The 72,089-nt window shown below is 38.0% G+C and overlaps 2 protein-coding genes and 1 non-coding gene across 3 annotated transcripts; 2 read left to right on the top strand and 1 right to left on the bottom strand.

Annotated features, from left to right (window-relative positions):
• Window positions 1-1,902: 1,902 nt before the first annotated feature.
• Window positions 1,903-10,826, top strand: LOC119992759 (probable serine/threonine-protein kinase PBL17). Its single transcript, XM_038839551.1, has 4 exons — window positions 1,903-2,318; window positions 3,048-3,370; window positions 10,180-10,319; window positions 10,802-10,826. Exons 1-4 carry the CDS (start codon window positions 2,195-2,197, stop codon window positions 10,824-10,826), a joined length of 612 nt encoding a protein of 203 aa, XP_038695479.1. The 5' UTR covers window positions 1,903-2,194.
• A 17,109-nt stretch (window positions 10,827-27,935) lies between these two features.
• LOC119993893 lies at window positions 27,936-28,041 on the bottom strand. Its single transcript, XR_005466588.1, has one exon. It is a non-coding gene; the product is annotated as a small nucleolar RNA R71 (small nucleolar RNA).
• Window positions 28,042-41,995: 13,954 nt separating this feature from the next.
• LOC119993272 (putative DEAD-box ATP-dependent RNA helicase 29) lies at window positions 41,996-52,869 on the top strand. Its single transcript, XM_038840322.1, has 11 exons — window positions 41,996-42,518; window positions 44,539-45,700; window positions 45,813-45,870; window positions 46,891-46,995; window positions 48,366-48,402; window positions 50,389-50,465; window positions 50,592-50,644; window positions 50,759-50,840; window positions 50,926-50,982; window positions 52,024-52,159; window positions 52,325-52,869. The coding sequence occupies exons 1-11, from the start codon at window positions 42,173-42,175 to the stop codon at window positions 52,579-52,581; spliced, it is 2,370 nt and encodes a 789-aa protein (XP_038696250.1). The 5' UTR covers window positions 41,996-42,172; the 3' UTR covers window positions 52,582-52,869.
• The last annotated feature ends 19,220 nt before the right edge of the window (window positions 52,870-72,089 follow it).

Here is a 72,089-nt window from a genome sequence, read left to right as displayed (position 1 = left end):
CGTCCCTGATTAACCCCTGACTCCAAAAGTCAACCCTCTCCAAATCTCAACCGGGATCACCGTCTACACCGAAAAACACAATATACGAAAATACTGTGAAAATATGTTCGGTCAACTATGGTCAACGGTTAAAGTCAATGGGCAACGGTCAAACCGGGTTAAACAGGGTCAAATCGAGTCAAACTGGGTCAACTCGGTTGAAACCCAGTCAACACCATCGCCGGCGATCCGGCCACCCAAACCTACCAAATCTTGAATCAAGCCAAACCGTCGCCGGATCGACCAAAAGAAGTTCACGGTGGTTGGAACTTCAATCCCCGATTTCTCCCAAACCGGAGCTCCGTTCAACTCGATTTAAGTTGGGCTATGCTCTTCTCCTCCCCGCGCTTCTTTTGATACCACCCGTGGCCACGACCGTCATGGGAATCGGAGAACCACTGATGAACCCGTGTATAAGAGAGAGAAATAGGAGAGAGAGTGAGTTGTGTATAGAACAGGGCCTTTTTGAAAAGTTTAGGTATTTAAATATTTAACCCAAAACTTCATTGTAGTCCCCGAAGTATTTACGAAAATGCCACTCACAAAATGTAAAAATCCAACTAACTTTAAAAATTCGTAATAAATCCGATTTGAGTGATTCTTGGGCCAAAAATTTTCTTTTGAAATCTTCTATTTATTAAAAATATTTTCATATTTTCCCTGAATTTAATTTTTATTCTCCCCAAATCCCGGTTCATGATCACCGAGGTTCACTCCACCTCGATCAACGAGTCAAAATACTATAAATAGTGTAAAAATCTGGTCAGGATATTACATCTCTAATCTTACAAAGTTGATTCCCATAGGTTACAATGTTGAATGCCCAAAAAGCCCTTGAAAATTATATTCTCGAAAGTGCATAGTTGTGATGGCTGTCTTGATAGATTTGCACATGTCTAGCTCCTGCCTAGCTTTGTATTGAAGCTGTCTAGACATCTCTCCTATTTTCCTTGTTTTTGGAGCGTCTGGGGGTGTTTTGGGTTTCATCCGATCACTCCGTCCGGAGACAGCACTTCACAGCACTGCAAAAAGTCTCGAAAATGTTCAATTTAGATCCATTTCTTACAAAACCAAAGGGAAACACTTGTAAGATCAAAATTAATATAAAACCAACATAAATACATTACTGAAACACTAGCTCAGTTTAGAGGTCCAATCACACCTCCCAACTTAGACGTTGCTAGTCCCCCAACTTCCGAGTTTGACATTGATTCTATCAGTTACAACTGCTATAGTAGAAAAAGCAGTTTATGCCATGAAAATTGTCAAGAATCAGTCTCGGGCTCGAATGGGCGACTAGTGGTTAAATGATAATTTAGTTGTGTACATTGAGAAAAATATTTTTGATGCTATTCCAAATGAAATTATCATGAAACGATTTCAAAATATGAAAAATTGTCTAAGATATTTGTAAATGAACATTAAATTATTATTTATCACTTTTCTATAAGTTTTTTAGTTTTAGTGTTGTTTTATCCTTTTGAAAACATAATTATAAATAATCCAAAAAAATTTTTTGGAGGCATTACCCCTAGACCCTCGTATGGTCCTCCCCTGCTCATGGATCAAAGATATTATAATTGCTTTGTGCATGTAACACGGGGGACTCACGTGTTCTGAGTTTACCATATAGGATGAGATCCAATGTGAGAATGTTTTGAATGAGTTTTTCGTTGAAAAAAAAAATACTCAAAATGAAAATAATAAAATGACTTAAAAGTGTTTAAGTTAGTGAGAGATCAATATTTATTCAGTTAAATAACTTAAATCCGACTCATTAGTTATCACACGACACTTCATTAAAGCTAGAGTGGAGCAGTCCAAACCCCTAAGATTTACGCTAAGACAATATTAATGGTGGTTATAGGAGAGAAGCAACCACCAACCAGGGATTAGGTGCGTTTTGGCGCCAATTATTCGTACATGAATAGCAAACTACAAACACAAACCTCCCAAAAGTCTCTGTCTCTCTAACACGCTTTTATCCTCTATGTCCTTTTCTTACAATTACTCCATTATTTATTATGGGAAGAATTTTCGGGTCGTCTTTCTTCTATATTTCTACTTTGGGGGTTCATACAGGATTTTAATATTTTTTTTCTTCAAGTCCTACAATTTCCGGCGACCCATTTGAGGTATTAGAAGACGAACTCGGATGGTCAAAAGTTGCATTTATAGGTTTGGATTCATGGGGATTTGTTTTAGTATGGAAGAAGAAGAGCATCTGCAACAAAAACTACGTCAGAAGCAGCAACAACAAGGGAAGCAACGATTATCAGGTACCTACTTTGTTACACGTTTTCTTTAAAATGGGGAAAAAAATTGTGTTGGGTTATGGTCAATTTTTCCACTTTTGTGTTGGTTTAGCTTTCCAAATTTGTACATCCTTGTTATATCTGAAATGCATTTCGTCATTATATTGGATTTGTGCAGTTTTTGTGGTAGGAAATCTTACAATCTTAGCAATTTTGCATATCATTGAGTTATTGGTATTATAAGAGAAATCATTTGGATGTAAGGTTGCTGATTCACTTTGGGATGAACTGCTTTAAATGCACAATATCATTCCATGGTTAATCCTGATATTCACATCCATTCCTGTGAATTTTAAGAAAATTTAAAATCAGGTCTTAGAGAAACTGATTAGACTTATAGATGGTGAACCTTGGTGCAGTGTAAATTGTTATTCTAACTCACGCTTAAATTTTTTAACCGTGAAACCATTCTTTCTGTGCAACTAGATAAGACTTGATGAATCTATAGCTCCCTAGTCCTTGCTATAGTGAGAACCTTGTGCAATGGCTTTGACATAATTGAAATTGAATGAATCCCGATTAATTGAAAATTTAGCAAATCTTATTTTGGTTTGTATAGAGTTTGCATTAATGTGTAAAGGGAGTAGAGTTTCCATGGCCTTTCATTTTCATTATTGTCCTTTCTCTGTTATAAAGATGTGGAAAACAGCATTAGCTTAACAACATTCCTTGCGAAAAATTCTGGTGAAGCAGGACATAAATCTCACCAAATTCTGGGTAAGCCAACTAAACCGGAGTCCTTTCAGGAAAAAAGTCCAATCAGAACTCCATTGGTTCCCAAGAATGTCACAGATCTCCGCCAAAACCCTGGGTATAGTAATGTTGATAACTTTACATATGAGGAGATGATGTTAGCCACAAAGCGTTTCCGGCCAGACTATATTCTTTGTGAGGGTGGGTTTGGATTTGTTTATAAGGGTATTATTAATGAGACCGTGAGGCCTGGCTACAAGACGATAAAGGTTGCAGTCAAGGTGCTTGATCCTGCAGGATTTCAAGGTGACAGAGAATGGCTGGTACATTCCTCTTGCTTTTTACATCATAATATCATTAAATTCATTCTTTTTTTATAAGTTTTTCCCTTGAAAAGTGGAAGAAAAATTACTTGAAATAGATGGTCTCCTTCTCAAGTATTCAAGAATTTGAGATGGTTATTGGATGCTCGCTTATTTGAATGAAAAAAATAATAGGAAAAAAATCCATTAATGAAATCATTGAAATGAATTAGAAATAGAGGGTCATTGCTTTATTGATGCTTCATGAGAAAGGTATGTCGACTTGTTGCTGTGAGGAAACACAGCAAATTTAGTTAGCACTCCTTCTAATGAGTCCATTCTGTTGTTCAATGAAGCTTCTCATTCCTTACTGAAAATAGCGAGGAAATAAAGGTTTAAACCAGATGAAAGAAAAGAACTAGGTCCTCTTCTTTTTCGTATATAGGTACCTACCTTTTGTTAGAATGGTAGTTTTTATGGTGGTCTTACTTTTGCAGAAGTGCAAGCATAAAGCCTATCTACATAGATTTCTGCATAGAATTGTGATGTGCTAGTTCAAACTTCAATGTGTTGAAACCAATTTCCATCTTATTAGCGTGGACTTTTTGGGTCCATAGCCTGAGGGCCAATGAGTTGATTATGGACTCATCTGATTTGGTTTTGGTTTACTTTCGAAATCTGTACGGTTTTCTTCTATTCTTTAGCTGCTGTTATATTTTGTGTTTTCTCAATTTTTTGTAACATCGAGAAAGTGAGATGATGAACACAACTTCAACCCATGGATTTTTGTTACTAGTACCAATTGTTACCAAGACGTGCGTGCTTCTCTTTCTTTCTGTCTGGTCATAAAGTATTCATTTATTTTTCCTTTTCATAATGAGGAAGTCTAAAATAGTAAAATTCAAGAAATCACATAATGTAATTTGTTATTGATATCTAGCTATCTGGTTCTTGATTGATTCTTTGATGTGAAAACAAATGAGTGACTGTTGATTTTAATTAACAGTCTTGAATACTCTCGAAAATTTGACTGCTTAAGATTTAACAGTTCCAAACTGTATATTAAAAAAAGGAGTTAGTACTTATTTTATTTTTCATATAAAGCAGAGATCTTTACAAAGATTATATACACAGAGTATCAACGTTCATCTGTACAATTTTTAACGTTCAACTGCACAACTCTGATAGAGTAATATTTTAAAGATCGGAGATAAGGACAAACTACAGTATTCTAAATCTATCCGTTGAACAAGGATTTAGTGGCCAACATGGACTTAGTGGCCTTGTACCTTTTTCATGAGTGGCCAACATAGACTTAGTGGCCTTATACTTTTTGCATGAGTTGACTCTTGAAAGATCAGACAAGTTAAGGTTATTCTAAAACTATCCGTTGGACATGGACTTAGTGGGCTTGTACTTCTTGCATGAGTTGGGCTTAGTGTCTTCTCTATCTGACTTGGGCTGTGTTGACTTGGGCTGTGTTGACTTGGGCTTTGAGGTAGTATTCTCTATACGCCCCCGCAAGATCGAGGTTCCGTCAAGAAGCCCGATCTTGGACATGAGATGAGTGAAACGGTGACGAGGAAGAGATTTGGTTAGGATGTCTGCTAATTGAGAGTGAGTGTCGATGTAGCGCACAACAATAGCTTTGGTGTTGACTAGATCGCGAAGAAAGTGAAGATCAATGGCTATGTGCTTCATACGAGAGTGCATAACTGGATTCAAACTCAGATGGACGGCACCTAAGTTGTCGCAGCGAAGAACAGGAGGTACAATGAATCGAATGCGGAGTTCCCGTAACAGATTAGAAATCCATATAACTTCGGAAGCGGTAGAGGCTAAAGAGCGATATTCTACTTCTGTGGAGGAACGCGCAATTGCCCGTTGTTTGCGCGACCGCCAAGAGATTGGACTGTTTCCCAGGAAAATGATGTACGATGATACCGATGAGCGATCATCAGGATTGCCGGCCCAATCGGAGTTTGAGAAAGCTTGAAGACACAATGAACCAGTTGAAGGCAGAAAGATCCCATGACTGAGAGTGCCTTTGAGATAGCGCAACAAACGCTTGAGTGTGTGCCAGTGAGAAGTGGTAGGTCTAATTAAGAATTGAGCGAGACGATTGACTGCAAAGCTTATGTCGGGCCGAGTGAGAGCAAGATATTGGAGACTACCAATAATCTGTCTGAAGAGAGAAGCATCGGATAGAGAGGTGCCCGAAAGAGCAGACAGTTGCAGACTAGATGGAAGAGGAGTCTCTACTGGCTTGGAGTCTAGCATGTGACTACGCGATAGAATATCCCGGATGTATTTCTGTTGGCAGAGAAACAACCCATTAGGAGTGCGAAGAACTTCAATTCCAAGAAAGTATGAGAGATCCCCAAGATCCTTGAGAGAGAATTTGTTGGCAAGAGCAGCTACTGTCCTGTGAAGAAGAGCATTGTTAGAGCCAGTCAGAATTATGTCATCTACATAGACAAGAAGATAAAGAATAGCAGAAGAAGAAGTATAAATAAAAAGAGAACAATCAGCTTTGGAGGTAACAAAGCCTAATTGATGAAGAGCATCTCGAAGAGCAGTAAACCAGGCCCTAGGTGCCTGTTTGTGGCCATATATGGATTTGCGAAGGAGTCACAAATGTTTGGGATATTGTTTGTCAAGAAATCCTGGAGGTTGTTTCATGACCACAGTTTCAGTAAGAGTTCCATTGAGAAAAGCATTGTTGATGTCTAGTTGTTTCAGAGGCCAATTTTGAAATGTAGCTATGGAGAGTATAAGACGAATTGTGGTTGGTTTCACCACTGGACTGAAGGTCTGGGAGTAGTCGATGCCAGGTCGTTGAAGGTAACCCTGAGCGACTAGTCTGGCTTTGTAACGTTGGATAGACCCATCAGAATTTCTTTTGATACGAAAAATCCATTTAGAACCTATGGGACGATGTTGAGGCTCAGGAGGGATAAGAGTCCATGTGCGATGTTGTTGCAAGGCCTTTAATTCTTCTTGCATTGCAGCTGTCCATTGGGGACATTGAAGAGCTGCTCGAACTGTTTGAGGTTCAAGAGAGGGAGAAATGGGATGAATAGTTGTGTGATGCAAGGTTTTAGGTTTATAAATGTTGTTTAAGGATCGCGTGGTCATGGAATGAGTGCGTGGAGGATGAGGGACTGGTGCTGGAGAGGGAGGAACTGAGGAGTTAGGAGCAGTAGTTTCTAGCGAAGGTGTAGAGTCAATGGGAGAAGGCAGGTCTGGCGATGGCAGATTGGAGGATGTTATGGTAGGTGAAGTGGGAGATGGATAAATAGAGGGAGAGGTGGCTATGGAGAGGCGGGAAAGAAGATTGGGATTGGGGATAGGATCATTAAATAGAAGTACAGAAGATGTAGTGGTAGGAGAGGAGATAGTGAGTAGGCCTGGAATGAGGTGTTCTTTAAAAATGACATGTCTGGACAAATATAGCTTCTTTGCCTGAGGGTCATAACATTTAAAAGAACTTTGAGAAGTGCAGTATCCCACAAAGATACAGGGAGTGGATCTAGGTTCTAATTTACTAGTGGTATACGGTCTGAGCCAAGGGTAACATAAACAGCCAAAGGTTTTTAACTTGTGATAGTTAGGGTGTTGTTGAAAAAGAAGTTGATATGAAGAGTGATGGTTTAAAGGAGTTAGAGGTTGACGATTGATCAAATAAGTGGCAGTTTCAAAGGCAAGAGACCAAAAAGAGGAAGGGAGTTTGGCGTGAGAGAGAAGAGTTTTGCCAGTTTCAACTACATGTCTGTGTTTTCTTTCAACGAGACCAACATGTTGTGGGGTGTATGGTGGGGACTGCATCCAGGAAATGCCAAAATTGGCGAGAGCAGTTTTTAATTTGACAAATTCACCTCCATTGTCAGTATACAGGGTTTGAATTTTTGTGTTGAATCGATTTTCAACAAGACTTTTAAATTGGAGAAATATGCTCATGGTGTCAGACTTTTGAAACATGGGATAGATCCAAGAGTATCTAGTATAGTGATCAACAATTAAAAGGTAGTATTTGTGACCAAAAATGGACTGATCAGAGGCAGGACCCCACACATCAGAGAAAAGTATTTGTAAGGGTGCAGAAGAAGTAAGAGTTGAAACATGGAAGGGAAGTTTGTGACTTTTATTAATATTGCAAGAATTACAATCGAGTGATTTTGCAGATTTTTCATGAGGTAAGGAAGCTGATTTTAACAAGGACTGAAGAGTGTTGAGTGTAGGATGTCCGAGCCTATGGTGCCATACATCCATGCTAGACTTTTGAGCAAAGTGAGCAGTGATAGGTTGAACAGAGTTGAACTGATAGATCCCATTTCTACAGCTGCCCCGAGCCAACAGGGTTCCTGAATTCAGACACTTCACAATAAAATAGTCAGGATAAAACTCAATAGATGCATGATTGGTACGAGTAAACTGGTGTACTGATACAAGATTCCTTTTTAGAGTAGGAACACATAGTGTGTGTGCTAAGGTGAAGTTGTGATTTTGTGTGTGTAGTTGGCAGGTCCCTTGGTGAGTTATAGCCAAACCTGAGCCATCCCCTATGCGAACTTCATCGGTTCCATCATACTCTGAGTGAATTGACAGATTGCCCAGTTCTGATGTCATGTGATGACTTGCACCGGAGTCTACAATCCAAGGCTTCACGTTGTGTGGGTTGGAACCAGTTGAGCTTGTTGCATAGTTTGCACTAGGGGCATATTCTGATACAAATGATTTGAGTTTGCGGCAAACTCTAGCAGAGTGGCCAAGTTTTTGGCAAATTTGACACAAAACACGGTTTCTGGGATGATATCCACCATTGTTTTGCTGTGAGCTTCCCCCTCCATTGTAGTGTTGAAATCTATTGCCTCCAGTGTGACTATTGTTTTGTTGTCGAAGATACAAGTTCCTGTTGTTAGAGTGCTGTCAGAGTGTCCAGAGTTTTGAGATCTGTAGTTGTTACCAGGTTGCTTTTGAGTAAAGTTGGCTATGGCGACATTGACAGATTGGTTGAGTTCCAGTTTCTTCAAATAGGCTTCTTGACTTACAAGGCGTTCTCGAAGATCTTCGAACGAAATTGGGTTTTCTCTACCTCGCAGAGCTTCAACTATACCTTTGTAGTCAGGACCCAGTCCATCTAGTATGTAGAGAACCAGGTCATCTTCATCCACTGTGTGCTTGACTAAAGCAAGTTCATCAGCGATTTGACGAACATGCTGCAAGTATTCTTCAATAGTTTTAGTTCCACGTTGCAGATTATGAAGTTGCTGTTTCAATTGAATTGTTCTGGATCTTGAGTTATTGGCATACAGTTGGTGCAGCCTATTCCAAGCAGTTGCCCTTGTAGAAACATCTCCCAAGAGAGGAGTTACCGATTCATGAAGTGAAGAGACAATAGCATTGAGAAGTAGGCTGTCTTGCCTATCCCAGTAATCAAATTCTTCAATTTCTGATTGGGGTGGACAAGTATAGCTTCCATCCACAAATCCAGTGAGCCTATAACCCCGTAAAACAGAGAGCAATTGGAGTCTCCAAGTAGTGAAGTTTGAGGGCTTGAGTTTCCCCAGTTGAGTATTGGCATTGATAGCAATGATGATTTTGCCGTTGGCTGCCATTAGAGCATTATCATCTCCACGAGAGGTTTTTGAACCAGAAGCCATGGAGGATGTTGGTGAAGGATTAGGAGAGGAACTCGGCTCTGATACCATAAAAAAAGGAGTTAGTACTTATTTTATTTTTCATATAAAGCAGAGATCTTTACAAGGATTATATACACAGAGTATCAACGTTCATCTGTACAATTTTTAACGTTCAACTGCACAACTCTGATAGAGTAATATTTTAAAGATCGGAGATAAGGACAAACTACAGTATTCTAAATCTATCCGTTGAACAAGGATTTAGTGGCCAACATGGACTTAGTGGCCTTGTACCTTTTTCATGAGTGGCCAACATAGACTTAGTGGCCTTATACTTTTTGCATGAGTTGACTCTTGAAAGATCAGACAAGTTAAGGTTATTCTAAAACTATCCGTTGGACATGGACTTAGTGGGCTTGTACTTCTTGCATGAGTTGGGCTTAGTGTCTTCTCTATCTGACTTGGGCTGTGTTGACTTGGGCTTTGAGGTAGTATTCTCTATATATATCAGGAACTTAGTTTCCAGGAATACCCAACCATGGAGAAACCTCAGAGCTTTCAGCCACCAAAGAGTGGCACCCCAGACAACGGGAATGCCAGACTTCACCTGAGTGTTAAGCTTAATGTCCGAGTGATTTCGTTTCCCACTAATTTTAGGAGTTGCTGAGATCCTAGCATTTTTAGATAGACTTTGGAGAACAAATACTTAGATTTGCTATGATACCAAGTTAATGCATTTTCGTGTATGAAGATAGTCTATGGAATTATGAAAGCTGCTTTTACCCGAGAGCAATAGTTTAGTATAAAATTTTCTCAATACGTTTGAGCCCTTACACCAATTTTGGCTCTACCTCATGTGTAGTTATCCTCTTTATCCTCTCAATGCACAGCGGCCAAGAAAATTTATTTAGTTTGATATGATAAACCGCATATTAGTGAAATGGAGTAAAAGATGTTCTTTAATGGTACTTATTGCTTATGCATATATTTTTTTACAAGAGCATTGAATCATCTAACCAATTAGAACTGGTAAATTGTTATCAAAAAGTGAAGTTTGTGTGGCCCTTATACCATAATTTAGCATCAGCCTTTTGCGATTTGCCAGAAGTAGCACTTTTTTCTGTGATGGACTTTCATTTGAAGAGGAGATTCATTTCCTTGTATTTATGCTTCTTGTTTGTTTTGCAGGCAGAGGTAAACTATTTAGGGCAGCTTAGTCATCCAAATCTTGTGAAGCTCATTGGGTACTGCTGTGATGATGACCACAGGCTGTTGGTCTATGAATATATGGCTGCTGGAAACCTAGAAAAACACCTTTTCTGCAGTAAGTGCATGATATATATAACTTGTTCGGTGTTCTTTGCAAAATACATCAAATGCTTCAGTAAATAAAGCATCTTGTTATCATGCAATTTTAGGATAAGTTATTTTTTTTCATTCATCAGAAGGAAATTGCTTTCTTTTATGGAAGTAATCATTTCAAAGGCAAAAAATATTGAAATATGGCACTAATAGGGCTTGGGTTTTCTTTAATTTCTTTTTTACTGGAGAAACAAAGTTATGGTAGATTTGGCACTTCGCCATCATTCATCACTCATTTTGATTTTTACCAAGATCAGCTGTTAAATTGCAGTGCATGTTGTTTACTGACCAACACTTTCTTGGTCATGTATTCATAATTAGTTATATTATCAAACTTCCAGGTGGTTTAGCTTTCTGCCGTTTCTGAGATCCTTTTGGTTGCAATGTCGTTGATGCTTCTTTAGAGTGTTAATAGTTGGAAATGAGGTCCTCAATTATTTCTGTGTAGTTTGAATTTTATGGTCGGAGTGTGATAGGGCCACTAAGGTTACACAACTTGTGCAAGTTATAATTATCCTCATCTTACTTGGCATAAATGGTAAGTAGATTTAGACTACACAATTGAACGACACCAAATAGATTATTCAATCTCATATAATTGCTGCTTTTCCACAACCAAGTAAGACCCTAGAATGGAAGGGCAGTACACTTCCAAAACTGCAGTGAAGGCGGCAAATTTGGCATACCAGTGTCTTAGCCAAAACCCAAAAGGGAGACCTCTCATGAGCCAGGTGGTTGAAATACTCGAGACTTTGCAGTCAAAGGAGGAAGATGCAGTGCCTCAGAATGGAGGACCCGGTGACCCTCTACAAAGATCCAAAGCATTCTAGCGGAAGGTAAGCACTTTTTTTTTTTTGGTTCCAGTAATGGATGGGAAGCTGAAAATGTAATCCAAATAGTTTTGTAATAACTATTTCTTCTCCCTTGCTAAGTGGAGTTTGGATTTTCTTTTATTATTATCAAGCCAAACACTTTTTGTTCAAGTAATGGTAGGATAGGTTGTCTAATTTTTGGTTGGTCAATATAATGGGTTTCTGGGTAACTATCAACCTGAACAGAAACCAGACAGCGGTTCTAAAGCAGCGACAGAGCCGCGGGGTCGACTCCTCAAACCCTAGCCTTCTATACTTAATAGACTCACGTTCTTTCTTTCTTTTCCCACTCCAAATATTGTTGGGGCCAAGGTGATTTTTTCTTTTTATACTGGACTAGCATATGGAGTAAGCTACTCTTCCTCCTGCCTTTCTCTTTTTGATTTGCCTTTTAATGTATTGTTAATAATTTCATACTCCTGTCCTGTTTCTCAGACTTCCTAAGCAATTTTTGTATGAGTTTATCGGCTAAAATATTAAATATGTCCTTAGACTATCACATTTTTCTCTATTATGTCCTTAAACTATTTTTTTTCTTCATTCTATCCTTAAACTATTATTTTCCACATGGTTTCTCTCCTCAGTCAACTTTCCGGTGTTGACTCCGACGAAAATGCTGACGTGTCATCTGAACTCCGACGAGTTTTTTTTTTAATTTTATAATCACATGGATGCCACGTCAGCATTTTCTCCGGAGTCAACACCGGAATGCTGACTCAGGATAGAAACCATGTGGAAAACTAGGGCTGTTACTGGTATGGTAAATTATCCATTGGTATACCGTTACCGACATATTGGTTACCGAAAATCACAGAAAACTGGTATACCGTTACCAATACTTCGGTATGGTAAATTTACCGCTACAATTGGTAACGGTAACGGTAAACAAAGTTCAAAATCGGTAAATTTCCCGATTACCGACATATATTAAATATATATTAATATTATTAGTTTTATTTAATTATGACCATTAGATTATTCATCTCCTATAATCTAAACCATTGATTAATTGATTTTAGGGTTATAACTTAATCTTATTCTGATTAACTTATTCTTCATATTTACCAGTTTACCACTTACACAACCCTAATACCTACGACCTCTGTCCTCTGCCTCTCGTCGTTCACCTTACGTCCTTACCTTTCTGACTTTCGAGGTTCGACTTTCGATCAGGAACGCGGCCTCTACCTCTCATCTCTGCACTGCACGTTCGCACATTACCTTTGGCTATATCTGATCTCTCCGACTCTCCCTAGTCCTTATCGGCTCTCATCTCTGCCTCGCTCAGTGCTACACGCCTACAACTTTTCAGACGAGACGCTCACGATTTCTACCTATCTCCTACCTCCAGTACACGAGTCTATCATCTCTGCCTAGTCTTTCTCTCTGATCTCTCATCTCGTCATGCCTCACTGCCTCCAAATTGGTAACTGGTAAGTCAATTTATCTTTGCTTAATTTTTGATTTAGGGTTTTGGGAAGAACAAGTGAACAACATAGGCTTTTGAGTTATGATTTCTGAACTTGCCTTCAATAGTGAAATCGGGAAATTTTTGTAAGAGGATACAGTAGACATGGTCAATCAATTTACTTACATTGTTTCGTTGTGAACTTGCAGTTGTATATATAGTAAACATGGTCAATCAATTTCTTGTTCTACCTTATACCCTGAGCATACTTGTTGGCGTTAAATAACATATGGATTAATGGATATGCTTGAATCTAACAGTTTGGAGGAGCTTGTATTATTGATTTACTGTGTAGACTAATTAACTATTATTATTTTTGGGATAAAATTCTGCATTTGATTCCTTTGTATACTACAGTTTACACTTGTGTTGTGAACAATTGTACACTGTAGGCTTTATTTCATTGTTATTGCAGTCCGTTATTTGTCTATGTGGAATTAAGTGGATATGGATTTGGTAGAATGGGTAAACAGTTTTTATTGTTTTCAGAATTGACACATTTTTCCCTAAAACAGGTTATATTCATTGGTAAATTTACCAATTACCGTCTTACCGTTACCGACTATTGGTATACCGACAGTCGGTATACCGACACTTCTGGTAACGGTAATGGTAGCATTTTTTAAGTTACCGAAATGATCGGTATGGTAACGGTATTCCGTGTTTGGTAACGGTAACCGTACCAATAACAGCCCTATGGAAAACAATAGTTTGAGGATAGAATGAAGAAAAAAATAGTTTAAAGACATAATTGAGAAAACTGCTATAGTCTAAGCACATATATATATATAATATTTTAGCCTGAGTTTATCCATAGACTTTCTTGTGAGCATGGCTGCCCCCCTAATACCACGATACAACCAAAAAAAAATTAACTAGAGACTTTGGCCCTCTAATACCGAGGAAAAAAATAAACATGAATTCATAAGAGACTTTGTATAACTAATAACAAGTAGCCCATAACTAATAACTAAAAGACATTGTCCATATCCCATATATGCGGGGGTGGGACCCAACCCTTGAGTGTATGGAGTTGAATTTACATAGGAAAAATTGTTAGGGTTGTTGCCCCCAAAATTTTTTTTCAATTATTTAGTCAAAAATATGGAAAACAATATTAAAAATCAAAATATTATAGGACAGAGATGAGTAATAATTGCAAATTGATTTACAAAAATATCCACCTCCGGCATGCCTGCAGCGCTCTAGACTTCATAGACGTTCTTCGCTGTGGTAGTTCTCAGCAGCTCAAGTGCTCTTGGGCTTACAACACTAGCCCATTCAGACTTCAATCTTCACCTTTCACAAACACAACACTAGCCCAAAGAATAAGTTATTAATTTTGAGCCTTTAAAATACATTAGCCCATTTATTGATAAGTAATAAGTTATGGCCTTATGGGCCTACTAACAAGTAACAATTTACAAGAGATTAAACCCATTTATTTTTAGTAAAATAAAATATCTGAATACATGAAATATTAGTATTAGTGGGGTCAAAATGAAAATTTTAGTGGGATCAAAATAAAATTTTATACATATCTATATGAAGAAAAAAATTGTCAGTGGGGTCAATTGACCCCACTACTCAAGCCATGGGTCTGTGATAGATCTTGCTCTACTTATGTGAAAGAACAAGAGAAGTTTTTTGAGACGAATCTCGAGTTTTGATTAATTGATACCGAATGTAATTGTCTTACATGACTTATATAGCCAAGCAAAAAACTCCTACTCCTATTCAAACCAGACTTACGTTAACTGATTGCATGAAGGAAACCAAATTCAAATCAAACTAGTAATACCAAATATTAATAGAACTAGACAACTAAGTAATTAATTCTAACTCTAATTGCATATTGGTCGACAATACCAGTTTTAGCCACCTTCAAAATCATTTTGCGTACCCATTTGCATGGCTTGTATGTCCTCACGTACGTGGCCAGATCCTTCGCTTTACAACTTCAACTTCAATCTCTGAGCTCGATTATAAGCATTTTTTAACAGCCTTCCTTGGTCTTCATCAGTCTACCGTCACACCTTATATAATTTTCACCCGCACATCAAAATTAGCCCCATCCTCCGCATGGGCAGCCTCAACGACATCGAGTTTCTTCTTCATCTTGGACTTCTTTCCTCTCCTCCTTTTAGTCTTCCTTGGCAAATTCTCATTAAGGACACTAAACTCAAATCGTGCCTTCCGAACATTATTAAGAGTTTCGTTTCATTCTCGTCCCAAAACTTGAAGTTGCCCCACCATTTATCTTGCATCTCCATGGCTGCCTCACACGCTTTTTGCAAAGTCGAAACAATGGCATTCATATCTTGTCACTGGTGCACGACCGCTCCCAACTTCTCTAAATCCACAAATTCACTCATCCTTGCCTCACACTCGCCCGCCTTAGCATCCGCAACGGCTACCTTAAATCCCTACATCTCGTCGACTACGGTTTCAGCCCTTTGAGTAGCATTTGCCGCCACTTTCTTCAAGGTTTCCAAATCAACTCGAAGGAGTGCCAACTCAGACCCAAAGTAAACATGGTTTTGAAAAAGCTGAAAGGAACAAAATATAGACTTTCGTAGAACCCTTGTCAAACCTCTTCTCTGAAGACTCCGTAAATCCTTTGGGAACAACAACTTGCTTGCATCGATGAGCAAGGATCTACAGTGGACATGCGTAGACGCCCCCACAGGAAACATGCACTCAATCTCCAAAGGACCATCATTCACAAGGGTCCACATCTCTTCCGCTTACCAACGAGCCCTCTTATTCGACTTCGACCTGTCACCAAACTCTCAAGGAGGTTTCTTCCCAACTCTAAACTCTGAAACCTCCTCTTCCACAATCTTACATTTCCCTTTGTCCAAACTTTTCTTCATTTTTCTCTCCTTCATTGTCCTTTTCCTTCTTTTTCCCTCGTCTTCGTCTTGCACGCCATATCCCAAGTCTACAAAAATTGCTTCCTTCGTTGGACTCTTCTCCCTCAAAAACAATCTCCTTCCCCCGTGAAACCCTCGAGCAATTCAATCATATCCACATCTGGATCGCTACATCACTTCCTCCCTTTCTCCCCTTTGTCTATTCCTTTTTCCTTGCAAAGTCCTCCCTCCATTGCTTCTCAAACTCCCTTTTCAATTTTCACGCCTTCAAACTTGCCTATGATTACTTCTTCTGCTCTTTCTACAACTTTTCCCTTCTTGCAAAAACTCTCAAGATTGCCTCACAATCTGCTATCTCTTCTTCGACAAACCATTCGCTCATCTTTTCATCTTTTCGTCTTTATATTGACGAAACATCTCTATCTTTGTCTCGGATGTAGCCACACCCTAATAATTTTGACTCGTAGATCATAGTTTTCCTTGCATTCCATCATCTCGGCCTTAAGAGCTGTAATACCCAGAAAATTTACCAAGTAAATTATCAAACCTTTGAACACGTGTAGGATTTTCAAGTGGTTCACATGCAAATTAGGCGTTAAAAAAATACATTTAAATAAACGGCTAATGGTGGAGAAAAAATTCACGCACACCACCGCATAACATAATACATTATATTCTCAGAGTTTAGTATATGTCATGCTAATATACTAAGAGTTTAGTGCATGCCATACACATGTTAAATAGTGGGTGCTAGATTAAAGAAGTACAACAACATATAGCTAAAGTATTAGTTAAAGTATATGAGCGTATTGTATTAAATGATGCATTGATAACAAGTACAGGTCAACTAAAGGGTGTGTCTAACGTGAAAGACGAAATTAATAACGGCCAGGTCGAAGATTTATAAGAAAGGAAGTAGTACATGCTAAGACATAAGAGAGAAAAAGAAAAAGAGAGTGACTTAAAGGAGTAATAGGTGTTATAGAAAAATGTAGTAACCAATAGGAGTTACTTGGAAGTTTTGAGAAGAAAAAAAAGAAAGAGCCTAAGATGGTTAGTGTCACGCCCCTCTCTCCTAAGATATATCGAAGTATACCTATACCACAGGAACGTGACCGGCAGGGGACACCCCATCCCCCGAACCAAATCTCAACCAGATCCCAAATCTACAACTAAACCCAACAGACATAATAATAATAATAATAAGAACTACCATAATATCCACAAAGTACATCCACCTATGTACATATACAACAGCAGAATAATAAAATACATCTACCCGATACCAAATCGTATAGTATATACACATCCACAGCCATATCCACATCCAACACCTCCAATCACCTCACTCTCAGAAAACATACCAACAGTGATATATATAACAGGGAATATAAATCAACATGCAAACAGGTCGTATTTCCACCCCCGGAAATCGACAAAACCATACTATCACCAGAGTCCGTAAACCGGAACTCTAAAGTCACATGCAAGAGTAAGGAAACCCCTACCTGGAAATCAGAGTGCTAAAACCAAGCACGCGTCCTTGATAAACCCCTAACTCCAAAAGTTAACCCGCTTCGAATCTCAATCGTGACCACCGTCTACACCGAAAAACACGATATATGAAAATACTGTAAAAATACGGTCGGTCAACTAAGTCAAAATCCAAATAGTAATTGTCAAAGTCAACATCCAAATAGTAATGGTCAAAGTCAATAGCCCAATAGTGACCGGGTCAAATAGTACCCAACCGGGTCAAACCGGGTCCAATACTACCCCAGCCGAGTCAACTTGCCGGTCAACCGAGTCAACTCGCCGGTCAATCGAGTCAACTCGCCGGAAACCCATTTAACCCCATCGCCGGCGATTCGACCACCCAAACCTGTCAAATCTTATATCAAATTGAAGAACTCGATGAGATAAACTCATAGGTACCTGAAACATGTCAAAGCGTCGCCGGAATCGGCCGGATCGACCAAAAGAAATCCGAGGAAATCGGAACTTCAAACTCCGATATCTCCCTAACCACAACTCCGATCGACGTGATTCAAGTTGGGTTATACTCGTCTCGTCAATACGCTTCTTTTGATACCGGTGGTGTCGCTCACCGTCGTCGGACTCGGAAAATGAATAGTAAAGAGCAAATACACGCGAGAGAAAAGGAAGAACAGGAAAAAACTGCGTAAGTAGTTTTTTTCATTTTAATTTTTATTTTATAATATCTTTGACTTACCAAAACACCCATCTGTCAAAAACACCCCTAACTAAATTGTTATAATTAACTTCAAAAATTCATAATAAATCAAATTTAAATCCGATTTATTAAAAATATTTTTATAATTTTATCATAATTTAATTTTTACTCCTTCAAATACCGGTTCACCAACACAGAGGTTCCCTCCACCTCAACCACCACGAGAAGATACTATGAATAGTGTAAAATTAGATCAGGATATTACATCCTTCCCCCCTTAAGAAAATTTCGTCCCCGAAATTAAATCATACGTAGGTAGTAAATAAATCCGGAAATCTAGTCCGCATATCCGACTCCAACTCCCAAGTCGTCTCCTCCACTCCATAATGTTGCCATATCACCTTAACCAAGGGTATGGTCTTCGACCGTAGTCGCCTCTCCTGTCTATCCGCAATCCTAATAGGATGTGTCTCAAAAGTAGCGTCCTCACCAATCTCCAAGGTAGACCAATCTAATATATGAGAAGGGTCCCTATGGTACCTCCGTAACATAGACACACGAAATACCCCATGTACTCCTGACAACTGTGGGGGTAATGCTAATCAATAAGCTACCGTCCCCACCCTTTCCAAAATCTCAAATGGCCCTATAAATCTAGGGGCTAACTTTCCCGCTCTCCCAAACCTTTGTACTCCTCTACGAGGACTAACCCTCAGGAAAACATGATCCCCCACCTGAAACTCTAGAGGTCTACGTCTCCTATCCGCATAACTCTTCTGACGTGACTGAGCTGTCAGAAGCCGCTGTCGAATCACTGTCACCACCTCAGTAGTCTGCTACACCATCTCTGGACCCAATAATGGTCTATCTCCAACCTCTGACCAACACAACGGTGATCTACAAGGTCTCCCATATAATGCTTCAAACGGTGCCATCTGAATACTACTCTGATAGCTATTGTTGTACACAAACTCCACTAAAGAAATATGAGTCTCCCAATCTCCTCGAAAGTCTATCGCACAAGCCCGAAGCATATCCTCCAGAATCTGAATAGTCCGCTCACTCTGCCCATCAGTCTGAGGATGAAAAGCTGTACCGAAGTTCAGTTTCGTCCCCAGAGTATCCTGAAAACTGCCCCAAAACCGTTAAGTAAATCTGGGATCTCGATCAGATACAATACTCAACAGTACCCCATGCAATCGGACTATCTCTCGTACATATAATCTCGTCAATGACTCAATCGAATCTGTCTGACAAATAGACATAAAATGAGCTGTCTTTGTCAACCGATCCACGACAACCCAAACCGCATCATGTCTCCGCGGAGTCATAGGTAAACCCATCACAAAATCCATAGTGATATGCTCCCACTTCCATTCTGGTAATGGAAGCGGTTGCAATAATCCAGCAGGTCGTCGATGCTCTGCCTTTACCTGCTGACAGGTAAGACATCGAGTCACAGTCTGTGCCACATCTCTCTTCATGCCACTCCACCAATACTGCCTCCGTAAATCTCGATACATCTTAGTAGCACCAGGATGCATCGCAAATTGTGAGTAATGTGCCTCCTGAAGTATCTCCTCGCGTAACTCAGTGTCCTCTGGAACCACTAATCTGCCCCTGAATCTGACTCCACCATCAGTGCCTCTAACCCATCCCTCCATATCTTCAATGTCATCAAATAATGCATCCCCCAACTGTGCATCCAACACCCTCTGTACCAGGGTCGGACGAGCAATCAAACTCCGTAAACTCAGTACATCTCTACGCTCCTCCACATCTAGTCGATACTGACTAAGTGTATCCACCAACCCAAACTCCTGAATAGCCAACCGAGCTGCAATCAATCTCCTACTCAAGGCGTCAGCCACCACATTGGCCTTGCCTGGATGATACTGTAAGGTAAAATCAAAGTCCTCAAGATACTCCATCCATCTACGCTGTCTTTGGTTTAAATCTCTCTGAGTAAACAAGTACCGAAGACTCCTGTGATCCGAGAATACCTCAAACCTCTCTCCATAAAGATAATATCTCCACTGCTTAAGTGCGAACACTACTGCAGCCAACTCCAAATCATGCACAGGATAATTCCTCTCGTGCGGCTTCAACAAACGTGAAGCATACTCAACCACTCCCTCCTACTGCATCAACACACAACCCAAACCAACTCCTGAAGCATCACAATATACCTGATAACCAATACCCCTGTCGGGTATCACCAACACTGGAGGTGAAGTGAGTCGAGTCTTCAACTCCTGGAAAGCCTGCTCACACACATCTGTCCACACAAATGGAGTATCCTTCTGAGTCAACTGTGTCATCGGTGCTGCAATCCGCGAGAACTCCTCAATAAAACGTCGATAGTAACCTACTAATCCCAGGAAACTACGAATCTCTCCTACATTCTTCGGTCTCCTCCATGCCACCACTGCCTCTACTTTCGCTGGATCCACCGCTATACCCTCCTGAGAAATCACATGCCCTAAAAATCTCACCTGAGTCACCCAAAATTCACATTTACTCAGCTTGGCATACAATCTATGCTCTCTGAGCGTCCGCAACACAATCTCCAAGTTTCTAATGTGATCCTCCTCAGTGGCTGAATAAACCAATATATCATCAATGAACACAATCACAAACTGATCCAGATACGGTCTAAACACCCTGTGCATCAAATCCATAAACGCTGCAGGTGCATTGGTTAACCCAAATGGCATAACCAAGTACTCATAATGGTCAAACTGTGTGCGAAATGCTGTCTTTGAAATATCCTCCTCTCTGATCCTCAACTGATGGTACCCCGATCTGAGATCAATCTTGGAGTAATAATGACTACCTCTCAACTGATCAAACAAATCATTAATTCTCGGCAATGGATATTTGTTCTTTACAGTCACCCTGTTCAGCTGCCGGTAGTCCACACACATACGCATCGTACCATCCTTCTTTTTCACAAACAAAACAGGTGCTCCCCAAGGTGAAGTGCTCGGTTTGATAAATTCCAACTTCTGTAAATCTGTCAACTGAGTGTTCAACTCCTTCAGCTCTGCTGGTGCCATCCTATACGGTGGTATAGAAATCGGATCTATACCCGGGTACAACTCAATCACAAACTCAATCTCCCTCTGCGGTGGCAACCCCGATAAATCATCGGGAAAAACATCCATATAATGCTCCACAACCGGTATAGGGTTCGAAGAATCCTCCTTAGACGCTGAAGTAATCAAACCCGCTATAACACAATCGGTGTACTGAGGATTATCTAGAAAATGTGGACACGGAAGCAATCTCGTCCCACGAAATCTAACCCTCCCCATAGGTGTGGTCAGTGTAATCCTCCTCTCAGCACACTCTATAATCGCCTCATACTCAGTCAACCAATCCAATCCAAGAATAACATCAAAATCAGTAAATGACATCACAAACAGATCCGCTCTAAACTCATGGTCTGAGAAGCTAAATACACAGTCCCTACAGATACCACTAATCACGGTACCTGGTCCTAGTGGTGAATTAACTATAAATCTCCTCGCCACTCCCGTAATCTCCAAACCCAATGTCTCAGCAAATGATGCAGAAATAAATGAATGCGTAGCACCAGTGTCAAACAAAACACGTGCCCAAGAACTGAATAAGAGAAGCCTACCTCCCAAGTGATCTCGCTCTGCTGGAACCACATCAGGCCTAAGTGCATACACTCCACCTCTCTGAACCTGCTACTGCTGCCGCTGCTGCTGCTGAACTAATGGCCTACTCCGTCCTGCAGGACCCCTCTGTATCGGAACTGGTGCTGGAGCTGGAGCTCTCTGACCTCCAGATACTGGCGGTGCAAATCCTCCACCCTGTGGACAATCTCTCCTGAAATGTCCTGGCAATCCACACTGGAAACATAACAGATTGTTTACCCTAGGACAATCCCAACTCATATGGCCCACCTGACCACAAGCATAACAATGCTGGGACTGCTGATACAGTCTCGTAACCTGACCCTGCTGATCCAATCTCTGCCTCTGCTGACCCTGTCTCTGCCCCTACTGAACTGGTCTCTGCCACTGCTGAACCTGTCTAGGACCCTGCTGTCCCTGCCTAGGTCCCAAATAACCCTATCCCCGACTCTGATAACCCTGCCTCTGGCTCTGCTGTTGCCCCCGACTCTGCTGCTGCCCCCGAGTCTCAATCCTCTGTCTGTGCTGACTGCTCTCGCCAGAAGCAGATGCAGAACTTTCAAGCTTCCTCTTGTGAATCTCCCAGTAATCCTTAATCTCCACTAGAGTCCTCTCCACTCCGAGTGCTTTATCAATACACTCGCGATAGGTGGTGATAGTCTGGGCCGCCAAATGAGGTGAAATCTTTGGTGACAACCCTCTCCTAAATCTCAGTATTTTCTTTTCCTCTGTGCAAATATACTCCTCCCCATATCGCCCTAACTCCTCAAAACGAGCCTGATACTGTGTCACTGTCATGTCCAGAGACTGAATCAACTAAAGAAACTCTTTAGCTTTAGCAACACGCACTGTCTGTGGTACATACTGTGCCAGAAAAGCAGTCTCAAACTCTGCCCAGGGCATGCCCTCTCTGCCCCGACTAACTGTCATCACCTCCCACCATGTAAAAGCCTCCCCCTCCAAAAACTCAGCAGCTAATAAAGCCCTCCTCTCCTCAGGAATCCGTAAGGAAGTCATCTTCCTGCGTAACTGGCGAACCCACTCCTCTACTGCCACTGGATCTATCACCCCCCTATATACCGGAGGATTCGTCTTCCGTAACTTGGCTAGCTTTTTGATCGACGTATCAATCCCCAAAGGAGCTACTTGTGCCTCCATAATCCGTCCTACACCCTCCTGTAACTCACCCAAAGTCAAAACTTGCTCTGGAACCTCAACAAGAACCTGTAATGCAGCTGGGACTGGAGCAGTCATTTGTGTCACAAGTCTTGTAACAGTCTGCCCAAGAGCTCGTACCAACTCAGTAACATCGCGAACCTCCTGTCGTAAAGTAGTAACGACAGCCTCTACCCCCTGTGGTGCTAAATATCCTTCCTGATCCTCCCTAATATCATCTACTGGGTCTATATACACTCGCCGCCTGCCGCCACCTCTCCCACGTCTTCCGCCCCTACCACGTCTCGCACCCCTACTTCTCCGTCCTCGCCCCCGCTCTAATGGAGCCACCTCAGGCATACCCACCTCATCCACCCCCTGAGGCTCATCCGCCTCATGTTCTCCTATACCCCGTCCATGTCCTCGCACCGGAGTACTACGTGTGTCAACCATATCTGGAAAATATAACACACGTATACATAAATCTAAAGCAGGAAACGCCAAAAAAATAAAGACTCACCATGTCAGCCGGGAAACGCATGATGTGTAGCCAACAAAATAACCTAGGTAACCTAACCACTGTAAGTTTCTAAACCTACAGCTCCGATACCAAACTGTCACGGCCCTCTCTCCTAAGATATACCGAAGTATACCTATACCACAGGAACGTGACCGGCAGGGGACACCCCATCCCCCGAACCAAATCCCAACCAGATCCCAAATCTACAACTAAACCCAACAGACATAATAATAATAATAATAATAAGAACTACCATAATATCCACAAAGTACATCCACCTATGTACATATACAACAGTAGAATAATAAAATACATCTACCTGATACCAAATCGTATAGTATATACAAATACAATACAAAAAGTTCTCACACCCACTAAAGAGTCAGCCCAAGGCTACACACCAGCTCACGCATCCCGCTGCTGACCACCATCACCTACATCCAACTCACTTGAAAGGGGATAAAGAAGAGGGGTGAGCCACAAAGCTCAGTAGGGCGTAGAGAGGAAACGTCAATATCCATAATTAATAAATCCAGAAATATAATGCATAATATGCAATACAGTAAATATACATCCATCAGTAGCCAACCAAAATAGCACAATAGCCGATAAGGCTAAACAACACTGGAACCACCCACACTGGTCTCCAGAAATCCATACACCAATCCAATCAAGTAAAATGGTAGCCGATAAGGCTATCCAACACCGTAACCACCACACCAACTCCCATAATCCAGCAACTATAAATCACTCCTGGACCCACCCTAATCCCCGTAGGGTGTCTCAATCCAGGTCCACACCGAAACTGGATGAGGATCGGGTATCCCGATAGCATAGCCTACACCAGAGGGCGTCCCCTGTGATGCACCCCATCTCAGACGGTCCACCGGTATATATATATCCGGTCTGTATATGTACATATATCATCCATCAGAAATCCATATCTGATCACTTGGGCTCCTATATGGGCCCACAATCCACATCCACATCCACATCCACATCCATATCCACATCCACAGCCATATCCACATCCAACACCTCCAATCACCTCACTCTCAGAAAACATACCAACAGTGATATATATAACAGGGAATATAAATCAACATGCAAACAGGTCGTATTTCCACCCCCGAAAATCGACAAAACCATACTATCACCAGAGTCCGTAAACCGGAACTCTAAAGTCACATGCAAGAGTAAGGAAACCCCTACCTGGAAATCAGAGTGCTAAAACCAAGCACGCGTCCTTGATAAACCCCTAACTCCAAAAGTTAACCCTCTTCGAATCTCAATCGTGACCACCGTCTACACCGAAAAACACGATATATGAAAATACTGTAAAAATACGGTCGGTCAACTAAGTCAACATCCAAATAGTAATTATCAAAGTCAACATCTAAATAGTAACGGTCAAAGTCAACAGCCCAATAGTAACCGGGTCAAATAGTACCCAACCGGGTCAAATAGTACCCGACCGGGTCAAACCGGGTCCAATACTACCCCAGCCAAGTCAACTCACCGGTCAACCGAGTCAACTCGCCGGTCAATCGAGTCAACTCGTCGGAAACCCATTTAACCCCATCGCCGGCGATCCGACCACCCAAACCTGTCAAATCTTATATCAAATTGAAGAACTCGATGAGATAAACTCATAGGTACCTGAAACACGTCAAACCGTCGCCGGAATCGGCCGGATCGACCAAAAGAAATCTGAGGAAATCGGAACTTCAAACTCCGATATCTCCCTAACCACAACTCCGATCGACGTGATTCAAGTTGGGTTATACTCGTCTCGTCAATACGCTTCTTTTGATACCGGTGGTGTCGCTCACCGTCGTTGGACTCGGAAAATGAATAGTAAAGAGCAAATACACGCGAGAGAAAAGGAAGAACAGGAAAAAACTACGTAAGTAGTTTTTTTCATTTTAATTTTTATTTTATAATATCTTTGACTTACCAAAACACCCATCTGTCAAAAACACCCCTAACTAAATTGTTATAATTAACTTCAAAAATTCATAACAAATCAAATTTAAATCCGATTTAAGTAGTTCTTACTTTAAAAATTTTCCTTTAAAATTCCCCATTTATTAAAAATATTTTTATAATTTTATCATAATTTAATTTTTACTCCTTCAAATACCGGTTCACCAACACAGAGGTTCCCTCCACCTCAACCACCACGAGAAGATACTATGAATAGTGTAAAATTAGACCAGGATATTACAGTTAGGGTGGCGTGAGAGAGTGGTAGTACGATAAGTGATGGTACAACCATATAATTAAAAAAACTAAAGTAAGATGTGAAGCTTCCATGTAACAAAGAGTGTAATGATTAGAATTACATGTAAAACACCTGGCGAGTGGTGAAGGTATTTGAGGGATATAAGAGGAATGGGTTTTGTAGGCTTATTCTCCAAATCAAATAGAAAGAGAGGACCGATAGTATAAAAGAAAAAAAAATGAGGGGAGAAGAGGAACTGCTCTTATGGAGACTGAGTGTCTAGGTTACTAAAGCTTAATCAAAGAGCAAAGAAAACTTGGGATTCCTACAACAAGGTAAGAAAAGCAAAGTTGTCTTAACTTGAATTACTTGGAATTATATGGAGTAATTTCTTGGGATAGTTTCATGGGTTGATCTAGGACAATTCACGATCAAGGAGTTGTGGCAACATTGGAGAAAGGTAAAGAGGAGATAGTAACTTTTATAGACATTCTCGTGTGACTTGGGGTATAGTGTTATGATCTTGTATGGTAAATTTATGGTGTTGCATGTTGATGTAAAATCAAGATATAACAAGTAAAGGTTTAGTATTCTTGGCACAATTGTGGTACATTGATGTGCCAAATATATACATACATTTGTGCATCCTTTACACATAAGTTCATTGCATTTTGAGTTGATTAAGAGTTAATATTGCCTAAGAAAGCTATATTTGCATATTGTAGGTGTCAAGGCAAGAAAGGGAGAAAAAGAGTACAAAAGGAAGATTTGGAGCCCAGGACTGATTTCCGATCGATCGGCCATATTCCCGATCGATCGGACCTGCCAAAACACCTAAAAATATCATCGAGACAAATTGTATTTCCGATCGATCGGAATATTCCCGATCGATCGGAGTACTATTCACAGCACTGCGCAGTTTCGCGGAAAAGACCCGAATTCACGTGTTTCTAAGCCAAAACGACCCCAACTTGTTTTGGAAACGACATAAGAGTTTGGAGAAGTATAAAAGGGCATAAGATAGGGTTTTGGGAGAGAGCTTGGAGGCTGGTGGAGCTGGATTTCGTGCTACCTCCATTGGAGAGCTTGGAGGCCACCTTGGAGCTTGGAGAAGAAGAGGATCTACAAGGGGGTTTCCTCTCTCCTTTTCTATCCTAGTTTCTATGGTTGATTTCCTTTGTTTAATGATGTATTTTGCTTCCATGAGTGGCTAGATTTCCTACTAGGGTCTTAATGTAACCAAACCTTGAAGATTCAATAAACTTGATTTCCTTATTTCTTAATTTCTCTCTCTCTTGATTGTCTATGGGTGTGATTAATGCTTTTGAGTGTTTGGCCATCATTCAATTGATTTGCCGCCTAGATTGAGACCGGAAGGAGATATCTAGGGTTTGCCTCAAGCCATAGATGACATAGGGTGCATGAACCATAGGAATATAGGTTTGTGACTTATGCAATCGCTAAATGATTTCCATAGTTCGTAATGGGTTTTTGATATATTAATCCGATTGTTAGGAATAACAGGGATTTATATTGAAAATACGTTTGATGTATCTAGGAATAGAACATTGAATAGGTTGGGAAATCGATTGTCATTATTGAGAGATGAATTAGGGATTAAGGAATCAAGGGAATTGAATTGGATAGGTGAGGTGAAGTTAAGTACCCTAGTGCTTTCCATCCTTGATTTCATATTTGTGTTTGATTTGTTTTTGTTCTTTTTAATTAGTTTAGTAAAAATCAAAAACCAATCGCTAATCCTTTTCTCCAATTTACATAATTGTAGCTTGTTTGACATTGATTTCTTTTGCCAACACATCCCTAGTGGAAACGATAATTTACTCATCTTTATATTACTTGTGCGATTTGTGCGCTTGCAATTAAATCCATATCAAGTTTTTGGCGCCGTTGCCGGGGATTGAGGCAATTGTTTTTTGTGTCAAATTAGGTTTTCAATTGTGTTAATTGGTTTTTATTTTTCTGCAGAATTTTTGTTTTCTTCTTGTATGAGCTTGGGAAGACGTTCTATTAATCCGGAATTTGTGCTATTGATTGGAGATTGAAAGGACTCTTCACAATCTTAGACGAGAGCTTATTAATAATCAAATGGAAGGCATGGGAGACAATCAAGGAAGGGGGAATGTTGGTGGAGCTTTAAATGTGAATAATGGTAATGGTGGAGGTGCTAATCGAAGAAATGGTGGTGATGAAGTTGAAGGCCCTCCTAGGCAATTTGACCCTCGCTCTCTTGAGGATTGTGCTAGGCCTACTTGGGACACAAATCCTTCAAGCATCCGCTATCCTCCTATCAATGCTACTAATTTTGAGATCAAGCCGGCTATCATCAAAATTATCTCCAATTCGGTTCTTTTCTATGGTCTTCCTAATGAAGAGCCCAATGTTCATCTTCGCTCTTTCTTGCATGTGTGCACTACTTTTGGGATTAACGGAGCTTCTAAGGATGCTATCTTGTTGAGGTTATTCCCATTTTCTTTGAGGGACAAGGCTAAGGGATGGTTGATGTCCTTGCCTCCCAATTCTATCACCACTTGGGATGAGATGGCGGAGCAATTCTTGACGAAATTCTTTCCTCCGGGCAAGGCGGTGCAAATTAGGGCGGATATCATGTCTTTTGCCCAAAAGGATTTTGAATCATTTTATGAGGCTTGGGAGCGCTTTAAAGGAATTATTCGAAGTTGTCCAAATCATGGCCTTCCGGAATGGGTAGTGTACCAAGCTTTTTATAATGGGTTGAGCATGCATACTAAGGAGACTATTAATGCGGCTGCAGGAGGTTCATTCATGACCAAGAATCAAGAGGAGGCTAGGGAATTACTGGATAAAGTGGCCAAAACCACTAACTCTTGGTCTTCGGTGAGGGGGAATCCAAAGCAAGGAGGAAGTTTTAGAGATGATGAAGTTATATCTACATTGGCTATTATGGCAAAGAAGATTGATGCATTGACACTAAATCAAGCTCAAGGGGTACATGCTATGCAAAACACACCCTCCTACATTTCTTGTGATTATTGTTGTGGACGCCATCCTACGGGGGAGTGTCTCATTGCTTCTTCCTCTAATCCTAGTGAGCAAGTGAATGCCATTGGTGGAGGTAATTTCAATCAACCCCGCAATGATCCTTATTCCAACTTCTACAATCCGGGATTTAGGTATCACCCCAACTTCTCTTGGAACAATACTCAAAATGTACAAAATCCTCAACATTTAGTGCAGCCCCAAGAGAAGAAGAGGGATATTGATGAGATGTTTTCAAAGCTAGGCGGAGGCCTAGATACACTTACAACTCATACCTCCCAATTTATGACGAGGACGGAGCAATACATGAGTAAAACCGATGCTACTCTACAAGCTCAGGCAACTTTGATGCAAAGCTATGGAACTTCCATCCGGAATCTTGAGGTACAATTGGGGCAAATAGCTAACAATTTGTCATTTAGAGAAAGAGGTATCTTGCCAAGCCAACTGGAATTGAATCCAAAAGGGAAGGACAAAGAGCAATGCATGGCAATCACTCTTCGGACTGGTAAGGTGGTTAAAAATGCTTCTGATCTAGATGTCGAAAAGGCAAAAATTTTGCAGGAGGAGGAGAAGTGCAGGAAAACAGAGGAGAACAAAACTGAAAAATGTCCAGAGATAATTGCCGATCGATCGGAGGGGGTTCCCGATCGATCGGGCTCCTTGGTAAAACTTTACCCGAGGCTATTTCCGATCGATCGGAGCCCCACCCGATCGATCGGCCTGTTCCAGCTCCTGTGAAAGTGAAAGATGTGCAGCCACGATATGTAATTGAGCCCGATTGGCCCGATAGTTCTCTTCCTGCACCTCTTGTGAAAGCTTATGTGCCTCCAATTCCATTTCCTCAAAGATTGAAGAGCACTAAGAAGAATGACGATCAATTCTCTAAATTTTTGGAGGTATTCAAGAAGCTTCAAGTGAACATCCCCTTTGCTGAAGCTTTAGAGCAAATTCCCTGCTATGCCAAATTCTTGAAAGAGATCTTATCCAAGAAGCAGAGATTGAAGCAGCATGAAAAGATACAATTAACTGAAGAGTGTAGTGCCATTGTGCAACGGAAGCTCCCAATTAAGCAAGATGATCCGGGAAGTTTCACAATCCCGTGCACTATAGGTAACACCTTGATTGAAAGATCTTTATGTGATCTTGGAGCTAGCATCAATTTGATGCCATTATCGGTTGCGAAGCAAATTGGAGTGAAAGAGATTAGTCCAACCACGGTGTCTTTACAAATGGCGGATAGATCTATAAAGTACCCTCTTGGCATAGTGGAGGATGTGTTAATAAAGGTGGGTGAGCTCATGTTTCCCGGTTGATTTTCTTATTTTGGATATGGATGCCAACCCTACTACTCCCATAATCTTGGAAAGGCCATTCTTGAGCACCGGGAGAGCTTTGATAGATGTTGAAAAAGGGAAGCTTACTTTGAGAGGTGCGGGAGGTGATCAAATCACTTTTAAAGTATTTGGCCATAGAAGGCAAGAGGAGGTTTCTCAACAATGCCTCCAAGTAGAGCATATTGACATGTTCATCCCCGACATTCTTGAGAAAGAAATTCCATATATTCCGGTGGAAGTTCTTTTAGGCAAAAATTCCAAAGTTGAGCATGAAGTTCCTAAGACAGCCTCCCAAGCTGCAATTGAAGTTCAAAAGCCTCAACTTGAAGATCCCAAGGAGAAGAAAAAGAAGAGCAAGAAAAAGAAGAAGATGAAGACCAAGAAAATGAAGAAAAATGTCTATCCTAAAGAAATGGTGGTGATGAAAGCTTATTCTCCTTGTATGGAACCTAAGCAATCAAACGTCAATCTTAAGAAGCCATCAAGGGGAGTCTACACCACAAACTTCAAGGATCCCGGTTGAATTCACAAAGGGAAGTCGGGCTGAAGACTTTAAACCAAGCGCTTTTGGGAGGCAACCCAGGTTTTATTGTTCTATCTCTATCTTTTTATTTCTATTTCCACCTATTCCATGCATTGAGGACATTGCATATTTTAAGTGTGGGGGTGGGAATTTAGGTTTCTAGTTTTTGTTAAATAATAAAATTTTTGACTTCAAATGCCTTATGTCATGTCACTCTTGAGTGTATTTGGATGAATTTTGTGATCCTTGAAGCATTGATGGATCTTGCTATGGACATTCTTTCCAATTGAGTTTTCCTATCTTGAAAATTGTTTTGTCCATTGTGCTTTTGTGAATATGGAACACTTGATTGTGGGGTATGAAATATGACTTGACTTTGGCATTTGTGGTTGTTTGAGATCAATTTGATTCTAAATAGCACTACTTGAGCAATGAAAAATGAAAAGAAAAAAAAATTTGTTTATGAATAAATGGTTTCTTTCATAAGTTTTCTGCTGAGTAACCGGGCCTCTTGCCTGGCAAGCAATGAGTTTCGCGTAAAAAGGTAGGAAATGAATGTTAGAGTACCTTGGTGACTAGTTTAACCTCGTAGCCTTTTTGACTCGGGTAATTAGATCCGTTGGGGTGTCTTAACACCTAGTGCCCTAAGCCAACTGGATTGGGAGTCATTGGTCGAAAGCTCGTTACATGGGTCATGTAGAAAGCTTAAGGAGGTTGAGCATTGCACAAGCCACCTTTGAGAAGAAAAAGAAAGAAAAAAAAATGTGAATAAGAATGAAGTTTGAATAAATGCTGATTGTATTTGGTTTTTGATTCTTATTGTTCTTGGAAGACTTCATGGTCATTGTTTATGTCACTTTGAAGCCAAATATCAAGTGAAATCCATTATGTGCATCATTTCTTGAATTTATAAGCAAAGTGGATGAGATAAGATTCTTGAAGGAATGCTTTTATTGGTTTGAATGCCCTAATGTTTGGTTTGTTAGTATGGAAAGGGTTGCAATTGTGAGTTCATTTTATACTCTTGTTGATGGCGTTAAATTTGGCATTGAAGTTGTTTAGTGTTTGTGGGTATCATTCTGGTAAACCCTCAGGAGACACAACTCATCCTACTAGGGGCACCTAGGGGTTTAAAGGCTTGTGGCACATGCTAAGTGTCATCGTGAGCCCTACGAAAGTGGCATAGATTAGTTGCTTATTTGGAGTAGGTCTTTGTTGTTTTATTTTTCATTTGAGCTTAACAGAAAATACTCTTTCCCTCCTTTATTCATTCTCAACTTGCTCGAGGACGAGCAAAGGTTAAGTGTGGGGGTGTTTGATGTGCCAAATATATACATACATTTGTGCATCCTTTACACATAAGTTCATTGCATTTTGAGTTGATTAAGAGTTAATATTGCCTAAGAAAGCTATATTTGCATATTGTAGGTGTCAAGGCAAGAAAGGGAGAAAAAGAGTGCAAAAGGAAGATTTGGAGCCCAGGACTGATTTCCGATCGATCGGCCATATTCCCGATCGATCGGACCTGTCAAAACACCTAAAAATATCGAGACAGATTGTATTTCCGATCGATCGTAATATTCCCGATCGATCGGAGTACTATTCACAGCACTGAGCAGTTTCGCGGAAAAGACCCGAATTCACGTGTTTCTAAGCCAAAACGACCCTAACTTGTTTTGGAAACGACATAAGAGTTTGGAGAAGTATAAAAGGGCATAAGATAGGGTTTTGGGAGAGAGCTTGGAGGCTGGTGGAGCTGGATTTCGTGCTACCTCCATTGGAGAGCTTGGAGGCCACCTTGGAGCTTGGAGAAGAAGAGGATCTACAAGGGGGTTTCCTCTCTCCTTTTCTATCCTAGTTTCTATGGTTGATTTCCTTTGTTTAATGATGTATTTTGCTTCCATGAGTGGCTAGATTTCCTACTAGAGTCTTAATGTAACCAAACCTTGAAGATTCAATAAACTTGATTTCCTTATTTCTTAATTTCTCTCTCTCTTGATTGTCTATGGGTGTGATTAATGCTTTTGAGTGTTTGGCCATCATTCAATTGATTTGCTGCCTAGATTGAGACCGGAAGGAGATATCTAGGGTTTGCCTCAAGCCATAGATGACATAGGGTGCATGAACCATAGGAATATAGGTTTGTGACTTATGCAATCGCTAAATGATTTCCATAGTTCGTAATGGGTTTTTGATATATTAATCCGATTGTTAGGAATAACAGGGATTTATATTGAAAATACGTTTGATGTATCTAGGAATAGAACTTTGAATAGGTTGGGAAATCGATTGTCATTATTGAGAGATGAATTAGGGATTAAGGAATCAAGGAAATTGAATTGGATAGGTGAGGTGAAGTTAAGTACCCTAGTGCTTTCCATCCTTGATTTCATATTTGTGTTTGATTTGTTTTTGTTCTTTTTAATTAGTTTAGTAAAAATCAAAAACCAATCGCTAATCCTTTTCTCCAATTTACATAATTGTAGCTTGTTTGACATTGATTTCTTTTGCCAACACATCCCTAGTGGAAACGATAATTTACTCATCTTTATATTACTTGTGCGATTTGTGCGCTTGCAATTAAATCCATATCATACATGCACAAAGAAAATTGGTTGAAAAATATTCTAACTAGGAAAATTAGACAAGTGATGAAGGAATTAAGAAGACCCGTTTGAGAAGTGGTTATGAACTTGATAATGAATTACAAGTTTACTGATTTACTTTGGTGTATCATTGGAGTGCTCATGATATTATTCATAAGCTAAAAGAAGCCTAGATCTAGGCATGCATGTTAATTTTGGAGATTTGTGGAGAACTATGCAAGTGAATCAAACTCAATAGAGAATGATTGTGTATTAAAATATATATATATATAATTGTTCATTTGAAATGCAACATATAACGGTCTGTGGGTAGATAAAGAAAAGTGTGGTGTTTATGATTGTTGTAGTTATGAATTACATTATTTCTGTACAAGTATATCAGTTAAGAGATGGTATGTTAATTAGACCAAATAGTAAGTTTGGTTTTTATGGTTTTAGTCATATGAAAACTCAATGCATCATGGTCATGATAGATGTGAAAATTTAAGAGAAAATGCTATAGGTGTATTGTTAAAATTATATCTTTTTGTGCATACAAAATATGGAAAATTTTGTCCCATGTAAATCAGGAGATTCTAAATGTTAAATATAAGTGGAGAAATGGACAAATATGACTAGGTACCGGTTCAAAAACAAAAACAAATTAAATCAAATTATTTCCAGTTATGAAATTAAGGAAAAAAAAACAAAAAACTTATTTTCATCATCTTCTTCCCAGATCTCCCTTCAACAAAAACTCGTTCATTGGAAGCCATGGCCTTTGCCAGAACCACCACCATTTTGTCTCAGATAATTTGCTAATTCGTTTCTACAATACTTTTTTCTTAATATGCTAAGAAATAATTTTCTAAGAGGGAGCAATAAATATGATGCATAAGGAAAAAATATATTCAGAGTTTAGCAATTTTTGCTTGCGTTGCTTTTTTCTCCAAAGTGGCAAAGGTCATCAAGAATATGTGTATGGCCAATATTCTATGCATAATAGTAAATGGACAAATCATGAATCTCATTCTAAACCTGAGTACTCAGTAGCGTCAACAGAGCAAAAATATGTGTCCCCATTTATTCACGCGACTAAACGGTAAAACTAAAAGGTTTTTAAAAGTGGTCAAGTTTGAAGTGCAATACACTTCACAAAGATTTTAATTATAATGCGAGTACATTCAGTAGCAAGATAATAACACTGCTATATATAACATGACATTATTAAATTGTAACATATGATTGCTGGAAAAGGCGTGATGATTGAAAGCGTATCTTAACACAACTTCAATTTCATTTTATTACATGTGGCAAAAGTTTGAGCCATACAGAAGCAGATGTGACAGCTTCTAAAGTACTTTAGTATTTTGTAATACTTTTTCACAATTATTAGCATTGATTTTCCCATAATTAACATCTTTAATATTATGTTTATTTAATTTTTGGTGGGTCTTTATTATTAGCATTCATGATTTTTTTCCCATAATTAAGGGGAAGCTTTTTACCCCTCTCTTTGCTATTCTCCACAATTCAAGGGGAAGCATCCTTGAGGCCTCCATTTTATATATATAAACTAGTTGCATGCCCGCGCTTCGCGCGGCACATATTTTGATTAGAAAATAGAGATGTGTGAAATTTTTTCCATACTTTGTTAACATGAAGAGCAGTAGAGCTTTAATTGTAGAAAATAAAAATGATTGTGAGATGAAGGTAAAATATATACAATACCTTTTTTTAATTTGCTAAGAAATTTTTTTCCATCCACGGCTTGTAATTAACTTTGCTAACAACGACCCTAAAATTCTTGATTTTGTATAGTTTCCCCTCATGTAGTTTCTCCCGGAAGCGTTCCGCTTGACGTTTCCATATAATAGCATGTATTTGTGTTCCCTTTTAAAATTAATCAATACTTTGTTAGCATGATGAACAACATCAAATAAATAGCAAATAACTACAATACATTTTATCAATATGCTAAGAAAGGGAAAGAACTACAAATTACACTCATAATACAAATCAAATAAATTTTGTGGACCATAAAATTATGTAATAAACAGTAGAGATATTATAGAATAAATAAAACAAAATAAGAATACATCAAATTAAGTGAAGATGGTGTAAATCACGTATGAAAGCAAATCTAAAAAATTTAAGGTAGGTTGTCATTTTTTTTAAACTTGTAAACTATTGAGGGAAAAATACATTAGAAGTGTCTAAGATAATGTTAATATGTGGATGTATAGCGGAATAGAAGAAAACATCACAAAAATCCTCACCTCGCGGTCAAGCAAAATCATGTCAATACTTATTGTTTCGTCCGTCTTGGTATTCCGTGATTCCCAAAGTTGAGTGAGCCTTACCACAACATGCGAATCCATTTGATCGGGGTTTAAACCTTTAAGCAAACCCTCTGCCATTTTTACTAAATAATTTTTTTGTGAGTTGTATGGATGATGGTTTTAAGGTTGTGTTTCAATGGTAAGATGCCACCTTTTATAACATGGAGGGTTCCAAAAGTAACCTTAATCATCTTAATGGGTAATTCATATTGTTAAATGGTGCTAATTAACGCCCAAAACACACAAAATGTTTTCAAACTAAATACTACAAATGAATTTCATTAATTGAGTCATATCAAAAGACTCTCATAATTAGCAATACATGGCTTTTGAGAAACCAAAACAACATCAAACCACTCCTATGAAACATTAAATTCTCATACAATTCAATATGATTTTAAAATTATTTGAATACTATTAATTGTATGAGTGTGGTTGTGGGTCTTAAAGTGTATGAGTGTGATTGTGGGTATTAAAGTTTTGCAATATATTTATGTGTGTGGTTGTGGGTCTTAAAGTTTTCTAATACATTTTAAAATTTTCTTTTGTCTATGTAAGCTTTTTTGTAAAGGCGTCCACGTGGCACCATGAATTGAGAAGAAGCCTTGTGGATCCTCAGTTATATATATATAGATTGATGGATTTATATGGAAATTGTGGTATGTCAAATTGGAACTACAAGAATTACTTATAAGGGACCGAGGATGTTCGACCAAGTCTCATGTACGATAAGAAGAAAAGGAAGGTCAGAATTCATTTTCCTAGTGTCATCCAGGGCAATGTCTCTCTCTCTCACAATCCCCAAGCTTCTCCAAAGTTTGATTATACAAGTCCCGCTTTCTTCCACTCGTCGACTGCCACTTACATCCCAAACCTCATCATGAGAAGTCTGTCAACTTGATCTTCGGTTGCCCTAAATCTCTCAATCACTGCAGCCTCACATTTCCTCACCTTCCCACCACTTCCGTCTCTACTTGCTCAACTCTTTGAGCCACCAACTCAATAAGACTCTTGGCAGTCCAGAACTCCTGTTTCAAGCAATCAATTTCGTTGTCCTTATTGGTCAAAGCTCGCCCTCGCTCCTTTCTTAGTGTGATGATCTCTTTACAATTAAAAATTGCCCCTTGAAAAGCTTGGAAGGAATGGACCAATGTGTCTCGAGATGCCTGGAGTAGAACGAGTGGTGATCGCGTTTGAGGAAGGAATTGATGGGAATCAAGAAGAAATTGAGAAGGGAAACTCAAAAGAGCCGCAGAGAAGAAACAGTCATAACTTTTGACTTGGTTGGCAGATTTCCTATTATAATATGTTTCCGAAGACTGGTTGGCCCGATTGAGATCGTTTTCAAGCTTAAATTATGGCTCCGTTTCATAGAGAGGAAAGTTTGATTTTCAATGTTAGCAGAAATGCTGTAGAAAAAAAAGCTGAGCTTAAAGCTACGAAATATGTTTTGAGATGTTTGGTGAATTAAAAGCTGACGCTAACGAAAAAGTTGTGGAATAAAAGTATTATAATATTATATTTTTTGATTTTTATATTAAAATTTGTTATTAAATTTAATATTAGATGAATATAATAAATATAATTTTATTAAAATTAAATTATTAAAATTTATATTTTAAAATAATGTTGTTAATAATTTAATTTAATAAATATGATTTCTTACTTAAATTTTAAGTATAAATTTTAAAGAAAATGAATAAACTGTTATAATATTACACGGGTCCCACATGAATAAATTGTTGTAATATATTAATAAAGAATTTATTTGAGTAATATATCAATAAAGATATTAATTAACCATGGGCCCCAACTGTTTTTAATAAAAAAAATAATAAAGTATAATGATCTGTGGGGCCAATGTGGGCCCCACGTTTACTTTTTTAAAAAAAATTGGACAGTGGAAACCGTTTTATAAGCTCCCATGCGGATTCGCTGGTTCCGCTATTCTATTTGGCACAGCGGAAGCCGGAAGCGGATCCTTCCACTTTTATTGTGCCAAACAGGTAGTATCTGTTTAAGACAGGCTGGCAGGTGGACAAAATTTTATTATTTTGGTCAACTTTTCGTTTTAGTTTGTTTTGTTTTAGTTAATGTCCTTGTTGGTCTTTTTACTTAATTAGGGTTTCCTAGTGACTATTTAAGCTGCTGGTCGGTTGTTATTTGGATTATTATTGAAATTAATAAACTCTTTGGTTTACAACCAATTTTCCTTTGTGGATTCCAAGTTTGCTCTTGAGGATTTACGCTTATATTTCCTGTGATTTTTTCGTGCTGCGTCAATGCCTAAGCTAACCCAACCCCTTCAAGAACTTCTCATCTGTCGAAAATAAGAGTCTATCGATCTCCGTCAGAATGGTATGTGGTGACGAAAAAGTAGACGCATGGGCTGAAAATGTACAAGTAAACGTCTCCATGCCATAACCGCTATATCCATCATATCCATCATAGACTCTATCATCATATGCGCCCTCTCCATTTATATATGGATCTTGAGACCGATGAACCCGAACCATGATCCCTACGCCATCTACCTTTGGAACTTCAATTAGACGACCTTTCCTTTCTTTTAGACTACCGAACTCCGACTACCCTTAATCCATTTTCCTCTTTTTTCTCCTCTTCTCCCCTTTCTACCTCTACTTTGCTCTCCTCTCCTAAGAACTCCTCCTCGGACTCAATTACCACACTCACGTTCTCTAAGCTCTCCTTTGCCTCACCAACCTTCTTGGATACGCTCAAAGCTCCCTCCGGCCTCGCCATTCTCGAAAGCTCCTTAATCAAGAAATAACTCTTCCTGACTCCTATTTGCTATCGGGCACCCTTCGACAGAAGCTCACCCAAGATAGCCTTCCACCGCCTCTCTGCCTTTGAAAGCCTCCTTACTTCCTTAGCATAGCCGTCGCCGGCGTAAGCCGGTCTTCTTGCCACATATTCCCCGACGGATCTTTGGACATTGCAACCAAAGATGGAATCTTAAGATCTCATACCACGGATAACAAAAAGCGAAATGAAATAATATAAGCATAACAAATAACGCGATAATTGCCTTGCGAGGTCGCACAACAACATATAACACTTTCTCTGTCCCTTGTTAATCTCGTGCTTTTAAAATGTATACAATGACATCAGCTCTCCCATACCGAACTCCACTCCATTCTTACAACTCAAATGTTGAATGCCTGATATAATCCTGAGGGAGTTGGGCATTATTGACTAGTAGCCACACCAAATCGACGTAGAACTTGCATCAATAGTTTGTAAGCAAAAAGAAATTGGAGACCCAATTTAAACATGATCTCGTAGAACGAAAACTCATTCTCACAATCCATATCTATCCGTTCGTCCTTGGTAGGAGCCCTAAGCACAACCCCCTCTGGTATACGATATATGTCCCTCAACACTTCCAAGTATCCCTTGTTAATACGCGATTCAAGACTAATTGATTAGGGTAAAACCCTGTGAGATTTATGAAAACACCCCCTCCTCAACACTTTTAGAAGCTGCGCCCTCCTTTTCCATCTCCTCGATCTAAAATGAAGTTTTCCTCTACAGGGAACTATTCCTCTCACGAACCAAACAAGTAATATAAAAAGAGAATGAAGAAGCGCTTTATTTATAGAAACCACATTGAACAATAAAATACTTCATGGAACGAGCGTCACAAGCGATGCACCATCTCACCTCCCATTCAAACCATCTTTTCAAAATACATGGTCTATGGAGTGACATGTAGGTAAGCAATCATGCTCCCTCTTGGAATGCACGACAAACAATTCTACAAGCCATTAACTTTATCACTTAAATATCTATGAACCCTGTTTTGTCGGGTGGCCGCGACCTGCTGTAATTTTATTACAGCAGGTCCCACTGTAATACCCTTTATAGGTAGTAAAAAATTTTATTTTTATTTTTAAAAATCATAAATATATAGTATTTTTCATAACGAATCCAACGGTATATTTTTTGTTTGAAACAAAAATCAAATTCATCATGTTCAAAAAATCAAATATTTTGAGTTTATATCCGATGGTCTAGAATTGTCGTGTCTTTTTCATGTTGAATTTGATTTTTGTTTCTAACAAAAAATATATCGTTGTGTTCGTTGCGATGAACACTACATATTTATAATTTTTAAAAATAAAAATAAAAATTTTTAATGTTCAAAATAGGTATTACAGTGGGACCTGCTGTAATAAAATTACAGCAGGTCCCGGGCTTCCTGTTTTGTCACCCTAACTCGGCCTATCTTCATACATATCTTTTATTTTATAACATGTCATACATCACAAGCTTGCGGAGTCACGAAATAATTTGAAGTTCTGAACAGCTCACCACTTTAGTACGACCTGTCCATAGCCTAAAACTTTAAAGAATTAAATTTTGTTGCTAAATTATCTCTTGCTCTGATCTCTGAAAAAGCCTTCACTCCCTAAGCTGCAAATCTATTATTTTGTTTGTACTCTCGACACTAGCTTTTCTATTTTATAGTTTCTCTCCCTAAGCTTTTCTATTTTATAGCTTCATTGAACTAGGTCAGACGTCCCATACTCGGGCACCCAAGTCCAAGTCGATTGACTTCATGAAAATTGACAAACGTAGGTCACGTTCGTCTTAGGTACCAGGCATACAACTCAACCTACTTCATTGCATATCATGCTCATGCTTACATACGAGCCATACCATGTGAATCGTACACTCGAACCATACAAAGGAAATGGCTATCTCAGACCATTGTCGGACCTAGCCTCAATGAGACAAATACGGCCTCTGAGCCAAGCACGTTGAGTCAGACGGGTTGCAACCATTACCAAACATTAAGTTGTCTTACCTTTGTATGACTATGTCTTTAACCAACAATAATGAATCACGTGTCATGACAACCGACCATTATTTGAAACCACCTTCACATTATACCTACAAACTGACATTAGCGTGCTTTGGGCCAGTCTTGGTCAACCAAGACCCCACTATAAAAACCTCCTCTCCAGCTCTTTCGAATGGGATTCGATTCATGCTCTCTCTCATTCACTCATACAACAGAAGCATAGAGCTTCCTCAACCTTCAACCTTTAGCCAACTCTTAGTCTCTTATCTTGTATCCCATACTTACATCTTATACTTTACATTCCACACCTCACATACTTGCCTTATTGGTACTTATATTTCACATCTGACATCTCATACTTTACATCTTCAATATACTTGTTTTACCTGACCTTCTTCTGATTACTAACTTGATCATCAGAGGTCCTTTGGCAAGTACCCCACCGGTGCCCAAAGTCTTTCATCCTCAACCTTGCTTTGTTCCGCAAGATCCGTTGTAGAAGGCTCAAGACAAATATAAGTGCATGGGCTCCAGCTGAGAAATTAACTGCTTGTAAAGGAAGAAAATCAGTTATGACATCAAATGTCATGTGTGTCTGTGATTTCAATATTATGTTCACATTCGTTTATGTGGGATTGGAAGCCCAACAAAATACTCCCGGGTCGATCCTTTTAAATACAATAACGAGACCAGAAAATAATTTTCCACATCCAGTTGGAAGTATCAACGAACATTCTAACTTACATATGAAATTTGTACTTATCGCTCAATTTATTATATTTATATATATATATATTTTTTACTTTGCCTAACTTCTTTTTTTTTCTTCAAATTTGCAGACTAATATTATATTGTTGATGTTGGATACCCTTGCATCATGGGCTTCTTACCACCGTATAGAGGAGGTCGATATCATATTCAAGAGTACCACGGTCAAGGGGAGAACTGCGTACTCGTAATGAATTATTCAACTATCAACACTCATCAATGAGAATGGTGATTGAAAGATGTTTTGGAGTGTTAAATGCTCGCAGCTCAATTTTGAAGTGATGCCCTACCCGCCAACTCGACAAAGACTTAGAGCACTTGCAATGGTTTAAGTGTTGTTGGGACAACAAAAATCATTTTTGGGTTCTACCTCTATTACAAAAAAAGTCAAGTCAAACACGTCTCTCAATACAGTCACATCAGTAAAATACAAATTCCTATACATTATTCCTTCTCACCCAACATGGAGGCCAACAATATCCCATGTCTCCATGTTGTCCACAACAAAACTACATCAAAACACTATCTCCAATACAACCACATCATCAAAACACAAAATCTCCTACAGTTTTGTTGGCACCATTGTAAGTGCTCTTATAGTAATAGCTTGTTGTGGAATTCATAATTTCTTACGCAAACAGACACAACATGATCTACTTTTTCATACATGGGACAATATGGATCCTTCGAATATCCAACCTTCAACTTCAATGGGGGCAAGTTCAAGCAGCAATAATAATATGATTGATTTAACTGACCAAGGAGCTATTGTCATGTTTTGATATTGTTATATAACTAATTTGATGTGATTGAATCATTGTAACACAACGAATGTTGAGTCTGCTTTATTTTAATAAAGCACCATCAATGTTAATGTTTACCTCTATGGTCATATTTTCTTTTTAAACTATTAATAGATGACTATATGATTATATGAAATATTGTTTGTATTTTGTGTTTTTAACAAAATATCTATCCAAATGAATTTTCTATTTTGCTTTTTCAAAAACAGCATCTGTCAAATGAGATTTTTTTTTCATAAAACAATTTTCAAAAAACACAAGCCAAACCAATTTTTAAGCATTTTTTTATTTCTAAAATCTGTTTTCAAAATCTAAATAGAAAATCGTTTTTAAAAACTAAAAAATAATTCGATTTGTGGGACTCTTGAAAACTTGGGGGTGAAAGCATAAATTGAAATTAACTCTATGCCTCGCCAACAAAATTTTCTTTTAGACCTAACAAAATAAAAATGAACAAATAAACTTTGTGCCTGATTCAGCCGTCGGAGGCAAGCAGAAACAAAACCCTAGTCAAGGTTTTAGACGCAGCAGAGCAACTGCTAAAACTTCCATCTTTATTTCTACTCCTGTTTGTTTCCCTATAAAATACTGGCTGGAGACTTCTCGATACTCCACCATATTCGATGGGAAGAGCTAGAGATAGGGAGCAGAAGCTGAAAAAGAAGGCCAAGTCTGGGGGCTTCGAATCCCTGAACCTGAGCCCCAATGTCTACCGCGGTATCAAGCGCAAGGGCTACAAGGTCCCCACTCCAATCCAGCGCAAAACCATGCCGCCCATCCTCGCCGGAGCCGATGTGGTTGCCATGGCGAGAACTGGATCGGGAAAGACCGCAGCTTTTCTCATCCCCATGCTCGAGAAGCTTAAGCAGCACGTGCCTCAAGGTGCTGTTAGGGCACTCATCCTATCTCCCACGAGGGACTTGGCGCTGCAGACATTGAAGTTCACCAAGGAGCTTGGGCGTTTCACTGGTAAGGCTTGAGGAAATTCATTTCGAGTTTGCTTGGTTGCTTTGAATCGAGAGAGTTTGGTGCTTTTTTAATTGCTAGGAGTAGATGAGGACTAAGAGAAATTAGGAGTGTGTTTAATTGGTTGGAAAATGAAGAGAAAACCCAGTTTTGCTCATGGTTGAGGCTATATATGATTGATATAATTAAATGACAGAGAAAAATGTTTGATCATTATTTGATTTTTTTTCCTTTGTCAAACTAAGTTGTTGGAATTTTTGGTGTAGATCTTTAGAGCTTATTGCAGTATTGCTTTCTTTGTTAATTTTCCTTTATAAATAAAATAGTTGATTCGAAATCTAGTGCAATTGAAGTGGGTCAACCGTATCAATTAGTGATCAATCAATGCCCATTTTTCAGGACTGAGAAAAATAACTGCGCATTTGAAAAATGCTCGAGGGATTGCTTTTGGAAAGATACTTGACCTGTGAATGAGACTGTCAAGCTAAATTTCTGAACCTATTTATTTTATAGCTCACAACAAAGGTTCTTTTTGGTAGAAAACTATTTACAGCCTTACAATGGAGGTATCACCTTGAATTTTCTATTCATAAGAGAGGAGAATGATTAGAACTGCATACCTATGCTGAATTATTTGAAATAATCTACAACTCAAAACATGTACCTGATGTGGAAGATAGATTGAAGTTCTAGGGTGGACATTTCACAGAAATCACTGCTCAATTCTCTGCATGCGATTGTTTCAAGAGGAAGACATGAATGAGAACTGTTTGGAAGATAGATACCCATAAAGGTGGCTTTTTCTTTGCTTGGGAGAGCTGTTTGGGAAAAAATTATGAAAAGGGGCCTTGCCTTAATCGATATGTGCTACTTTTGCGAAAACAGATGGGTGTCAACAAGGCATGCCACTCTAACTGTCACTTTACATTGAAATTGGGCGTCTTCATTTAGAGTGGCAGCCTTGAGAATCACGGGTTTATGGCATGGTTGAAGATTTGATCAAAACTTAGAATTCCACAACTCAAGACCTCAACTATGTAGAAAGAAAAGGATATTGTAGATACCATAATTTCGGTGATCATTCTGGTGATTAGGGAAGAAAAGGAATAGGAGGGCTTCGTAAGGTGGAGAAACTTCATTCGAAGTTGTGAAAAGAATATGGCTACACATTCTGCTGTTGGCATAGTGGTAAATGAATGTTTTATCTTTAGGCATGTTTGAAGACTTATGTCTTCGAGACTGAATTTAGGAAGACTTCTGTATTTCATCAATAAATTCTTTTAACCATTATTTGTGTCCGAACATATATACCTAGTCCAATTTCATCAGCTTTGTTGACAAAACAGAACAAGTCGATTGACAACTACTCGCTTCAAATTGATTTATGGAACAATAAGTGATATTAAGGTTGCTCTGTGCTATGTGAATGAGCAAACTGATAATGCCATGACCAGCTGCTCTCCTTGAAAGGAAATTGCTAAAAACTCGAGTGAAGTTGTGCAAATTGGTTTTAAGAACTGAAGGAGGATAAGCACTTAAGGGTGAGTACAGTCCAAATGTTTTTTCGTGGATCAGCTAATTGCTGTTTAGCGTGTATGGATTGATGGAGAGAATTTCATTAGTTTCGGTTGTTTTGATGTCAAATTTTATGGGCAAAAAAAGAGAGATGAGGTTAAAAGCATTTGTTTCTGTGTGACCACACCTTTATCTCTCTAAATATGGAAATTTTGAATATATAAATATAACTGATTACCTTTCTTTGAATGGTCTTAATAACAACCCTGCCTTTCTAAGAAGTATGGGCAATCACCTGCCGTTTTAGAATCTATTTCTTCTCTAATAATTTCCATGTACTTCTCTTATCATTCAAGTAAGTTGAGACTTTTCTTCACCTGGTTTGAGAGAGATTATATCTATTACAATACATTTCAGTGTTACGATTTATCTTTATTATCCATATCTTATATTCCATTACTTGTTATCACTGATGCCTGGAGTTATTTTTTCTAATTTTTTTCTGCAGATCTTCACACTACTTTATTGGTTGGTGGTGATAGCATGGAAAGTCAGTTTGAAGAATTAGCACAGAACCCAGATATTATTATCGCAACTCCTGGTAGGCTTATGCACCATTTATCGGAAGTCGATGACATGACGTTGAAAACAGTGGAATATGTAGTTTTTGATGAGGCAGATTCTCTTTTTGGCATGGGCTTTGCTGAGCAGTTGCATAAAATCCTTGCCCAGCTCAATGAGAACCGCCAGACCTTGCTTTTCAGTGCAACTTTACCCAGTGCACTTGCCGAGTTTGCTAAGGCTGGTTTGCGTGAACCTCATCTTGTGCGTCTTGATCTTGAAACTAAAATTAGCTCTGATTTGAAGTTGACCTTTTTCACCTTGCGACCAGAAGAGAAAAATGCTGCACTTTTGTATTTGGTCAGGGAGCAAATTAGCTGTGACCAGCAAACGCTCATATTTGTTTCAACAAAACATCACGTGGAATTTCTTAGTACATTGTGTAGAGAAGAAGGTATTGAGCCTTCTATATGTTATGGTGACATGGATCAAGATGCTCGCAAAATTAATGTATCAAGATTTAGGGCACGCAAGACTATGTTGTTAATTGTAACAGATGTTGCAGCAAGGGGCATAGACATTCCGTTGCTTGATAATGTCATTAATTGGGATTTCCCCCCAAAGCCTAAAATTTTTGTCCATCGTGTTGGGCGAGCTGCAAGGGCAGGTCGAACTGGTACTGCATTTTCTTTTCTGACTGCCGAGGATATGCCTTACCTGTTAGATCTTTATCTATTTCTCTCAAAACCGATCAAACCTGCCCCAACTGAGGAGGAGGTTTTTCAGGATATGGATGGAGCTATGAAAAAAATTGATGAATTGCTTGCAAAAGGAGGAACTGTCTATGGGCGCTTTCCTCAGACAGTCATTGACCTTGTCTCAGACAGGGTCCGTGAGATAATTGATTCATCTTCCGAATTGTCTTCTTTGTTGAAAGCCTGTACCAATGCATTTCGCTTGTATTCCAAGACAAAACCTTTGCCTTCAAAGGAGTCTATCAGAAGAGCCAAGGAATTACCTCGTGAAGGCTTACATCCAATCTTTAAAAATGTTCTGGGTGGAGAGGAATTAATGGCTCTGGCATTTTCTGAGCGCTTGAAAGCATTCAGGTAAGCTGGATGTGCTTTCTCTTTCTCTATCTTGGGGAGATACGTTTACACTTCTCTTTTATTATTCTCTATAAGTTACTAAATTAACCTTGCAATGGCTGAAATATATCAGACCTAAGCAGACCATATTGGAAGCAGAAGGCGAAGCTGCCAAATCAAAACATCTACAGGTAGTTTTCTTATTTTCTACTTCTTGCGACTTCTTTTATAAGATTTTTAATGCTTGACTGCATGCTTTGATCTATTACATGGACCTCTCTCGCACATATAACATTTCTTGGTTCATATTTGTTATGTTCTCTGAGTGAATCTTGCTTTTAATGGTGGTTGAATTGCACTTGATTGTGTTGGGGCAGTTTTACCTTCTTGGGTGCCCAATTTATTAATTCTTCGTTTGTAATCTTTGAATTTAGGATACTAGATGGATGGCAATGCTAATTATATAAGCAAATTTGCAGTATTTTGTCATTCCAATTTCCAACAAATTTTTTATTGCTTATTCTCTCCAGAAACCAATCACAGTGCTATGAAATTGTTCAATGTAGATTGGTGGACTGATTTTTTTGTGAATCTTTCTCTTCTCTGAAAATCTATGCTGCATTGTTAGGAAATTGGCAATGCATTTTATTGGCCAAACAGAACACAATCTGGACGAAATGGTTCAACACACCCATGTTTATTTTGTAGGAAGGAGAGAGAAGAAAGAAATTGTTAACATCTGTCCCACTATTGTTTAACTTTAATTTAGTAGTTAGACAGGTTTATCTGTGAGAAGCTGGGGATGTACGCCAAGTTGAAAAGTGATATTCTGATGATAAAATATGATGGGGATTGTTTGAGGTGGAAAATTATGTTGAAGTTCTGTTCTAGAAAATTCAGGATGACTGAATTTTGGATTGCATGTGTCCAAAGACATGTAAGACTATTGTCTTGCAATTGCATAACTTGACAGTTATTCTTTATGGATTTTTAATTGCCAATAAAATGAATCCTCCTAAACTAGACTGGGACTTTTTTAGGCTTGAGTGACTTTTTTAGAATATCACAATCTCACACCTTTCTGCCCCAGGCTGTGCCTTTTTCTTCCCTGTTTTTATTTTCTCATAAGCTTCTTCTTCCATGTTCTTATATATGTTCTCCAGATGTTTTTATACTGTTGTTTAACATTGGAGATATCTTCTCTGTTGCAGGGTTCTTCGAGCCAATGGGTTGATGTAATGAAGAAAAAAAGAGCTATTCACGAGAAGATCATCCATTTGGTACAGCAGCAGCGCTCTCAAAAGCAAGTGGAAAAGGTAAATCCATTTTATGCAATCTAAATGCTCGCACTACATTTTACCAATGTGCTACATTTACTTCCAGAATATAGTCTGGACACCACATGACCAAAATGCTTAGCACGCGTTATTTTTATTTTCATAGCTTTGTTGAGCGATTGCAGTTTCATAAACAAGTTAACCATGTTCTTGTTTCCAGACCTTTTGATAAATTCAATATTGTTTTATGGGATTTTGGACTTTGATTCTGGAAACTTGAAAGTCTATGCAGCTGGTCCATTAAGCTGGGGACAAAAGGGTACCTGCATCCATTTGGGAAAAAAAGTAGACTTTCTGCGTTCTTGATATTCTTATCATCGAGGAAAAATGTTCCTTTTTTCTTTTTTGGATTGGAGATGGATGAGAGGTAGAGAAGAGGTTTCAATATGAATCTTGATTCTTGAGGCCATCATAAAAGTCAAAGTTGGTCATCGTTTAGTTGTATCCTTCTGGATCTGGACCATTTTAATAACCTCAGACTGATACTTCATGTAATGTTATTTGAATAGGATTTTGCCCCACTGTATGACATAAACTCTATGAAGTGGAAACTGCCTAGTGGTGCCACAAGGATGTGTCTAACTGGGCAATAAAGGATCATTGATTTTATGTTACAGAAATCTAGGTTGTCAATCAACCATCAAGAGCACGAGTATTTGTCAATATTTGGAGGTTGAGATAAAAGATAACCTTGACGATAGGTGAAACCAAGATATGAAGATGTCGCTGGAACTGGGGGTGGCGATATTTGAGAATTAGATAATGCCTGCATGGTGAATGGTGATCTGGGGACAGTTCTACAACGCTGTGGGAACAATATCTACAATACATTGATTGTTTCAGAATTATTCCTGGTGTTATATTCTAATAGGCATGTCAATTAGTCATTGAAATTCTATGTACTTATTTTGGTGAAAGTTTGGCAGGGAAATGTGAACTATTGTTCTAGTGATAGAGTTGCTTCACTGGAACCTAGTGGTCATGATTTCAATTCCTCAAAACAAGCTCTCTGCTACATCTTGCCTTTCCCGGACCTCCCCTCCACTGTGAGAGTTGGGCACAAGAGTTTATCTTTTTTTCTTTATTTTTGTGAGAAAAATGTTTGGCAGGTCCTTCCCCTCTAATGGCGAAGGTTTGCTCCAATATTTTTCTGAACAGAAGTTTAGACATGACCGTAATATGGTCTGGTGTAGCCTCTTCATTTCATTACCTTTGACTTTGATGTTTATTATGTTTGCCTTGCCTGGTAATTCTTGGTGGTGATTATATAATCGTCTGTTTCACGAATGAGTTTAATGATTATTATGAAAACCTTGTTCCACCTTATCCTGATGCTTTTGTACTTGCAGGAAGTTGAGCCAGAAATTACCGTGTCAAAGGAAAAAGGTTTATTTTTCTCTCTTTTTTTCTTTCCTTTTTACCCTTGTCCACTTCATACTTTTTTAATTCGTCAATGGTCTCGCATCATGTTATTGCACTCTGATATACTGGCCTTATGTGTGATGCATCTTTCATGGATTATATTTGCTACAAGTGAGGGCTACTGCAGCACTGCTACAGAAATAGATATTGTTCTTTCTTAGGAATATGGCTTGGTGAAAAAAATACAGCTTTTGTTAATGACTGCAAGCAAACATTATGTTTCAACTTGAGTTTGAGTCGACAGTTTTGGGGATTCATGCTCTCCACAGTTGTTGAAGGGATGTTTTGGAGAGAATCATAAAAGCACAGAACTTCCTATGGAAAAATTTGATTTTACGAAGCCCACCATGCAACCAGGATGAACTATTTAAACCAAGAACCATATGGCTCTTCAGTCTGGTTCTTGACTTGGAAAACAGTGGTCAAATTATGTTCATTCTCCCTGAATGGTCAATATATTTTTCTTCAGTTACCAGCTTTCTACTCTATTTCATAGGTGCACACATACATGTCATACACTCGAGGGCATGTGAATTCACTTTACATATATTTTATTGAAAAAACGAAGTAAAAATAGTTCGTTTTTCTAAAAATATTTTTTAAAATCTTTTTTGATTCATGTTCATTTTGTGTTCCAATTTTTAAAATTGGATATTATATAACTATGACATTGCCTTTTTATTTAGAAGCTTGGAGTTGAACTGATTCGGCCATCAAATCTGTAAAAAGATGCCAGTTTGACTCTACCTAGGTACATTGCTTGTACATGGGAAGTTAAGCCAATATGCCCGGGACTCCAGGAGGATCCTACATCATTTTTAGAACTTGTTTCGTTATTGTAATTGTTATTGTTACTACTTCAGTATTAATAGGAAAAAGTTAGTAATAGACTAATACTCGAAAACATAGACCTGAAAGTTATAGGGACATTTGCAACATTAAAATGTATAAGGAAAAGCAGTTATGTAGTGGTAAAGTTGCTTTGATGAAATATAGGCATCACATGTTACAACTTACAATTACGTAAGGAGTCTCTTTACAATATGGGGCTAAGGGCCTAAGGCTGTGCACACATGCGCTTCAAAGGCCCTGCTACTCCTACTAGAGTCTTCTGCACCGGGTATAATTTGCTTTGTACAAGGGTACAACATTACAAGTAGAGTTTTTTCCCCAATCATATGTTGTGTTAATCCCCATTATCATAGTGAAGTACTCCTAACATGCTAGCTTTGCCATATAATTTCTTGCTGGCATATTGTATGTTAGAGATTCTTTCGTTTTGTGGTGTTAGCATTTTGCATGCTTAACTTGTTGTACAGTTACCAACAATGTAAAATCATTAATTGTCTTCTTTAAAGTTGGGTTTACTGGAGGGACTTGGCATGATACCAAGGACGTACAGATCTATGGATTATATAACCTGTATGTAGTACATTTATGTTCTAAAGCAATGAATAAGTATGTTTGGAAAATTTTATTATTCAAAAAGAAAAGTCTAGGTTAAAAATGGATGTCAAAATTGATAGAGGAGTTTTGATATCTATCCCATCCCCATATCCCTTGAAGAAAGAACTCGTTAAATTTTTTGAAGTTGGTATTTATTTCAAATATAAAGCAAACCAAGGAAGAGAGCTCTTCCATAAACACAATAGAAGTTATCTTATGCTTTGAAGCAATAGATGTCTTTTGAAAAACTGCTGTTCAGTTAGATGGAGTTGTACTTTTCATCCCATTATACATATTTTCCTGTAAGCAAGAATTTGTGAAGTTGGAAGCAGGTGGTGATGTATTTTGGAGGAAGAAAGAAAAAGAAAAAAGCCACTCAGAATGAACAAATTAAAGAAATCGTATCGGCACTGTTGTTTCTGTTCTAATGCCTTTCATATGAAAAACTAAATTTAAATATTATTTCAATGTTAAATATGCTTATGTCTTTGCGTTGAATGTTAGGATCCCGTGGTTGTAAAAGAAAGTCAAAGAGCTTCAAGGATGAGGAGTACTATATAAGTTCGATGCCAACAAATCATGTATCTACCTTTTATAACCTTTGTTCTTAATTTTTTGAACAACCTTTTTAGTTCATATTCCTCTTTATAGTAGCAAGTAACTTTTTAGATGAGTATGTCTAACTTGCATTTCGGAAATACTCTCAGCTTACAGAGGCAGGCCTCTCGGTGAATAGTAATGAAGGCTTTGGATCAAATAGGTAAAATCTACTACTGGCCGAGATGGCGAGATCATTGTTACCTTCTATGCCTGAATTGATTTCGTGTGCCTTTTCAGTAATTAATACCACGTGCTCTTCTATGTACTTTTCAAGGTTGGAAACTGCTGTGCTAGATCTGGTTGCAGATGATAGTGGGGGCTTGCAAAAACAAAAGTCTATGTACCATTGGGACAAGGTATTTAAGTGTTTAGCTTTTCGTGTTTTATTGTTTACTTTTGGGAACCATTATTCTTTGTAATTCAAACTTTTAATTGTGGCAGAGGAGTAAAAAATATGTCAAGCTAAATAATGGCGAACGTGTTACAGCTAGTGGAAAGGTACTTGTTCAAACTAGTTTTCTATTCTGCTTTCCTGTGGAATCCTACGTGTTTGGTCTATTTTTGTGGCGTCTAGGAGAAAATTCGCTAATTTCAATTGCGCTTTAGGTTGAAACAAGCATTCATGCCTGTCCTTTTAGTTTGTGTTACCTTACAGGTGTGCACTGGAAAATTCCTCATCTATTTTTCTACTGGGTTATGCAACTGTACATTATCATCATATTTTACAGTTGCTTAAAGTCACGTGTATTCTGCTCTCTTTCGTTTTGTCCTTGTGGAGTTCCAATGTAATTGCTCATATCTGAATTCTTTTTTCCCATTTGTTTAAGGAACAAGGCTTCACCCGTCTTTTTGTTATAAAAATATAAAGAAAGCTATTACAAATTTATTAAGATGGTCTAGAAAAGTTGCCCTCAAGTAACCGTTCAAGGATGGAAGAATGGCATGATTTTGATGTAGTCATTCTTGGAATATATTCTGTGGAAGTTTAAGCTTTAAAGAGCTAGATTATCTTCTTGTTCAAGCGTTAGTGTCTCAAGGTAGCAACCACCTTGGGATTAAAATATGGTGTACTAGATTTCTCACTGCATGCATTTTGTTCATGTCTGGTAGATATATCTTCAATTTGTTTAGTATTTCTGTACTGCAGTTTTAGTTTGATCTTGCATTGGTGTCTATTTCTGTTTGCCACCACCTTGTGCCTTATGTTTTACAATAAATTTAGTATGGTATTATGAATACAACATTATCTGCTTCGACAAAAAATCAGAGAAAAATGTACTTTTTCTTCCTCCGTATTTTTCACCTTCCAACGCTGGATGAAATGAGGAAGTAATAATCATGTTAGTTTGAATTGATCTTGGAACTCGTACAGGATTGGTCTATTATAGCAAAAATCATGTACCCCTAGTACCTGGCCAAATCTGAACATGTTCTGCATTTTATCATAGTTTATGTTTTCTTTACCAAATTTTATCTTTTTGATTACTCTCCTTTAAGATTCAGGGTTCCTTATTCTCGTTTAATCTGCTGAATTTATAGGTAAAGACAGAGAGTGGTTCAAAAGTAAAAGCTACCAAAACTGGAATATACAAAAAGTGGAAAGAACGTTCACACAGAAAGGTCTCGCTCAGAGGAACAAATAACGAAGGAAATGCTGATGGAACAAGCATGTCAGGTATGAATTGCTGTAACTTGGTGTCTATTAGCCCTGTTTATGCACTGTGGTCTCAGATTGCACAAGGCTATTAATGCGTTGCCTCGGGAATTGTATCTTTTTGCCAAAACCAGAAATTGTGGTAGGAATCCATGGTTTATGCTTAAAACATGTTTTTGTCTGCAGGAGAGCGTCAAATGCGATGGGATAATAGGAACTTCAGAGGCAAGAAACAGCATGGAGTGCCTAATGCTCACGTACGTTCAGAAATCAAAGATCTCGAACAAGTGCGGAAGGAGAGACAGAAGAAGGCCAACAACAAGATGTCTCATATGAAAAACAAATCGAAAAATGGTAAACCATTCAATAAAAATGGAAAAAGAGACAAATCGAAAACTGGTAAAACATTCAATAAAAGTGGGAAAAGAGGGAAGGCATGGTAGAAAGCCACTTGCCCTTTCTGACAATGTCATGGTGTTCTGACTGGAAAAGGCCTCCAGAGAATTTTGAGACCGGTTTAATATTTCTTGGTGAGCATATTTATTTTCTGCTTCCTTCTCACGAGGAGTCTAGTAGCTTGTCATGCCACAGAAACAGACGGTTTTACTATTATTCATTGTTTAGTTGTTAACAGGGAAAAAAGTTATTTTATTTTGTATTTTTATTTTTTGTATGGATCCGGTTAATATGTGTGTGTATATATATTGTCTCTCATATGCAGACTTCTTTTACGGGTGTGTTTTACATATTTCTCTATTAACCGTTGGATTTGACAAACGATTGAGATTAAATCTCTTTTTTTAACCCGATACTTATATGGGTGTGTTGTTTCTTCTTGCTTCCTTCGCCTTCGACACTCTTCCTTCTTGACCAGAGAGGGCACTCTTCCTTCCTCCATTCCTTCGTGTTTGTCACCCGAATCGACCTAGCCCCAAATCGATGAAGAGAAAAAAAAAAGTTATCTCCAAATGGATATGTACAAGTAATCCATCTCTGGGCTCTTTCGCGTCTCCGTTATAATTGGCGAGTATTTATTCTTGGTTCACCTCAAAGACTCCAAAACTCAATTTTGTATCGATACAGATACATAATATTTAGCTCTTGATCTCTAGTTTGATTAACTAAAATGCTTGTACAATCGAGCAATCAATTACTTAGTAGTTGAGGAGTTGGTTCGATTTTGCACGTCATCACACTTCATTATATAGCTAATCAAAAAGGTATTATTGTGCCTAAACACTCTCATGCCCGGCTAGCATTAGAGCAAAATTTGAGACGTTATTTGTCGTGTTGATCGAGTTTTCAGTGTTAAAATCGATCGGTATTCATTGAGTTGGTGGTGAGCTTAAATCAAGCTGAAAGATTCCAGGTAAGCTTGCAACTACTAAAGTCGATTTTACATTTCGTTCCTTTTCCTACCTTATAGATGTATTGTCCGCTTTGGGCCTCAAGGTTTGCATTGTTTTGTACTTAAAAGGGTCATCTACAATTGAGAGGAGTTAAATCTTAATTTATAAAACACTTTGTTATCCCTCAACTTTTCGTCGGACATTTAACACTTCCATTCACTTGTGGGCTAGACAATCCAAAAACACATCAAGTGGAACATGCTCGTAGGTTGGTCAATCCGCAAACCCATTGAATCATGAAAGTGTGGATTGGTCAATCCGAAGGCCCATCATGTGATGAGAGATAAGGGAGGTATGTGAACCCAACATTGTAGTTGGGTCATTCTTCGATACTATGTAAGAAAAATCTAACCCAAATAATTTGTAGAGATATTGTTGGCCGAGTGTTTGCATTTTCTTATGCTTGTCTAATTTGGTTCTTTCTACGTTTATTTAAGTTGAAGAGACATGAGCTTTTGCACCATTATAGTTCTGTTTCTAGCCATAAATTTTGTTTTCCTCGAGTTAACAAGATATCTTATAGTTGTGAAATAACTCCCCATTCTGCAAGCTGGATTATGGTTTTTCCTGTCTCTGTGTCTTGCTCTTTGGTTTGACAATAGTAGTAGAATTTTTGGTCTTTCAAGGAAACCATGCTGGACCCTATGGTTGTACCTATTTGGAAGTGTATTATTTGAGGATTACATGGGACATCTATTTGTCGCATCAATGGCTTCCTCTTAATTAGTAAGTTGGTTGACACAAAAATGTGCGTTTGTATACTTATCCCAAGTGTAAGGTCATCGGCAAGTAATAAATTCCAGGAGTCTGGAGTCAAATCCACAAAGAAGCAAAATGCAATTTTGGTGGATAAATGCAAACAACTAACTACAGAGCTAAACACAAATAATAACAGATAAAATGCAAGAAAAGTAAAAGGAGGCTGAATGACTCGGCAAGCATGTGAACATGTATCCAAACTAAGAAATAATTTGAGACAACAATTAAGTAAAAGCTCTAACCTCTAATCCTTCTCGGTGGATGTTCAATTTCTCATGCATACACAATGCATTGTGCAATACTATTAACTATGCATATGCAAAATAAACTGGGCATGAAGACTTCGATTCTTACATGGAGGCCATCAGGCATCAGATCTCTTAGTCTACGATGAGCGCAAAGGGGTAGACATTGATGTAGCACCCGTAGGTGCTGACCTATTCCTCTAAAATGGAAGGAACAAAGTAACATGAAATACAAATCTTCTCTAAATCACACCATCAACATGCCACCAAGGGCTAATACCAGATACATCAATGGTTTAACACCATGAATCACAAACTGATCTCCAGCAAAGATATACAAATTCATAGATACTAATACCTCTAAAATCAAAAGATGGAGATACGAAATCAAGATGAAGATAGGATTACAAACCAACGGGGCAAAACCCCATGCTTCGATTGAACGCTCGTGTAAGAGGGAGAGAATCCAAACTACAAAGAACTAAGAAAGCCTAAACTTTTATCCAAGATATCCAAGTCTTGTCTAACTTTCAGCCTCCCCTGTTGTATCGTGTAGGAGGAGCCATCAATTTGAGATCATGGGCCTAGGCCTTATAAACATTGGGCTTTATAAGCACAATCCCCTGCATCAATTCTTGCCATCCCAAAAGAACTCGACTCCGTCGAATAAACATTGACTCATACACCGAAGTAGGAGCATGGTGTCCACCAGGGTCCCAAACTATCCAAGTAGCAACAATGCCTTGGTGTAGATGTCCCCATAATCCATGGATGAAAAGCATTTTCTCCACAGGCAAAGTGGACAATCTGGTAGTGTTATCGTGCAAGACCAAGTTAGTACCAAACAAATGATGTTGACCAACAAAAGGACAAGACACCCGAACTATTTGCTCCAAATATCCTTCATTAAAAGCCCTTTGTTTGACTATAAATAAGCTCACCTATTTCTTGAATTGGGTAGATGACCATCATCGAGTGCAAGGCCAACTCTTGAACAGTCCAAGTCCAGTTCACATCTTCCAAACAATTGACCATGTCACCCTCGTTTTGATTGGTGTTATAAAAGAATTGCCTATGGTGGTCATTACCACACATTTCCAGCTCTCTTTCATAGCGAATAAATGAACAACACTTGTTTGGTTGCACAAATCTATCATCATGTAAGACAACTAACAAAACCCCATTCAAAACTTCATAGAGTGATAGAGAATTGAATGACCTTGTCCATATCTCAGCCCTATTTTCAGTGTCAATACACTGACTGTGTCCAGAAACCAACCTTCCAAGCCAATAAGAAGTAGGTAAGGTGATGCACCAAACAAGAGTAGTAGTGTATATTTTCACCAGGTAAAAATTTGCACGGCAAAACAACACAACAAAAGAGCATGCCGCCATGTTGTAAGGAACTATAATCAACCCAATATTTTTTTGTACCATGTCCACATTGTTAGGAAAGCATTCAACAACTTTGATATGAATAAAGTTCTCACCATGTCTATTTCCCTTGATGAAATGCTCCACTAGGAGGGCCACCTTCTTCTCACCAACATCTTCAAGCAGTGGGCAGTAAAGGAGCTCTTTCGGTTTCGCCATTTGAGAACCATGAAAATTCACCAAAGTAGAGTTCCTTTGTTCTTGGATACTCAACGATGTCAAACCACCTCTACCACACGGTTAATCACTATCTTGGCCCCACTAGTTATCTTTCCAAATACACAGGTCAAACACATAGCTGATGGAGCCTTAATGATACAAAAAAATCCAATGAAGGGACATGAAGTGTTGTTGTCATCGCCCTACCCTTGAAACCATCAGGAGGAACCAATTCTGAGTCCAAGATGCCTACTTTGTTTGAAGTAGCAACGTACGGTGAGGGTGGAATTGCTTTGGGCTCAAACTGAATACCACCATGCTGGCCAGTTGAAACAAGATGAGTTTCCTCATTTTTAATTTCATATTCCTCATCTTCACATAATGATTGCACTTTGCACCAACCGCTTCTTCTCGTTTCTCAATCCTTTTGCCCCTTTTGTTCAACATTACATAAACCCTTTATAACCTCTTTTGGTTGGCATTACGACCATGTTTCGCAGAAAGGTGATCCAACAACTTGCCTACCTTATTAGTCCAAGCACCTATTTGTTGACTTATAGATTGGAGCTCTTCGGAAATACCCCGGATGATATCATCCCGCTGCTTCTGGGGTGTTATTGCACTATCATGTGAGAGCACATTGGGTGTGGAGTGCTAGGCATTGAGATAGATGCTCCATATGTAGTGCTCTTTGATGCAAAAGCTCGTTCAGGCATTTTGTCAAACAACTGGTAGGTGTTACTATTTCTTTGAGGTAGATAGCTTTTATCAATTGCTGAGGCGTAACCTCCACCACTATTGCAAAGATTATAATTCGACATGACATTACAGAAGTCATGCCTGTTACCCCAATCGCGCCCATCTTGATTAGCGTAATTGATCCAACCTGCGCTGTCAACTGAAGCTCTATGTTGGAAACGGCCTCTAGCCTTCCTATCACATGAATAGGGTCTGTCATATAGCAAGGAGAGCTACCCTATTTCTTGACATCTACAAACTGACCAGTCCAGAAGTCCCTGTCATTGTGAGTTCTCGACTGATCGTACCTACGGGTTCCACAGTAGTATGAAACAAGTTCAGCATCTCTGTAACTACTCCAGCCTTTGGGCTTGGGATCGTGAGCGGGATTACCCCATCTGCTCATGTTGGGCTCTGATACCACTTGATGCAGATTAATGGCTCAGACCATTAGTCGAACACCTTATGTGCATCTCTAACAATACTAACGGCAGGACTTGTGCACAAATGAAAGACAACCAATGATCCTACACAACAACACTATGCCCAAACACCATCATTGAGACTAATGCGTCACAGTTAAACCAAAACCCACATATATATTTATTCTCCAGCAAACACCAACCTATCTATGGTTCCTACTACATGTAACTACAATACAAGGGTGCTTACACAATCAAGATAGGAAGAGAATTACAAGTTTAAGGGGGAGGAATCCCAACACCGATTGAACTTATCTAAACTAGGATAAAGAAACAAAGAAAAGGAAACAAACTAAAAAGACCTAAACTTTAATCAAAAATATCCAAGCCTCTTCTAACTTTCAGCCTCCCCTATTGTATCGTGTAGGAGGAGCCATCAATTTGAGATCATAGGCCGACCTTATAAGCATTGGGCTTTATAAGCACAATCCCCTGCATCAGACACCTACTCGTATGGATTAATGTCCATAAATTCCACAAAATCAGATCATCACTACACACAATCAATAACTATGCAATGGAAACTCAATCAATTAAGGAAATCATGAATTAAACATTAACAATTTCTAATCAAACACTTTAAATTGAATCCATAGATTATATAATCCAAAAACACAATAAAACATGTTATTCTCATGCATCCAATTACACACCTATCACAAAATCGAAGGTGTGCCTTGACATGTGGAGTCTAAATATGGGGCCAATTGCTGAAGAAGTGTTGGAGATGGTCGGATCGACGCAATTTGTGTTGCAGTATCCTCTCCCTTTCGGTGCTTTTTTTTTTCAAAGGTACAGCAACAATGGGTGGCGTGGATGATTGAAAAATGACCGTGGTGGTTGGCCGCTTCCGTTCGGTGGCCGGACGGAGGAGCTTCAGTGGGCATTCGTGGTGCTTTCCTGAGAGTGGGAGGGAGAAAAAGAGGGAGGAGAGAGAATGTGGAGAAGATAATAAAGAGAAAGTTAGAGAGGTGTTTAAGTAGAGGTGGAATGATGATGTGGATTGGTGATGTGGAATGTCACATGAAATTGGGAAGAATTGAGACCAAAAAGCTTGGGATATTTAGCACTATATATATATATATATGTATGTATGTATATATATGTATGTATGTATATATATGTATGTATATGTATATATATATGTATGTATGTATATGTATATATATATATATATATACCGTTTGAAACATTATCGGGAGTGGTGGACACATTTGGGCACAATGGTCTTACTTCGTCTTCACCGACCTTACTGCCATTCACTCCCACCTCCACACCATCAACACCGATACGAACGGCGGTATAAACACAAGACGACCAGCGACCATGGCAAGCGGAGAGGAGACTAAGGGAGAAGACTTAAGACAGGCAATTGAGGCCTGTGATATGTCTTAAAGTAGACCTAAACAAAAACATAAACTAAGAATGCTAAACTAATTTTGATTTAAGGGACAGATTAATATTTAAACGAATATTTAAACAAAATTTAAGGATAATTTAAACAAATAATTTGATTAAAATGCATTCAAATAAAATGCATAGAATAAAATAAAATAAATTGAATAAATAAAAATTGGATAAAACCATCCATTGGTGGTTAAACCATCCGGTGGAGGTGGCAGCAGTTTATAATTGGAAGCATAAATAATTTAAAGCTTGAAGCGGTAGAACCAGCCAAGCAATTCATAATAAAAATTGATAAAATTAATAAGAATTGAAGCTCTATTTTTTGTTAAAGCAGTTTCTGCTGCAGAAACGAGATCTACTGAAGATCCTTTTGAAAATGTTTTTGTATCAGCAATTGTTAAACTAGCTGTAGGAACAACTAGTGAGTCCATAATTGGTTGCTTTTGAGCCAGAATACCCAAAGCAGTTTCTGGTGTTTTCTGTAAAGAGGAAATCCATGCAAGGAGTTCCGGATTTTCTAAAATTTGTTTTGGAATTTCTTGGGTTAAGGATGAAGATACTACCTGTTTACCCTTTAGGGTTTTTTGTCGATCTTCTTCGTCCGCTATGTCAGCCCATGACTTTTTTGGTAGAATTGAGTCATCCAGAGCATATGATGCCTTGGATTGGATTTGTTGTTGTAATCGTGTCATTGGCGTAGAGGTTCTCCCTCTGCCTCGACGGCTGCTGGCTGAGCGTCTGCTCATTGTACCTGCATGGGAACTCAGAGTGTTGAGGCTATAACAATGTATAGCCTGCTTTTTTAATAGGTTAATATTGGAAATGCTCGGTCGATTAATAAATGGGAAATGAATTAAGCGACCCATAACTATTGTATGGATGCCCTCATAATCAACTTTAAAAGGTTTAATTAAATCAAAAAATGGCGTTCCCAAAATAACATTTTTTGTTATGTTTTTGATGCCAAGAAAACTTGTGATAAAATTGATTCCAGAATTTTGAAGAGCGACATCGGATAATTTAAATTTGATTTTTAAATCGTCGCCATTGGCAGATTTCATTCCCTCAATAGTGGTTTCCCAGTATCTATGAGGAACTAAGTCTGTATGAACACAATTTAATTCTGCTCCGGAATCAACCAAGGCAATCGCATCAATAAAATAAGAATTTTTTATTTTGAGTTTAATTTTAATAAACCATTTTTGACTAATAAAAAGATGAGATAATGAGCCAAGAAATGGTTTTTTCTCTTCCTCATAGGAACTACCAACAATAATTCCTTCAGTCTCAATTTGGTTTGTTCTTTCAATTTCTTCCAACTCACTAGGAGTTTCTGATTTAAGCAAACTTTTGCCTTTGTCAATCATTTGAACTAATTCATTGATTTGCCAACGATCCTTAATTTGTTTATTTTTAAGAATCCTGATTTCATTTTTTATTTCAAAAATCTCAAATCGTAACTCCGAAGAATTACCATCATATTTCATGGATTTCTTGTCATGTTTAGACAAAATGTCTTTCAAGTTATATGTGGCTACTGGTGTTTTTATATCTTTGCTTGGTTTATCTAAATTTTGTTTTAATTTTTCTAAATAAGCTAATTTAATTTCAGGGTCCTCAATGTGGTTTACCACATCAAGAAAGAAACCCTGATCTCGAGAAAGCATGTTGCATTCAGGAGAAGAGGAACTTATTTCATCAATTTGAATTTCGCTATCACTAAAATCAGAAGCTGTATCAGAATCAGTATCTAAAAGAATTGATTCTAATTTTGCTAGAATTGGTGCTTCTAATTCAAGCTCGTGAAGGCGTTTGTTAAGACGACAATAATTTGCCGTGTGGCCTTGTTTATTACATTTGAAGCAGACAATTTGTTTTATCAAATTGAGGTGGTTTCTTGTTTAGATCTTTTTTTCTAAAATTGGGTTTGTTATAGTAGTCAGGTTGCCTATTTCTAGAGAAACGAGGCCTATAATTAGGACGAATTTCTTTTTTAGTTTCTTTGGTTTTTGGACAGTTTTCTTCAAACCCAAATTGTTTACAAAAGGATCCTAATTCATTTTTGAATTTCTGTTGTTCAAATTTTAATTGTTTTTGTAACTTAATGTCATAATATAATTGTAGTCCTACCTTTTGGATATGACTTACAATATCACCATATGTCAATTGATCATACGGTATTTGATCATTGTGGAGTGACTTAATTTTGTTTCTAACCTTATCTCCTAATAAAATTGGAAGTCCTGCTAAGAACTTTTCTTTCCAGAAGGGTCGATTGTTGTCAGGACGCATCATGACTCTAGTTAAAAAAGTATCTTTGTATTGTCTAAAGTCATGGAGTTTTCTGCATCTTAGGTTTGCTAAGAGTTCAGAAGACCTATCTCTAATGCTAGAGGGATCTCCTAAGAAATGTTTTGAGATTGAGAAGATTAAGGTTGCAACCGCATCCTGTATATCTTCTCCAAATTCACTTTTGATAATAGTACCGTCAGAAGCAGTTTTGACAACACTAAGGATTTCATTTTGTTGGGATGAAGTAAGATGGTAATCCCACCATCCCTTTAATTGACCAGTGAAACCAGCGACTAACAAATTAGCAATCGCTTGATCAGTGGTATCCATTTTGGTTTTGTAAGCATTGCTTACCATGGTCATTTGTTGTAACAGGTTTAGGATATTGTAATCAGACATGCCATCTATGTTCCATTCATAGATTGTATCGGTATTGTATTTCATCTGATTAGTTTGTTTTTCTTCTAAAAGAAGGTCTGGTGCAGTAGTTTTGGAATAATATAATTTTTGTGGAGACCGCCACGTCAGTTTGTTAATCTCACAATCTGAACTTTCTGTGCGACCAACCATCTTGTCGAGATTATGAAGTGCAGGTTTTGAAGATGGTTCCGGAGTATCTGAAATCTGTAAAGAAGGGAAATGAGAAATCTCATTCCTCAACTGATTTAATTTGCTATCTAAGGCTTCCATGAAATCACTGTTTTCTGGTTTTAAGGTTTTGACGAGTTTTGGAGGGATTTTGTAGGGTTTAAAGACTGGTTTATCTATGCTAGAACTAAGGATTGGTTTTTGGACATAGTCCTTGATCCTATTCAATTGTTGTCCGATTGTGGATAGATGTTGATTTGTGAAGTTGTTTTGTTCAACTAAGTTTTTGAATTCCTTATCGGTTTTCACTGACTTAAAAGGGGTAGCTATGATAGGGGTATTCTTGTATTCTAACTTGAGTTGGGTTAAAGGAGGATGTTCAGACTCAACAATAGTATCGCAAGTCATATCCTGCCATTTGTGGGTTCTTTCGGTAATATTAACCGAAGGTAAGGATAAAGGGGATAAAGGATTGCCCTTGCTTTCTAGATCACTATTGGTTTTTGGAGTAGTGTCAAGAAGTAGTGAATCCCACCATTCGATGTTTAAAGAGGGATCATCCTCAGTCAACGGAGGATTTGGAGTAATTTGAGTAACTGGAGATTGTTCCGGAATTTCCGGAGTTTGTTGGGAAGGAGTTTGAGTAGTTGGGGTAATTGGAGTAATATTATCACTCTCTGGGCTCTGGGATTTTTCGGTATGAATAACCGCGGGTAATAATATTGGAATGATTGAATTGTTTGGGGTAATTAGAGTATTTGGAGCAATACTATTACTCGCTAGGATTTGGGTTTTTTCGGTGGTTTTTACCGAAGGTTGTTGGATGTTTTCGGTAGTAGCTACCGTGGGTAAGTTTTGGGGATAATCATTACCTCTGTCTAGGAATACTATTTCAAACCAGTCAAAGAATAATGTCTGTCATGAAGGCATAATATTGGTTTTGGATTGTATCACGTTTTTGACCTTTGTAATTGGAAAGAAACCAATCACGTTTTGAGGTGTTTTCTTTTGAGTAAAATTCTTTTTGAACAAATTTTTTGTCTATGACGAACTCAGAGCTACTGTCTAAGACACCTATCATTGGGGTTAAGTTTTTTTGTTTTGTTTGGGAATCGAATGAGGATTCAGGTTTTTGTAGATCTATTGAATGACGTCGAGAGTCGGAAGTGATTTCGGCCTTTCCGTCGGAGGATTGAGTAATGTACTCAATGTTTGTATTTTCTATTTTCTTGAGAGGTACAACATCCTGTAATTCCCATGTTTTTGGTAATGTAACCTCATGCCATTTAGACTTTTGTTTTGCTGTTGATTTTGTGTTAAATAACTTAATTGTTTCGTGACTTTTAAAGAGAGGCACATCACGCTCCTCGGTTTTAATTGTATAATCTGTCCTATTTAATATTGATAACTTAGATTCTTTTTTATAGATTTTGTTAATTTCTACTCGGGGAATATCCCAAGTATCAATTGATCTATCTAAGTTTTCAAGATTAATCTCCTCAGTGTTGACGATGCCATCGCCAGCAACTGAGCTGGAGGTAGACATAGATCTAAAGAGGGAACTCATATTCACCCTCGGGTACAGTACCTACAAATTGTAGTCTATACCGTTTGAAACATTACCGCGAGTGGTGGGCACATTTGGGCACAATGGTCTTACTTCGTCTTCACTGACCTCACTGCTATTCACTCCCACCTCCACACCATCAACACTGGTACGAACGGCGGTATAAACTCAATCACGGCCAGTACTAACCCAGACCGAGTGAATACTTATTCACTAGTTAGATACTACACTTGCCTCTGGCTCCGATACCAAGACGACCAGCGACCGTAGGCAAGCGGAGAGGAGATTAAGGGAGAAGACTTAAGACAGGCAATTGAGGCCTGTGATACGTCTTAATGTAGACCTAAACAAAAACATAAACTAAGAATGCTAAACTAATTTTGATTTAAGGGACAGATTAATATTTAAACGAATATTTAAACAAAAATTAAGGATAATTTGAACAAATAATTTAAACAAATAATTTTATTAAAATGCATTCAAATAAAATGCATAGAATAAAATAAAATAAATTGAATAAATAAAAATTGGATAAAACCATCCATTGGTGGTTAAACCATCCGGTGGAGGTGGCAGCAGTTTGATATTGGAAGCATAAATTAATTTAAAGCTTTAGGCGGTAGAACCGGCCAAGCAATTGATAATAAAATGCAATAAATTGCATAAATAAATTTGATGAATAAAGAAGGCGATTAAACCAACCAACTATTTGTATTGATAATCAGATATCAAATGATATCTGTATATTTGGGACAGACTACTTATGATATCTGTGATATCAGTCTGTACTGGTGTTTGGTGCATAAATTTAAAAAGCTTTACAGACCACTTACGGTATGTATGATACCAATCTGTATGCTTATGCAGACATATATGTATGCAAGCATATATGAAAGCAGATTTAAGATTGAAAACTAACCTACTGCGGAGCTCCTAAGGAGACTTCAGAAGAAGGAGAGTGTTTAAGAGATAGTTGTGAGGTGAGGATCTAAGTCCGACCCCTAACTAAGATGTCTTCTCCTTATATAGATGGAGAGAGCATCACAATTTAATTTGATATAGGAAGACTTTGGGATGCTTTTTGCTTTTCCACCGAATTCCTGTTGCTTTTCTTTTGACTGTTGCTTTGACTTGTCTTTGTCTGATCCTGTAGTTCTGACTTTTCCTGTAGCTTTGACGACTTCATCCTTCTAATGATTATGTCGTATGTTGGGTTTTTGATAGGAGAAGTTAGACTGGTTGATTTTGGCACCGGTCATCGCTCTTGATTCTTTACCACATGGGATTTTTGGATTTTTAAGCAAAATCTCCAGCTTTAAACGGATTTGATAATTTCTTTACCACCGATCGTTTGAGGTGGAATAGCCAAATCATTGACCTAGATTTGATTAGGTACCGCATGGGATTTTTGGACTTTTTAGTAAAGTCTCCAACTATCAACGGATTTGATATTTTCTTTACCACCGATCGTTTGCAGTGGAATAGCCAAACCATAACTGGGTTTGATCAGTTTTAATCATCGAGTAAATCATCAGAGTTAAAAAATTTTATAAAGAGTTTGTGGATGATTTGACCGATGATTGTCTGGTGTGGGTCCTTATTTCAGAAAAGGGTTTTTTGGATTAAATCGGCTAATTCATTTTGAGAGGTAGCCGATACCAGTTTTGAGCTGAAAAAGGACTTTATACCAATAAAATTTTGTGGCTTATAATGCCAATTTGTAGGAAAGATTTTTGGAATCACATGTTGTGGATTGGCGCAACAGTATTCTCTTTTCATGAGAATAGCCTTTTGAAAAATTTATTCAAAATAAATCAAATCCTTTTCATATCTTGAGGATCTGTTTTTAGCCAGGGCAATCTCAGCAATAGTTTTAAATCTACTAGAGATTGTGTTAAAAGTGGCTGTGGTGTTTGTATTGATAAACTAGTTGTGGGAACAACTAGGGATGCAACATTGATAAACTAGTTGTGGGAACAACTAGGGATGCAACAGATGGCTGCTGCTGGGACTTTGTTATTGGTGTGGACATTCCTCCACGTCCTCGGCCAAGGTCAGTGTGGCCACTCATGTGCCCTGTAAAAGAACTCAAAGTGTTGAGGCTATAACAATGTATAGCCTGCTTCTTTAATAGGTTAATATTAGAAAGAATAGGTTGATTAATAAATGGAAAATGGATTAAATGACCCATAACTATTGTATGGATGCCCTCATAATCAACTTTAAAAGGTTTAATTAGATCAAAAAATGGCGTTCCTAAAATAACATTTTTTGTTATGTTTTTGATACCAAGGAAACTTGTGGTAAAACTAACACCAGAATTTTGAAGTTTGTATGAATACAATTTGTATGAATACAATTTATGGGGAACTAAGTTTGTATGAATACAATTTAATTCTACTCCGGAATCAACTAGAGCAATTGCATCAATAAAATAAGAATTTTTGATTTTGAGTTTAATTTTAATAAACCATTTTTGACTAATAAAAAGATGAGATAATGAGCCAAGAAATGGTTTTTTCTCTTCCTCATAGGAACTACCAACAATAATTCCTTCAGTCTCAATTTGGTTTGTTTTTTCAATTTCTTCCAACTCACTAGGAGTTTCGGATTTAATCAGACTTTTGTCTTTGTCGATCATTGTAATCAATTCATTGATTTGCCAACGATCCTTGATTTGTTTTTTTTTAAGAATCTTTATTTCATTTTTGATTTCAAAAATCTCAAATTGTAACTCCAAAACACTATCACCACATTTTATGGGTTTTTTGTCATGTTTAGACAAGATGTCTTTCAAATTGTATGCGGCTACTGGTGTTTTTATATCTTTGTTTGGCTTATCTAGATTTTGTTTTAATTTTTCTAAATAGGCTAATTTAATCTCAGGGTCCTCAATGTGGTTGACCACATCAAGAAAGAAACCCTGGTCTCGAGAAAGCATGTTGCATTCAGGAGAAGAGGAACTGATTTCATCAATTTGAATTTCGCTATCACCAAAATCAGAAGCTGTATCAGAATCAGTATCTAAAAGAATTGATTCTAATTTTGCTAAAATTGGTGCTTCTAATTCAAGCTCGTGAAGGCGTTTGTTAAAACGACAATAGTTTGCCATGTGGCCTTTTTTATTACATTTGAAGCAGACAATATTTGTTTTATCAAATTGTAGTGGTTTCTTATCTAGATCTTTTTTCTTAAAATTAGGTTTTTTATAATAGTCAGGTTGCTTATTTCTAGTGAACCGAGACTTTTAGTTAGGACTAATTTCTTTTTTAATTCTTTTGGGTTTTGAACAGTTGTCTTCGAATCCAAATTGTTTACAAAAAGATCCTAATTCATTTTTGAATTTTTGTTGTTCAAATTTTAATTGTTTTTGTAACTTAATGTCAGAACATAATTGCAGTCCTACCTTTTGGATATGACTAACAATATCACCATATGTCAATTGATCATACGGTATTTGATCATTACCTCTGCCTGGGAATGCTATTTCAAACTAGTCAAAGAATAATATTTGAAACCTCATGAAGGCATAATATTGGTTTTGGATTGTATCACGTTTTTGACCTTTGTAATTGGAAAGAAACCAATCACGTTTTGAGGTGTTTTCTTTTGAGTAAAATTCTTTTTGAACGAATTTTTTGTCTATAACGAACTCAGCAGAGCTGTCTAAGACACCTATCATTTGGGTTGAGTTTTTTTGTTTTGTTTGGGAATCCAATGACGATTCAGGTTGTTGGACATCGTAGAAGGGTTTTGGTATTGTACTAGCGGTATCCACGCTTCGTATATCTGAACGATAAGAGGTGCTTGGTGGAGGTCTAGTTTTTGACAAGACACTTGATGTAGAAAAAGATTTTCTACTTTGTTGACTAAGAGGTGGTTTAAAGGAACTTGAAGAAGATCCTATGTGAGGATTTTGGAGATCGATTGAATGACGTCGAGAGCTGAAAGTGATTTCAACCTTTCCGTCGTTTGATTGAGTAATGTACTCAATGTTTCTATTTTCTATTTTCTTGGGAGGTACAACATCCTGTAATTCCCATGTTTTTGGTAATGTAACCTCATGCCATTTACACTTTTGTTTTGCTATTGATTCCGTGTTAAATAACTTAGTTTTTTCTTGACTTTTGAATAGAGGCACATCACGCTCCTCTGTTTTAATTGTATAATCTGTCCTATTTAATATTGATAACTTAGATTCTTTTTTATAGATTTTGTAAATTTCTACTCGGGGAATATCCCAAGTATCAATTGATCTATCTAAGTTTTCAAGATTAATCTCCTCAGTGTTGACGATGCCATCGCCAGCAACTGAGCTGGAGGTAGACATAGATCTAAAGAGGGAACTCATATTCACCCTCGGGTACAGTACCTACAAATTGTAGTCTATACCGTTTGAAACATTACCACGAGTGGTGGGCACATTTGGGCACAATGGTCTTACTTCGTCTTCACTGACCTCACTGCCATTCACTCCCACCTCCACACCATCAACACGGGTACGAACGGCGGTATAAACTCAATCACGGCCAGTACTAACCCAGACCGAGTGAATACTTATTCACTAGTTAGATACTACACTTGCCTCTGGCTCCGATACCAAGACGACCAGCGACCGTAGGCAAGCGGAGAGGAGACTAAGGGAGAAGACTTAAGACAGGCAATTGAGGCCTGTGATATGTCTTAAAGTAGACATACAACAAAATTGTATATAAAAGAAGTCTAAAATTGAATCAATAATTTAAACTATTTGACGACAGATTATAATTTAAACAAATTTTAATTTAAACAAATATTTAAACAATTAATTTAAACAAATAATTTAATTAAAATGCATTCAAATAAAATGCATAAAATTAATAAAATAAATTTAATAAATAAAAATTGGATAAAACCATCCAGTGGTGGTTAAACCATCCAGTGGAGGTGGCAGCAGTTTGATATTGGAAGCATAAATTAATTTAAAGATTGAGGCGGTAGAACCAGGCAAGCAATTGATAATAAAAATTGATAAAATTAATAAGAATTGAGGTGGTTAAACCAACCAAGCATAAGATAATTTGAATTGATAAAAGATATCAAATGATATCTGTATTGATTGATAAACAGATATCTGTATGGATATCTGTATGATAAGATACAGAAATTAACTTACAGATGTTTTGGGATATCTATGATATATGTCTGTAAGGATCTATTTAAAGCATATAACTTATGCAAACATATATGTATGCAAGCATATGTGAAGCTTATTGAAAACTAACCTACTGCGGAGGAACTCCGAGAGACTATCAACTTGAGAGTTTAAGAGAGAGTTTTTTATCTCTGGTTCCCCCCCTCTAAACTAAGATGTCTTCTCCTTATATAGATGGAGAGAGCATCACAATTGAATTGAAAAGTAAAAGCTTGTGGAATTTTCTTGGCCTACTTTAACTTTTGCGTCGAATCCCTATAGCTTTCACTTTTGTCACTATTGCTTTTGCTTTGTCCTGTAGCGCTGCCGAGTTCTTGTAGTTTTCACGACTGGAGTGTCTTTAATGATTTTGTCGTCCTCTGTTTTTGACAGGAACATGCAGACTCTGCAGGTGCGTTGTGCCAGCATACTTTGAAACTGGTTTCTGAGACTTTTACCCAGTGGGATTTTTGGATTTTTGAGCAAAATCTCCAGCTTTAAAGGATTTGAGATTTTCTTTACCATCGACCGTTTGAGGTGGAATAGCCAAATCTTTGACCTAGATTTGAAGAGGCACCGCATGGGATTTTTGGACTTTTTAGTAAAGTCTCCAACTATCAACGGATTTGATATTTTCTTTACCACCGACCGTTTGCAGTGGAATAGCCAAACCATAACTGGGTTTGATCAGTTTTAATCATCGAGTAAGTCATCAGAGTTAAAAATTTTATAAAGAGTTTGGGGATGATTTAACCGATGATCGTCTGGTGTGGGTTCTTAAAAAGGGTTTTTTTTGGATTAAATAGGCTAATTCATTTTGACAGGTGGCCGATACCAGTTTTGAGCTGAAAAAGGATTTTATCCCAATAAAATTTTGTGGCTTTCCATGCAACTGTGGTGTTTGTATTGATAAACTAGTTGTGGGAACAACTAGGGATGCAACTGATGGTTGCTGCTGGGACTTGTTATTGGTGTGGACATTCCTCCATGTCCTCGGCCAAGGTCAGTGTGGCCACTCATTTGCCCTGTAAAAGAACTCAAAGTGTTGAGGCTATAACGATGTATAGCCTGTTGCTTTAATAGATTCATGTTAGAAATAACAGGTTATTAATAAATGGAAAATGGATTAAGCGACCCATAACTATTGTATGGATGCCGTCATAATCAACTTTAAAAGGTTTAATTAAATCAAAAAATGGCGTTCCCAAAATAACAATTTTTGTTATGTTTTTGATGCCAAGAAAACTTGTGATAAAATTGATCCCAGAATTTTGAAGAGCGACATCGGATAATTTAAATTTGATCTTTAAATCGTCACCATTGGCAGATTTCATTCCCTCAATAGTGGTTTCCCAGTATCTATGAGGAACTAAGTCTGTATGAACACAATTTAATTCTGCTCCGGAATCAACCAGAGCAATTGCATCAATAAAATAAGAATTTTTGATTTTGAGTTTAATTTTAATAAACCATTTTTGACTAATAAAAAGATGAGATAATGAGCCAAGAAATGGTTTTTCCTCTTCCTCATAGGAACTACCAACAATAATTCCTTCAGTCTCAATTTGGTTTTTTTTTTCAATTTCTTCCAACTCACTAGGAGTTTCGGATTTAATCAGACTTTTGTCTTTGTCGATCATTGTAATCAATTCATTGATTTGCCAACGATCCTTGATTTGTTTATTTTTAAGAATCTTTATTTCATTTTTGATTTCAAAAATCTCAAATTGTAACTCCGAAACACTATCACCACATTTTATGGGTTTTTTGTCATGTTTAGACAAGATGTCTTTCAAATTGTATGTGGCTACTGGTGTTTTTATATCTTTATTTGGCTTATCTAGATTTTGTTTTAATTTTTCTAAATAGGCTAATTTAATCTCAGGGTCCTCAATGTGGTTGACCATATCAATAAAGAAACCCTGGTCTCGAGAAAGCATGTTGCATTCAAGAGAAGAGGAACTGATTTCATCAATTTGAATTTCGCTATCACTAAAATCAGAAGCTGTATCAGAATCATTATCTAAAGGAATTGATTCTAATTTTGCTAAAATTGGTGCTTCTAATTCTAGCGCGTTAAGGCGTTTGTTAAGACGAGAATAGTTTGCCGTGTGGCCTTGTTTATTACATTCGAAACAGACAATATTTGTTTTATCAAATTGAGATGGTTTCTTGTTTAGATCTTTTTTTCTAAAATTGGGTTTGTTATAGTAGTCAGGTTGCCTATTTCTAGAGAACCGAGGCCTATGATTAGGACAAATTTCTTTTTTAGTTTCTTTGGTTTTTGGACAGTTTTCCTCAAACCCAAATTGTTTACAAAAGGATCCTAATTCATTTTTGAATTTTTGTTGTTCAAATTTTAATTGTTTTTGTAACTTAATGTCAGAACATAATTGTAGTCCTACCTTTTGGATATGACTAACAATATCACCATATGTCAATTGATCATACGGTATTTGATCATTGTGGAGTGATTTAATTTTGTCTCTAACCTTATCTCCTAAAAGAATTGGAAGTCCTGCTAAGAACTTCTCTTTCTAGAAGGGTTGGTTATTGTCAGGACGCATCATGACTCTGGTTAAGAAAGTGTCTTTGTATTGTCGGAAATCCTGAAGTTTTTTGCATCTTAGGTTTGCTAAGAGTTCAAAAGACCTATCTCTAATGCTAGAGGGATCTCCTAAGAAATGTTTTGAGATTGAGAAGATTAAGGTTGCAACCGCATCCTGTATATCTTCTCCAAATTCACTTTTGATAATAGTACCGTCAGAAGCGGTTTTGACAGCACTAAGGATTTCATTTTGTTGGGATGAAGTAAGATGGTAATCCCACCATCCCTTTAATTGACCAGTGAAACCAGTGACTAACAAATTAGCAATCGCTTGATCAGTGGTATCCATTTTGGTTTTGTAAGCATTGCTTACCATGGTCATTTGTTGTAACAGGTTTAGGATATTGTAATCAGACATGCCATCTATGTTCCATTCATAGATTGTATCGGCATTGTATTTCATCTGATTAGTTTGTTTTTCTTCGAAAAGAAGATCAGGTGAGTTGTTTTTGAATAATATAATTTTTGTGGAGACTGCCACGTCAGTTTGTTAATCTCACAATCTGAACTGTCTGTGCGACCAGCCATCTTGTCGAGATTATGAAGTGCAGGTTTTGAAGATGGTTTCGGAGTGTCCGGAATCTGTAAGGAAGGGAAATGTGCAATTTCACTCCTTAATTGGTTTAATTTGTTATCTAAGGCCTCTACGAAATCACTATTTTCTGGTTTTAAGGTCTTGACTAATTTTGGAGGGATTTCATAAGGTTTAAAAACTGGTTTATCCAAAGTAGGATGAAGAATTGGTTTTTGGACATAGTCCTCGATCCTATTCAATTGTTGTCCTATTGTGGATAAATGTTGATTTGTGAAATTGTTTTGTTCAACTAAGTTTTTGAATTCCTTATCGGTCTTTGCTAACTTAAATGGGGTAGCAACGATAGGGGTATTCTTGTATTCTAATTTGAGTTGGGTTAAAGGCGGATGTTCAGACTCAACGATAGTATCGCAAGTCATGTCATGCCAAGTTTGGACCCTTTCGGTTATGTTTACCTAAGAAAAAGATAAAGGGTAATTTTTGCTATCTAGACCACTATCGGTTGTTGTTTTGGTGTCTAGAAGCAGTGAATCCCACCACTCTATGTTTAAAGAG

The sequence above is a fragment of the Tripterygium wilfordii genome, chromosome 23 (assembly GCF_013401445.1).
Source record: "Tripterygium wilfordii isolate XIE 37 chromosome 23, ASM1340144v1, whole genome shotgun sequence".
Taxonomy (NCBI): domain Eukaryota; kingdom Viridiplantae; phylum Streptophyta; class Magnoliopsida; order Celastrales; family Celastraceae; genus Tripterygium; species Tripterygium wilfordii.
The sequence above is the reverse complement of the archived record's forward strand: the minus strand, read 5'-3'. Positions and strand labels throughout refer to the sequence as shown.

What these genes read in the sequence shown, in the direction of transcription:
- LOC119992759 (XM_038839551.1), top strand. Translation starts at nt 2,195, where the DNA reads ATGGTCAAAAGTTGCATTTATAGGTTTGGATTCATGGGGATTTGTTTT. An exon ending in AAGGTGACAGAGAATGGCTG is followed by an intron (nt 3,371 to 10,179) that starts GTACATTCCTCT and finishes TTTGTTTTGCAG; the next exon opens with GCAGAGGTAAACTATTTAGG. An exon ending in AAACACCTTTTCTGCAGTAA is followed by an intron (nt 10,320 to 10,801) that starts GTGCATGATATA and finishes ATTTCTGTGTAG; the next exon opens with TTTGAATTTTATGGTCGGAG.
- LOC119993272 (XM_038840322.1), top strand. Translation starts at nt 42,173, where the DNA reads ATGGGAAGAGCTAGAGATAGGGAGCAGAAGCTGAAAAAGAAGGCCAAG. An exon ending in CTATGTACCATTGGGACAAG is followed by an intron (nt 50,841 to 50,925) that starts GTATTTAAGTGT and finishes TAATTGTGGCAG; the next exon opens with AGGAGTAAAAAATATGTCAA. An exon ending in GTGTTACAGCTAGTGGAAAG is followed by an intron (nt 50,983 to 52,023) that starts GTACTTGTTCAA and finishes CTGAATTTATAG; the next exon opens with GTAAAGACAGAGAGTGGTTC.